Source organism: Equus caballus, chromosome 20, assembly GCF_041296265.1.
Source record: "Equus caballus isolate H_3958 breed thoroughbred chromosome 20, TB-T2T, whole genome shotgun sequence".
In the NCBI taxonomy this organism is placed as follows: domain Eukaryota; kingdom Metazoa; phylum Chordata; class Mammalia; order Perissodactyla; family Equidae; genus Equus; species Equus caballus.
This window is the reverse complement of record NC_091703.1, coordinates 33,337,220-33,409,308: the sequence shown is the minus strand read 5'-3', so window position 1 is coordinate 33,409,308 and position 72,089 is coordinate 33,337,220. Positions and strand designations below refer to the sequence as shown.

At 40.9% G+C, this 72,089-nt stretch overlaps 1 protein-coding gene across 1 annotated transcript; it reads left to right on the top strand.

Moving 5' to 3' along the window:
* The first annotated feature begins 26,362 nt into the window (after nt 1–26,362).
* On the top strand, nt 26,363–38,422 carry LOC100050706 (saoe class I histocompatibility antigen, A alpha chain). The gene is made up of 8 exons (XM_005603711.3): nt 26,363–26,864; nt 27,179–27,448; nt 34,841–35,116; nt 35,690–35,965; nt 36,090–36,209; nt 36,640–36,672; nt 36,806–36,853; nt 37,018–38,422. Exons 1-8 carry the CDS (start codon nt 26,792–26,794, stop codon nt 37,020–37,022), a joined length of 1,101 nt encoding a protein of 366 aa, XP_005603768.2. The 5' UTR covers nt 26,363–26,791; the 3' UTR covers nt 37,023–38,422.
* The last annotated feature ends 33,667 nt before the right edge of the window (nt 38,423–72,089 follow it).

Genomic DNA, 72,089 nt, shown 5'->3' with positions numbered 1-72,089 from the left:
CCTAGAAGAAAATACAGGCAGTCTGCTCTTTGACATCGGTCTTAAGGGTATCTTTTCAAATACCATGTCTACTCAGTCAAGAGAAACAAAAGAAAAAAATAAACAAATGGGACTCCATCAGACTAAAAATCTTCTGTAGATCAAAAGAAACCATCAACAAAGTGAAAAGATAACACACCAACTGGGAGAAAATATTTTCAAATCGCATATCCAATAAGGGGTTAATTTCCAAAATATATAAAGGACTCATACAACTCAACAACAAAAAAATGAACAACTCAAACAAAAAATGGGCAGTGGATATGAACAGACATTTTTTCCAAAGAAGATATGCAGGTGGCCAACAGACACATGAAAAGATGTCCAACATCACTAATTATTAAGGAAATGCAAATCAAAACTACCATGATATACCACCTCACACCCATCAGAATAGCTATAATTAACTAGATAAGAATAACAAATGTTGCAGATTTGGAGAAAAGAGAAGTCTCATACATTGCTCGTGGGAATGTAAACTGAAGTAGCCACATGGAAAGCAGTATGGAGATATATCAAAAACTTAAAAATAGAACTACCATATGATCCAGGTTTTCCACAGCTGAGTATTTATCCAAACAACATGAAATCAATAGTTCAAAAAGAGATATACACCCCTATGTTCATCGCAGCATTATTCACAATAGCCAAGACTGGGAAGCATCCCAAGGGTCTATCAACAGATGAATGATAAAGAAGATGTGAGATATATATATACACATATACACAATGGAATACTACTCACCATAAAAAGGACAACATCATGCTATTTGTGACAACGTAGATGGACCTTGAGAGTATTATGCTAAGCAAATAAGTCAGACAGAGAAAGATAAATACCATATGATTTCACTCGTATGTGGAAGATAAACACATAGATAAGGAGAACAGATTAGTGGTTAGCAGAAAGGAAGGGAGTGGGGGGAATACGAAAGGGATAAAGGCGACCATATGTATGATGATGATTAAAAACTAGACTATTAGTGGTGAACATGATGCAGTCTATACAGAAACTGATATATAATAACGGACATCTTAACTTTACACAATGTTATAAGCCACTATTACCTCAATAATAAATTGGTTTTAGAGGTAGTAAAATGTATACAGATTGAGAAGAAAAAATAAAGCTGTCTTTGTTGGCAGACGACATGGTTGTCTATGTAGAAAATCCAAAGAACCAACAAAAAACCTCATGGAATTAACAACTAATAGTCAATTACAGCAGATTGCAGGATACAACTTTAATATAAAAGTCAACATCTTTTCTATATGCCAGCAAGAAACAAGTGGAAGTTGAAATTTAAAATACATCCTATTTACATTAGCACCAAAAAAGTGAAATACTGAGATATAAATCTAAGAAAATATGTACAATATCTATATGAGGAAAACTACAAAACTCTGATGAACAGAACCAAAGAACTAAATAAATGAAGATCTATTCCATGTTCAAGGATAGGAAGACTCAGTATTTTTAAGATGTCAGTTCTTCCCAACTTGATCTATAGATTCAATGCAATCCCAATCAAAATGCAAGCAAGTTATGGTATGGATATAAATAAGCTGATTATAAAATTTATATGGAGAGGCCAAAGAATCATAATAATGAGAAAATATTGAAGGAGAAAAACAAGATTGGAGGACTGACACTACCTGACTTCAAGACTTACCAAAAAGTAGTCAAAACAGTGTGGTATGAGTGAAAAAATAGACAAATAGATCAATGGACGAGAATAAAGAGCTCAGAAACAGACCCACATACATATAGCCTACTGATCTTTGACATAGGAGCAAAGGCAATACAATGGAGCAAAAATAGTCTTCAACAAATGGTGCTGGAAGAAAGGGACATCCACCTGCAAAAATGAAAAACAAATATAGATGCAGATCTTACAGCTTCCACAAAAATTAACTCGAAATGGATCATAGGCCTAAATGTTAAACTCAAAACTATAGAACTCTTATAACATAACATAGGAGAAAACCTAGATGACCTTGTGTATGGTGATGACTTGTTAGATACAACACCAAAGGTATGATCTATGAAAGAAATCATTGACAAGCTGGAATTCAATAAAATTTAAAACTTCTGCTCTGCAAAAGACAACATTAAGTGAATGAGAAGACAAGCCACAGAGTAGGAGAAAATATTTTCAAGACACATCTGATAAAGGACTGTTATCCAAAATAAACAAAGAACGCTTAAAACTCAACAGTAAGAGAATAAACAACCTGTTTGAAAAATGGGCCAAATATCTTAACAGACACCTCATCAAAGAAGATATATAGATGGCAAATAGCCACATGAAAAATGCTCCTTATCATGTATTATCAGGGAAACTCAACTTAATGCAGCAAGGAGATGCTACTACACACTTATTAGAATGGCCAAAATCCAGAACACTGACTAGACCAAATGCTAGTGAGGATGTGGAGCAACAGAAACTCGCATTCATTGCTGGTGGGAATGCAAAATGGATTAGCCACCTTGGAAGACAGTTTGGCAGTTTCTTAGAAAACTAAACATACTCTTATCATACAAGCTAGCAATCTCACTCCATGGTATTGAAAACTTATGTCCACACAAAAACCTGCCCATACTTCCCATGGATGTGCTTGGGGATGGGGTTGGAGCTCCAGTGCCCAGCTCTGCAGCCCCGGGGGAGGTTCCGGGTTTCCACAGCCCCCCCCCCCCCCCCCCCCCCCGGCAGGGAAAGCCTCTGCTCGCCATTAGCAGGGAGGCCCCGCCCAGAAACCAGAACAAAGGGAAGCTCCCAGCGAGCAGATTCCCCGACACGCAGCAGCCAGCCAGCTGCTGCTGGGCCCACAGTCTCCGGCCATGCACGGGTTGGTGCAGGGGGCACCTGGACTTCCCGTGGACATGCTTTGGGACTGGGTGGAGCTCCAGCGCCCAGCTCTGTGGTGCAGGGGGAGGCTCCCGGGTCCCGCACCCCCCTGGCAGGGAGGACCTCTGCTCGTCATTGGCAGGGAGGCCCCTTCCAGGATTCGGAAAACCAGGAAGCTCCCTAGAGCAGAATTCCCTGCAAGGCAGCAGCTTACCAGCCACTGCCAGGCCCACGGACTCTGGCCGTGTCCCAGATGAGGCAAGGGGCTCCCAGAGATCCTGTGAGAGTGGTGTACGGCAGAGTGGAGCCCGGGTGAAACAGCTACGTGGCCCAGGGGGGAACTCCAGGTTCCTACAGCAGCCTCAGTGAAAGCCTCTGCACAGCACTAGTGGAGAGGTCCTGACTGGCAATCGCAAGGTGGGAAGGCCCTGGGGCAAAAGTAGCACAGCTAGGTGAGCTAACGACAGACTGCCGAAGATACCCATAGCTCTGCTGGGACCTATAGTGGACAAGTGTGATCTTGTGGGCTCTGTCAGTGACAAAGCTGCGACTATAGGTGATCCTGTTCCCGGCTGCTGGGAAAGCCCATAACACCACTGCAGACCAGAAGGAGGGAGCGCTTCTAAGTGGGCTGCAACAGTAGGCACCAGCAGCCTGAGGCCACCTTGCGATTGCCCCCACAACCAATGAGGGACCCCACATGAGCACTGTGACTACGAGGAGGGGTCCAGGTCCAGTCAGTAACAGCTGACAGGCTTCCTGGTTGGTGCAATCTAAACAGCGCCCCCCCCATACACACCAGTCTTAACAAGTGGAAGCAGCAACTAAACGCTATCTCTATGCAGAGGCACAAATCCACACCATCAAGCAGTATGAAAAATATATTAAACCTCCAGAACACAAGGAAAATGATAAGCACCCAGAAAACAATCCCAAAGACAATGAAATCTGTAACCTAAATGACGATGATTTCAAAACTACCATTATTAAAAAACTCAACGAGTTAAAAGAGAATTCAGATAGACAACTCAATGAGTTCAGGAGCTATGTCACAAAAGAGCTTGACACTATAAAAAAGAACCAGTTAGAAATACTGGAGATGAAGAACACAATGGAGGAGATTAAGAATAATATGGACTCTCTGAACAGTAGGGTCGATAATATGGAGGACAGAATTAGCAATTTGGAGGATAGGAATATAGAAATGCTGCAGATAGAGGCGAGAGAGAACTAAGACTAAAAAGAAATGAAGAAACTCTCTGAGAATTATCCAACTCAATTAGGAGATGCAACATAAGGATTATAGGTATACCAGAGGGAGAAGAGAAGGAGAAGGGGGCAGAAAGCCCGTTCAAAGAAATAATAGCTGAGAACTTTCCAAATCTGGGAAGAGAGATGGAACTTCATGTGACAGAAGCCAATAGATCTCCAAACTTTATTAATACAAGAAGACCAACCCCAAGGCAGATAGTAGTGAAACTAGCAAAAGTCAATGACAAAGAGAAAATACTAAGGGCAGCCAGGCAGAAGAAAATAACTTACAAAGGAAACCCCATAAGGCTATCAGCAGATTTCTCAGGAGATACCTTACAGGCTAGAAGAGATTGCAATGAAATATTCAAAACTCTGAAGGACAAAAACTTGCAGCCAAGAATACTCTACCCAGCGAAAATATCCTTCAAATACAATGGAGAAAGAAAAACTTTCCCAGATAAACAAAAGTTAAGGGAGTTCATCGCCACAAAACCTCCTCTTCAAGAAATGCTCAGGAAGAAACTCAAACCTCATTGAAAAATCAAAAAAAGGAAAGGGGTTACAAAATCCAGAACAAAGGAGATAAGCAGAAGAACAATAACACAAAGTAACAGCTCTCCATCAGAACAAAATGCAAAAGAACTGGAAAACAAGTGATAAAATGGCAACAGCAGGCCCCCACGTTTCAATAATCACTCTAAATGTGAATGGATTGAACTCTCCAATCAAAAGGCACAGAGTGGCAGGATGGAGCAAAGAACAAGATCCAACAATATGCTGCCTCCAGGAAACACACCTCAGCCCCAAAGACAAACACAGACTCAAAGTGAAAGGATGGAAGACAATACTCCAAGCTAATAATGAACAAGAGAAAGCAGGTGTTGCCATACTTATATCAGACAAAGTAGACTTCAAAGCAAAACAGATAAAGAAAGACAAAGAGGGGCAGTATGTAATGATAAAAGGGACGCTCCACCAAGATGACATAACACTGATAAATATATACACACCTAACACAGGAGCACCAAAATTCGTAAAGAAACTATTAACAAAACTAAAAGGAGACATCAACAGCAATACAATAATAGTAGGGGACCTCAACACCCCATTAACGCCAATGGACAGATCATCCAGACAGAAAATCAACAAGGAAATTATAGAATTAAATGAAAAACTACATCAGATGGACCTAACAGATATATATACAACACTCCATCCAAAAACAGCAGGTTACAGATTCTTTTCAAGAGCGCATGGAACATTGTCAAGGATAGACCATATCTTGGGAAACAAAGCAAGCATCAATAAGTTCAAGAGGGTTGAAATAATATCAAGCATCTTTTCTGATCATAATGCTATGAAACTAGAAATCAACTACAAGAATAAAGCTGGAAAAGGGCCAAAAATGTGGAGACTAAACAAAATGCTGCTGAACAAACAATGGATTATTGGAGAAATTAAAGAAGAAATCAAATATTATCTGGAGACAAATGAAAATGAAAACACATCATACCAAATTATTTAGGACACAGCAAAGGCAGTCCTAAGAGGGAAATTCATTGCAACACAGGTTCATCACAATAAGCAAGAAAAATCTTACATAAACAACCTCAAATGACACCTAACGGAATTAGAAAAAGAAGAACAAACAAAGCCCAATATCAGTAGAAGGAGGGAAATTAATAAAAAATAGAGCAGAAATAAATGATACTGAAACAAAAAAGACAGTAGAAAGGATCAATGAAACAAAGAGTTGGTTCTTTGAAAAAATTAACAAAATCGACAAACCCTTAGCCAGACTCACTAAAAAAAAAAAGAGAGAAGTTTCAAATAAATAAAATTAGAAACGAGAGAGGATAAATCACAACAGATACCGAAGAAATACAAAGGATCATAAGAGAATACTATGAAAAACTATATGCCAACAAATTGAACAACCTAGAAGAAATGGATAAATTCCTAGACTCATACAACCTCCCCAAACTGAATCAGGAAGAAATAGAGAATCTGAATAGAGCAATCACAAGTAAAGAAATAGAAACAGTAATCAAAAACGTCCCCAAAAATAAGAGTCCAGGACCAGACGGCTTCTCTGGAGAATTCTACCAAACATTCAAAGAAGATTTGATACCTATACTTGTCAAACTATTCCAGAAAATTGAGGAAGATGGAGCACTCCTTAACACATTCTATGAAACTATGTTCATCAGTGATATTGGCCTGTAGTTTTCCTTCTTTGTGTCGTCCTTGTCTGGTTTTGGGAACAGGGTGATGTTGGCTTCATAGAATGTGTTAGGGAGTGCTCCATCTTCCTCAATTTTCTGGAATAGTTTGAGAAGTGTAGGTATCAAATCTTCTTTGAATGTTTGGTAGAATTCTCCAGAGAAGTCATCTGGTCCTGGTCTTTTATCTTTGCGGAGGTTTTTGATTACTGTTTCAATTTCTTTATGTGTGATTGGTCTATTCAGCTTCTCTATTTCTTCCTGCTTCATTTTTGGGAGGTTGTAAGAGTCTAAGAATTTATCCATTTCTTCTAGATTGTCCAATTTGTTGGCATATAGTTTTTCATAGTATTCTCTTATGATCCTTTGTACTTCTGCGGTATCCGTTGTGATTTCTACTCTCTCATTTCTAATTGTATTTATTTGAGTCTTCTCTCTTTTTTTCTTAGTGAGTCTGGCTAAGGGTTTGTCAATTTTGTTTATTTTTTCAAAAAACAAATTCTTTGTTTCATTGATCATTTCAACTGTCTTTTTTGTTTCAGTATCATTTATTTCTGCTCTAATTTTTATTATTTCCCTCCTTCTACTGACTTTGGGCTTTGTTTGTTCTTTTTCTAATTCTGTTAGGTGTCATTTGAGATTGCTTATCTGAGATTTTTCTTGTTTATTGAGATGAGCCTGTATTGCAATGAATTTACCGCTTAGGACCGCTTTTGCTGCATCCTAAATGAGTTGGTATGGCGTGTTTTCATTTTCATTTGTCTCCATATAATATTTGATTTCTTCTTTAATTTCTTCAATAATCCATTGTTTGTTCAGCAGTATGTTGTTTAGTCTCCTCATTTTTGGCCCTTTCCCAGCTTTATTCTTGTAGTTGATTTCTAGTTTCATAGCATTATAATTGGAAAAAATGCTTGATATTATTTCAACCCTCTTGAATTTGTTGAGGCTTGCTTTGTTTCCCAAGATATGGTCTATCCTTGAGAATGTTCCATGCACAGTTGAGAAGAATGTGTAACTGCCAGGGTCCAGCCCCAGCCACATCCAGGTCTCCTGAGGGATGGACAGCATCAGTGAAGGAGGAGGCAGTGAGACAAGGAGTTTGGTGTCCAAGTCTAACTTTATTTTGTGTATGTATGATTTATATATGACTCAGGATATGCAAGGATGATTTCATGAAACAGTCCAAGTACGTATTTTTGGCTCACATAAGTGGGTTTTTGCAAGGTAGACAATAGTCCTAAGAGCAATTGTATCTGGATTGTGTGTAGGCCTGGGAGAGTCAAGCTTCTGCAATCCTTTATTTTGAGGAGGCCACCCCCAGCAACCTCCTGACTTAACGGACCGTGGCAACCACCGTCCTCCTAGAGAGATCTGTGGGGGCCACAGATTTCTTTGTTCCCTCTCCACTCCCACTGCCTCACCCGACCAAAGGACAGGTCAGAGCGTTGTTTCCCTAGAAGATGTTTTTCCCCAGAACTTTCCCTAGAATATTGCATTGTATCATTCTCATTGCCAGGGCCGGGCTGACTTCCCCTGAAATAACCCCAGGTGCAGAACAGAGTGAGCAGAAGCAGGAAAGTCAAAAGTACCAGGGAGGCTTGTTGCAGGGGCAGCCTGGTAGATTCCCTTGAGGGTCACCGTGCATCCCCTCATCTCTCTCCCGGACCATGTCACAAGGCAGAAGCTTCACTTGTAGGCTGACGGCTCCCGGCATCTCTCCCTTTTTTATTTTTTAGAGAGGCAAGTTGTGCTTCAGCAGAGCCCTTTTCAATGGCTCGCTGTAGCAGTCTGATGATGAAGGTTATATTATAAATTTGAGATTCTCTCTTAGGAATGGGCGCCACTTGCCGGAGTCCCGCTCCAACTGAGTCCAGATTCCTAATATTAAAGCAGTGATAAACCGGTGGGAGTGCTATAAGAGATCAGTAGCCTGTTTTAAAATAAGCAATCCAACATCATCATACCAAGGTTCAGATAAATGAATGGGTAGCATAAGGTAGGGGGGTTGTTGTAATATGATTACAGCTTGTATCTCTATATCAGGGCTCAAACAATTAGTTAAACTACAATCTGGACAGGAGATATCATAATGAGAATTATTAAAAGAGATAGACATAGCAAAACTGTGTACAGGAGAGGCCAAGAAAATATAAGGGGCTGGGGCACAGGCCTTAACCTTATATAACTGTGATCCTGTTGGTCGAATAATACAACATTCTGTAAAGCGGCTATGGCCTGCAACAAGTGTGGTTGAATTTTGCCAGAGTCAGTAGAAAGAATAGGAGGGCAGAGGCGAGTGCGGACGGGGAGCCAAACGTTTAAAAGGTTTCTTGTGGAGTGAAAGTCGTCTCATCTGGGCTACCAGGGGAGATTCATCATCCATCTTGACTCGGAAGCTGGGGCTCATCCACGTTGGTGGAGGTGGGGGCAGAGGCTGCTTGCAGTACATGCTGAATCAGACGATCAGGAATCCACCAAGGAGATGAAGCATCCTGTGGAAATATGCAAGCATATCCTCAACCGCTAGTTAAGAGAATATCAGGACTTTTCCACTGTCCTGTAAGCAAGTCCTTCCATTTGACCTGTGGTAAAATTTTTGTTTATTATCATTCCAATGTCTCATCATAGGTGACTCACCATGAAAGTCTAAATTGAGAAAATTTATCACAAACAGAGCATGACTTAGTAAATGATGGGGAGAGCTATATTTGAGTTCTCCTCCTTGTAATTTTTCCAATTGTTGTTTTGGGGGGCTCAGATAGGGAGGAAAAGACAAATGTTTCAATTTTGTTTATAAATTGCTGTAAGTCATAGTTCTTTAAGAGAATAGAGAAAAATATTTCTTGAATCTGAGAAAACAAAGCAAAACATCAAAAAAATCAACAATATTTCAAATAAAAGTCACAAAAATTATAATCATCTTCAGTTCATTCAGTCCTGTATAATCAGTTCTTGATCTTAATATTCCACTAGCAGTTTTATGAGGTCATCAGTTTCTCCATTAGATTTCTGTAATTTCTTACCCAGTTCAGTTCTATGATCTGAAAGTTTATCAGAAAACTGTAATCCAGAGTAAGTGTCAGAGTCTTTTCCATGAATGTCTCTGAAGATGAGACATATTTGCAAAAGCAAAAGTAGAGTAAAACAATAACTGACTGTAAATAACAAAAGACTTAAAAAGGACAATTGACAGAGAAACTTGGTTATTTCTGCAATATACAACACCTTAAACTAATAATTAGAATTATGGCTGATAGCCAGGATAGATCAGAATTTAGGAATGTATATAATTTTTAAAACACTTATATTGGTAACATATACCCACATAATACCAACTAAGAAAGATTATCATCACTGTATCTGACAATGCTTCCCATGTAACTTAATAGACCAAATAAGCCTAATTAGTTTAGAATTTTCCACCTCATAGGAAGAGAGACTAAATTTCTCTGTGAAGTCCCAGGGGCCCTCTGAAAATCCCCAGAGAACTCCTCCTCCTTCATCCAGGTCAAAAGAAAGCCTTTATTCAGGATTTGAATATTTTTGAGGGGGAAGCTTGTCAAAAATATCAAAAGGTTTTAAAACACTTGTTCAAACAACGCTCACTGTGAAATAATGCTCAGGTATCCATTCAAACATCTATTGACAATAGAAACAGTCAAAAAAGTCTTAAGAGTGACCTCAGTCATTATTTTAGCAAAACAGATTTGTCTTTTAGGTAGAGTTAAAGCAGGCCAAAAGTTCAAAAAAGAATATCCTTTAAGAGAAAACCAAATTTTCAAAACTCAAGATTGTTACCAAAAAGAATTTCGAAGCTGTTTTTTTTTTCAAGTATACAGACCATAAACCAGTTATTGTACCCACTTTTATCTATTTAAATTATTTGTTTCCAACAATAATGATGTTTAGATTACCCACAAAAACTTTGAAACATTAGACAAACAGCTATCATTTAAAGTTATTATGCTGATAAATTTCTAACAGACAACATGAACTTATTTGACTAGTAAACCCAGGCTGCATATTTGCATATGCAGTGCTAACTCTGGAGGACATATCCAAACATTTTAATCAAACCAACAAATTTAAACTTTCATTAACCAAAGATTAATCCATATCATCTTAAAAGACACTGGGTTAATTTCTATTGCATTTAGAATTTATGTAAGCGCTCACTTTAAGCCAATTAAACAGAGCTCTTAGTTTTGGCCATATTCCCGGGGGTAAAAATATCACACACATATAGACACACAGACACAGAGCCTTCACACATATTGTTTTAAAAATCACTGCCATCAATCAGGTAACGAGTCAATTGCCGAGAGAGCACCCACTTGGTTGCTGGGGTGATCAGGCCCAGAAACCAGAGGGGGGGCTCCCAGAGGTGGAGCCTTTGATATTTTAAAGATTTCTTTGTTTCTCAATTGCAAAGCTCAAAAGGAGCCAAAAATGGTCAGTGTAACTTTAAGAGAGAGGAAAGAAAAGGGTCCATTAGCTTGAAAATCTCCTGAACCTAAGGAAGCGTCCTACTTGTTCAGCCTGTGGGGTTCCTATACCAAGGGGTGATGGGGACGTCCCCCTGCATTGCATCTCTTGTATACCTTCCCTATTATGCCTGGCAGTCATAAGTGCCTGGTGAATGGTCCCCAGGATAAAAGGATAGAGAAAAACAGTGAGGTACTTTCCACCAGTCTGGGGGCCATTCTACCCAATTGCAGCCTGGAGCCATTCTCCCAAGAAGGGGTTCCCATACTCAACCAAAGGTTAGAGTTTGGTACTTTCCTTGAACTGGAGTCCAGATTGGGACTTTCCCACAGTTCAGAGCGTGGTCAGGTGCCATGCGAGGGATTCCAATCCAGCCTTAGGAAAAGAAACCTTCCACGGGAGTCTTGGAGATTGGTGACCGTCCTAATGACTTAAGTGGTTGACCCATGCCCATGTAAAATTTGTCTATTAGAGATAGAGTCAGGAAGGAATGGATTAATTCATTTTCCATCACCCTCAGGCTTAAGGTACTGATTCTCTTCAGGCTGAATGCCACAATTTGCCCCATAGAGTAGCCATGGGCAGCAAACATGGATTCATACAGCTGTCCGAGAAGGTTCCCGATGGAGCAGTGAATTTAGATCCATCCTCAAAAAAGAGAAAGTCACAAGGAAAAAATAGGGCACTTACCAGAACATGAGCTCACAAGCCGATGAAGCAAGTTCCCTATACGGGCCACCAGAAATGATGCGGGGTCAGTGAGCCGAGGAGTCAAAAGAAAGATTTCTTGGGCTCTCAAGATTTGGATGCAGTGCTCTTTTATTTAGAGAATAGCATGGAATAGCATGGGGACAGGACCCATGGGCAGTCAGAGCTGCTGCGTGGTGACAGGACCCAGGGCCAGGACTTAACAGGTCTTGCTCTTATAATGTTGCACAAGGAAGTATTCCCAGTTAGACATTTTAAAACATACTTAGGCAAAGTTGATATAACCTCTTTATAAAGAAAATCAGCTTCTAAGTTGTGTTCCCACTATCATCCAGGTTTCCAAATTAACAGTTTCCTCTTCGGGGAACCAGGGACATTGTTCTTGTACAAAATGTAGGAATTTATATATCTGTCCCAAAGAGGCTTTTATGTCTTATTTGCAAGCATACATGTTATTATTTATATACAGAGCCTTCTTTCTTTAGACTCAGTATGGCCCAAAACTTCTCAAAAGTTCTTAATATTTCTTACTCTTCCTAACCTTATTTCACTCTCCCTTTCTGGAGAGGGGCTAAAACTTCTCAAAGTTCTTAACACCTACTACCCTTCTGTCCTTTCCTCACTCTCCCTTTCCAGAGAGGGGCTAAAGGGGGCTATTCTTTCCAGCCCTGGGTAGGATCCTATCCATCCCAAGAAGAGGTGGGAACTTACCCTTCAGGTCCCTGTTAGGGTGCCACTTTCCGGGGTCCAGCCCCAGCCAGATCCAGGTCTCCTGAGGGATGGATGGCATCAGCGAAGGAAGAGGCAGTAAGACAAGGAGTGTGGTGTCCAAGTCTAACTTTATTTTGTGTATGTATGATTTATATATGGCTCAGGATATGCAAGGATGATTTCATGAAACAGTCCCAGTACATATTTTTGGCTCATGTAAGCAGGTTTTTGCAAGGTAGACAATAGTCCTAAGAGCAATTGTATCTGGATTGTGTGTAGGCCTGGGAGAGTCAAGCTTCTGCAATCCTTTACTTTGAGGAGGCCACCCCAGCAGCCTCCTGACTTAATGGACCATGGCAACCACCATCCTCCTAGAGAGATCTGTGGGGGCCACAGATTTCTTTGTTCCCTCTCCACTCCCACTGCCTCACCCGACCAAAGGACAGGTCAGAATGTTCTTTCCCTAAAAGATGTTTTTCCCCAGAACTTTCCCTAGAATATTGCATTGTATCATTCTCATTGCCAGGGCTGGGCTGACTTCCCCTGAAATAACCCCAGGTGCAGAACAGAGTGAGCAGAAGCAGGAAAGTCAAAAGTACCAGGGAGACTTGTTGCAGGAGCAGCCTGGTAGATTCCCTTGAGGGTCACTATGCATCCCCTCATCTCTCTCCTGGACCGTGTCACAAGGCAGAGGCTTCATTTGTAGGCTGACGGCTCCTGGCATGTAGCCTGCTGTTTTTGGATGGAGTGTTCTATATATATCTATTAATTCCATCTGGTCTAATTTTTCATTTAATTCTATAATTTCCTTGTTGACTTTCTGTCTGGATGATCTATCCATTGGTGTTAATGGGGTGTTGAGGTCCCCTACTATTATCGTATTGTTGTTGATGTCTCCTTTTAGTTTTGTTAATAGTTGCTTTACATATTTTGGTGCTCCTGTGTTGGGTGCATATATATTTATAAGTGTTATGTCATCTTGGTGGAGTGTTCTTTTATCATCATGCCCCTCTTTGTCTTTCTTTATCTGTTTTGCTTTGAAGTCTACTTTGTCTGATATAAGTATAGTGACACCTGCTTTATTATGTTCATTATTAGCTTGGAGTATCGTCTTCCATCCCTTCACTCTGAGTCTGTGTTTGTCTTTGGGGCTGAGATGTGTTTCCTGGAGGCAGCATATTGTTGGGTCTTGTTCTTTAATCCATCCTGCCACTCTGTGTCTTTTGATTGAAGAGTTCAATCCATTTACATTTAGCATGATTATTAAAATGTGGGGGCCTAACGCTGCCATTTTATCACTTGTTTTCCAGTTCTCTTGCATTTCCTTTGTTTCTCGTCCCATGATTTTTGGACTACTAATTCAGGTAGGTAGATTTCTATATTGGCTTTCTTCTTATTTGTAGTCTGTGTCTTTATTCTTGTTACTTGTTTAGTGGTTACCATGTGGTTTGTATAAAACATCTGATAGATGAGATAGTCCATTTTCTGATAGCCTCTTATTTCCTTAGATTAAGCCATTCCATCCCCTTCCTCTTCCCCTTCTAGGTTATTATTGTCAGATTTTTTTTTTCTTCCTTCTTATGTTTGAGTTTGCGGTTAAAATGGTAAGATTACATTCATTCTTGGTGTTTCCCTTCCTTTTATCTTTAATGTTATACTTAACTTTTGCTAACCTGTTCTGATGGAGAGCTGCAACTTTCTGATTTTGTCTTTCTACTTATCTCCTTTGCTCTGGGTTTTGTAACCCCTGTCCTTTTTTTGATTTTTCAGGTATGAGGGTCTTCCTGAGCATTTCTTGTAGGGGAGGTCTTGTGGCAATGAACTCCCTTAACTTTTGTTTATCTGGGAAAGTTTTTATTTCTCCATCATATTTGAAGGATATTTTTGCTGGATAGGGTATTCTTGGCTGCAAGTTTTTGTCCTTCAGAGTTTTGAATATATCATTCTACTATTTTCTAGCCTGTAAGGTTTCTGCTGACAGCCTTATGGGGGCTCCTTTGTGTGTTATTTTCTTCTGCCTTGCTGCCCTTAGTATTTTCTCTTTGTCATTGACTTTTGCAAGCTTCACTGCTATGTGCCTTGGGGTTGGCCTTTTTACATTGACAAAGTTTGGAGATCTATTAGCTTCTGTAACATGGAGTTCCATCTCTCTCCCCAGGTTTGGAAAATTCTCAGCCATTATTTCTTTGAACAGGCTTTCTGCCCCCTTCTCCTTCTCTTCTCCCTCTGGGATACCTATAATCCTTATGCTGCATTTCCTATTGAGTCAGATATTTCTCAGAGAGTTTTTTCATTTCTTTTTAGTCTTAGTTCTCTCCCCTCCTTTATCTGCAGCATTTCTATATTCCTATCCTCCAAATTGTTAATTCTGTCCTCTATATTATCGACCCTACTGTTCAGAGAGTCCATATTATTCTTAATCTCCTCCATTGTGTTCTTCATCTCCAATATTTCTGATTGGTTCTTCTTTATAGTATCTAGCTCTTTTGTGACATAGCTCCTGACTCATTGAGTTGTCTATCTGTATTCTCTTTTAACTCATTGAGTTTTTTAATGATGGCTATTTTGAATTCATCATCATTTAGGTTATAGATTTCAGTGTCTTTGGGATTGTTTTCTGGGTACTTGTCATTTTCCTTCTGTTCTGGAGATTTAATATATTTTTTCATACTGCTTTATGGCATGGATTTGTGCTTCTGCATAGAGATAGAGTTTAGTTACTGCTTCTACTTGCTTCTACTGGAGTGGGGGGGGGGGGGCAGCTGTTTAATCTGCACTGACCAGGATCTCTGTCAGCTGTTCCTGACCGGACCTGGGCCCCTCCTCATGGTCATAGTGGTCCTGTGGGGTCTCTTGCCAGCTGTGGGGACAATTGCAAAGGGGCCTCAGGTTGCTGGTGCCTACTGTCACAGACCACCTAGACACGCTCCCTCCTTAGGGTCTGCAGCAGTGTTATGGGCTTTCACAGTGGCCGGGGCAAGGTTCACCTAGATTCACAGCTCTGTCACCATCAGGGCCCACAAGATCTCACTTGTCCACTATGGGCCACAGCAGAGCTATGGGTATCTACTGCAGTCTGTGGTTAGCTCACCCAGCTGTGCTACTTCTGCCTCAGGGCCTTCCAGCCTTGTGATTGCCAGGCAGGGCCTCTCCACTAACGCTGCACAAAGGCTTTCACTGTGGCTGCTGTGGGACTGTGGATTTTCCCCCTGGCCCACAGAAAAGGCTTGCTGGGACTCCAACCTGCCACTTCCCACTCACATAGACTCACTTGGTCTTCCTTGCCCCCTCTGGGCCACAGCAGGAGACCATGAGTCAGAGGCAGCTGGCGGGTTGCTGCACTGCCCAGTATCCTCCTGCCCCAGGGCATCCCAGCATTCTGAATGCTGGGCGGGGTCTCTCTGCTAATGCCGAGTAGAGGCTTTCCCTGCAGCTGCTGTGGGACCATGGATTTTCCCACTTGGCTTAGGGGCAATCATGGGAGGCTTAGGTAGGGCTGTCGTCACCTGTTTCCACTGTCGCTCCGCCGATGCAAGCACATGCCTGCCCTTGGTGCATGGCGATGCTATGAGCATGTCCACTGGAAGAAAGTCGCTTGCAGGTACCAGGCTGTCTGGGGGTTGGAGAGTTTTCACCAATCTCCACCTCCTCCCAGGGGGAAGTCTGTCCACCTTCCAATGTACAGCAGCACAGGTCTCTCAGGCATCCTGAGATGCTTTGTGGATATCCTTCATTGACTGATGAATGTCCAATGAGTTGTAGTTTGAAGGGAGAGAGACAAAGAAAACTGCTCACTCCACCATGTTGCTGACGTCACCCCTTCAACCTGGATTTTAAAAGGCTAAACAGGCCCTCAGCCTGACCTGCGATCTGAACACCCCCTTCTGTGCAGAGCCCTCTCCAAGGGCTGGGAGCAGAAGGAGAACCTGGGGAGGTCCTGACTGAGGAGGAGAAAGGGGAACGGGGTCTTCTGTCCTTAGCCCTGTGGCCACACAGGGGCGCTGCCACTCTGTGCTCTTGGATTCAGACGAGCAGCTCTAGGAAGAGGAGGTCTGTGGGCTTCTGGGGCAAAGGTGTCTGATCTGGGTGTTGGACATCTACGTGAGGATGAAGATTCCTTCTGAGCAGTCCTGGACTCCACAGGGGCCAGACTTTCTTTCCTTGTCTTGAAACATGAGCTCAATAGTGGAGCAACAAAATCTGTCTCTGGAACTCTTGCTAATATGGTCCACATGGAATCCAAACAGAAGGAAGCCATCCAATGCCTAAGTTCACTCCGTATTGGGCATAATTGACTTCATGGAGTTGCCAAAAAAGTAGCTCTGGCATTTACAGAATGTTCAGTGACTTTAGCAAATTCCAGAAGAATTATGTACAATTTTATTTCTTATGTCTCTAGCTGTGTTTTTGAAAGTCCAGAGAAATCAATGAAAAGAGACCAAAAGTCTCTGCTGGAAGTTCTCAAATCCTTTTTCACACCAGTAACCTTGACATAGACAGCCAAGACTGAAGGACACACAGAAGGATCTGGAGAAAGAGCCCTCTGTTTGAATCAGCAAGGGCACAATTAGTGTGGGCATTTTCCTGCTCTCTGTCTACTTTGAGCAGGTTCACTCTGAAGGTGAAGCACAGCCCTGGTCTCCCCGAGAGGCCTCAGTCCCTCACATCTTCTCAGTGCCCCACATCAGAAGCATCTGTTTTACTTATGCTAGTTTTCACAGATTTCTTTCTTTTTTCTGTGGTGTGACCAAAAACACAATACACAGGCAAGATCCTATAAAAGAAGGTAAAAGGTTTTTACTCACTCCAGTTACTTATGAATGAGGAAGGATGATTATTAGGGTCAGTGGCAGATATGAACAGAGAAAGAGACAGACAAAGGTCAGGGAGACAGACATAGACAGAGGTAGAAAGGCACTCACACAGCATGTGAATATACCCACCCATCCATTCCTTCATCCACCCATCCATCTAACCACTCACCTACTGACCTTTGCAAAGTAAACACATCAAAAATTTTAAATTTATGTCCTGACAGAAGTCACAGGATTTTCCTTGTTGGCTCACACCTGCACTCATTGATCTGTCCAGTTGATACATTTGCTGAAATCTATCCACATTCTGCCATGGGTGCTGAGCATTGGATCATGAACAGGAACAAACACCTGTGATCCACACACACCAGGCCCAGTCCTCTGCTTTGTTATGAGATGCCCTTGTCTCCCAGAAGCTCTTCTTTTTGGTCCTTGGGAAAAGTCCCTGGCTCACCTCCCTATTGACACATGGGAGACTCAGTCATCCTGGAATGATCACTATCTTTGAATCAAGCATGGATGTTTCAGTATTTACCCTGTGTCAACCACTTGCTAAATGTCCTTTCAATGATTTTCTCATTTAGGATTTGTTAAAAAAGGATTTGGTTGGGGACCGCCTGGTGGTGTAGTGGTTGAGTTCGTGTGCTCCACTTCGGCAGTCTGTGGTTCACAGGATCGGATCCTGGGCACGAACCTTGCACCACTCATCAAGACACACTACAGCAGCATCCCACATAAAATAGAGGAAGACTGGCACAGTTGATAGCTCAGTGACAATCTTCCTCAAGCAAAAAGCACGATTCACAGCAGATGTTAGGTCAGGGCCAATCTTCCTCACAAAAAAAGGCTGTGGTTACACCCCCAAGAATGTTGTTAATGAGAACCCTAAAAACAAGGACACCTCAGGAAAAACGCCCTCTCTGATTTCTCCCAGAATACCTCATTTCATCTTCTCATCTGTGTTCACTTGGTTGCAAGGTGGCTTCCCTTTCCCCTGACTTTATTGCAAGAAGTATAAACACTTGCTCAGTAAATAAGTTCTTTGGAAAATTCAGACTCTCAAACACTTGCCCCAGGAATCACACACATTAGAAAGACATAGGTCTGTACTTCCTCAATCCCTGAGATGTTGTATTTTGATTTCTGTGTGTCCACTGAAAGCAAAATTTGACTTTTTAATCCCATTCGGTTTCCGGAAATGAGCTGGATTTTCAGTGTATTTCCCTCTAGAAAGTAAATTGCAGAGGAAATTTGTCCAAATCCACTGACAGCACCAAATTCTGGCGAGAGTGTGGAGCAACAGGAATCTTCACTCAGCGCTGATGGGAATGCAAAATGGTACACCACTTTGAAAGACAGTTTGGTGGTTGGTTTCTGACAAAAGTGAATATACTCCTACCATATGATCCAAAAATTGTGCTCCTTGGTATTTAGCCAAAAGAGTTGAAACTTATGTCCACACAAAAACCTACATGCTGATGTTTATAGTAGCTATATTCATAATTGCCCAAACTTGGAATCAACCAGGATGTCCTTCAGTAGGTGAATGGATAAATAACCTGTGATACATCCAGACAATGGAATATTATTTAATGCTAAAAAGAAGTGAGCCATCAAGGCTTGAAAAGACATGGAGGAACCTTAAATGCTTATTACTAAGTGAAAGAAGACAGTCTGAAAAGGCTACGTACTGTATGATTCCAACCAAATGACATTATGGAAAAGGGAAAACTATGGAGACAAGAAAAGATCAGTGAGTGCCAGGAGTCAGGGGAAGGAGAGATGAATGGGTGGAGCACAGAAGATTGTTAGGACAATGAAAACATTCTATGTGATGCTATAATGATGGATATATGTCATTATACTTTTGTCCAAACCCATAGAATGCACAACACCAAGAGCGAACCCTAAGATAAACTGTGGACTTTGGGTGAATACAATGTGTCAATCTAGGTTCATCCTTGATAAAAAAAAAAAAATAGATCATTCTGGTGAATAATATTGACAATAGGGGAGGCTATACATGTGTGGGGCCAGAGGGAATATGGGAAATCTTTGTACCTTCCTCCAAGTTTCATTCGAAATCTAAAACTGCTCTGAAAGAACAAAGTCTTTAAAAAGTTAAAATGAGAAGAAAAACTAAAACAAAACAAAAAAGATGGAACCAGAATTGTGACAGTGTGATCAGGACTTTGGAGACCTACACAGCACTTGGCCTTGATATCCTGGGATGCCAGACTTAAAGAGGGCTCATCTTCTGGGTAAAACAAAACTCTGGCTCTCCATTTTTGGTTTTTATCTCAAAATCAAAATTTCAAAATACCAAGAGACAGAATTCAGCCAAAGGAACTCACTCTCTTTTATTCCTTAGAAAATGCACTGCCAGGGAAAATCCCTTTTTTTGTGGGCTAAAGTGTGTCCCTCCAAATTCATATGTTGAAATCCTAAGCCCATGTCTCAGAATGTGACTGCATTTGGAGACAGGGTCTTTAAAGAGGTAATTAAAGTTAAACGAGGCGATTAAAGAGGGCCATAATTCAATTTGACAAATGTCCTCATATAAAGGAGGTTAAGGCACAGAAACACACAGAGGAAACACCATGCAGAGTTAGGATGAGATGACAGCCATCTACAAGCCAAGGAGAGAGGCCTCAGAAGAAACCAAGGACAAGGCCCAGCTGGTACATTGATCTGAGATTTCTAGCTTCAGAACTAGGAGAAAATAAATTGCTGCTGTTTAAACCACCCAGTCTGTGGCACTTTGTTATGGTAGCCCTAGCAAACTAAGACAGAAATATTAGCCTTTTTGCCCTGTATCTGAATGTGAGGCTCTTCAAGAGTCTGAATTGTCTGGAACTCCAAAGCATAGAGTGGAACAACTGACAGTTGACAAAGGTAGAAGGTGAAGGGCTGTTTGCAAGACACCGTGGGTCACATTAGGTGACACACTAAAATGGACACGTTCCCATTACTTTTCAGTTCCACTCAGAACAAAAATTGTGGCCCTAATCTGATATCTAATCACAAGCTATGTTTAACTTATTTGAGATATTGAGAGAACAAGACCCACAGAATTGCAGTTGCTCTTAGCATAGTATCCAACCAGGGAACACACTTCACTGTGAAGGAGGTATAGGATAGACCAGGACCATGCGATCCACTGGTCATATCACAATCTGCACCATCCAGGGGCTGCCAGCCACACAGACTTGGGACAGACCTTCTGAAGGCACAACTGAAGAACCAGCTTTGAGCAAATGTCCTGAAGGATGGGGTTACATCTTACAGGACACAGTGTATTTATTGATTCAGAGACTTCTGTGTGGTGTGTGTTCTCAATAGGAAGACAATGTGGATCCAGCACCAAGAAGTGGAACAGGTAGGGCCCCACTTACCATCACTTCTAATCATTCACTGGGGCATTTTTTACTTCCTGTCTCCACAACTCTGGGCTGTACAGGATAGGAGGTCCTGGTTCCCAAACCAAAAGGGAGGCGCTCTTATAAGGGGACATGACAAGGGTCCCATTGAAATACATATTACGGTTGCCACCAAGGAAATTTGGACTCCATGTGCCTGGAGACTAGGAGGTAAGGAAATGAGTCTCCTTTTCTTGAAGCAGAGGCAATCGGCCCTGATCTGCAGGAGGGGATGGGACTGTGTCACACAATAGGGGCAAGAGGAATGCATGTGGAACCTGAGTGATAGACTTCGGGTCCTCCTGGTTCCCTCTTGCCCTATTGTAACTGTGACTGGACACATGCAGAAACCCACCCTGAGAAGGGTTAGAGTTCCGAGGGCCTAGACCCCTAAGGTACAAAGTTTTATGTCACATGCCCCAGGTAAGCCACAAGGGTCCCCACTCCTGGGCTCTGAAATCCATGACAGCATTTGTGCAGAGACCCTGCTTCCCATGGACTGTTCCCAGACAATGACTAGACTAGTCACAGCAGGGACACTAGCGGGCTTATTTCTGGGAGACATGGGGCTCCTCTGATGGCCAACGGTGGCTTGAGGACTCCCTGGGTCCTTACTCAACTTCACTTAGATTGCCTGGTGTCTACAATAGTCCTACATACCTTCTCTCCTGACCAACACTTGCGATCGGACTTGCATCTCCCTCTGCTGGCTCTCCTAGCATTTTCCGACTCCCTCTCCATATTCTCTGACTGGTTTTTCCCCTAATAGAATATTGCTGCATTTAATCCCATTTGGCATCTGCTTCTTGGAGGACTTGGACTAATAGAATCATTTTCATCTGTATAGTAATGACCTATTGCTTATTTCATCTTGTAAAATCCTCTCTTTATCCAACTTCTCCCACAAGCGTCTGTTCCATTTTGCTTGTCTTTTTAGTATCTCCTTGAGGTAATAGATGTTTATTGTTTCAAGCCACTAAGGTTTAGGGTAATTTATTATACAACAAAGCAAACTAATAACTCTCTCTTAAGTTTTTATCAGTCTACCCCACCCATATTTCCTTGTACTTGAAAATGTTCTCTCTCCTCTTTTTCCAATTCCTCTCCTATTTTCTCTTTTATTTTCTTTCATCTTTTCTCCTTCCCTCTCTCCCTACCTCCAACCTCCCTTTTTCCTTTTCATTACGCAAGAACCCAAACATACGAAATGACACTATGTGGTTATGCTGAAAGGAAGCATTATCGGGCCGTATATGCTAAAAGTACAATGCCAACATACATGGAATAAAAGTAAATAAAGTTATTAATAGAATCTAAAAAGAAAATGCCTGGGTGATTCTGCAGCCAAGGCAGTGGCTTTCAATTCATTCCTCCCCTTCAGCTGAGCTTTTTATTACAGAACAATCACATCAGCAACATGAACTCTTACACATTCTTGGTAGAAGTTTAAATCGGTACAAGCGCTTTGAAAACCAAATCAGCAAGATCTAGAATGGTTAAAGTACACTCCCCATACAATCCATACAATCTAGCGATCCTCCGTCTGATCACACACTCTGAGGAATTTCTTGCCTATTTGCCACAAAAGACATGCACACTAGTGTTTACAGCAAAAACTGGAATAACTACATATGTAGCAAAAGGAAAATAGAAAAACTGTGGTATAATCATAAAATGTAAAACTTAAGCAGCAAAAGTGGATGAACGACAGCCTCACCCATGAGGGATAACTGTCCTATGTAAAGCTGAGTCACAGAGGAATCCATGCAGTACTAGTTCACTGTACAGGAAGTTCAAAAACAGGCAAAACTAAATAATATTTGATTTGGGGATATAAACATTTACTGTAAAATCTTTAGAGAAACTCAAGGGAATAGTAAACACAAGATCAGGACAGAGGTTATATCTGGGGGATGGGATTGGGGAGACACCCATGGTGGCTTCATAGCTTCTGTTTCTTACACCACTGGTGGGTGCCTGAGTATTTACTTGATAAGCTGACATTTTTCGAATTGCAGCTTATGAACCACTTCTGATCAATTTTTTAAAAATGAAAGAGGAAAGAAAATACCAAAGTTCATTGCAAGGATCCTTAGCAAGAACTGCCCACCTTGGAACAAAGCCACAGCCAATGTTATGAACCATGTGAGAGAGAGGGCCAGGATGCCATAAAACATAGCATTGGCTAGAAATAGCTCATGTGATATTTTACTCACTGGCACTCTAGGATTTTCTGGTATACCGTGTTCAATCTGATGAGCAAGGCAATTCTATATTGTGAAGGATCTGATGTGTTAGTTGCATTTGATCTCATATGGAACTGAATTAAATACTTCCATAAAAATGGAAAAGCACATTGTTGATCAATGTAAACTAAACTGGAAAACCTTAGAAAGGGATAACCAGTGACAGAATAGAAAGTGTGAATGGAAAACACAATACAGCTGCTTTATAAAAAAACTTTAGTGGCACATAGTAACAGTGCTTTTTAGAATCACGTTGGTGTCCAAATCACTTCCATCAAATCTCATTCCAAAACAAAAGGAAAGATGTTAAATTCATTATTGGATGCCAACTGAATAGCTAGTTTTTTAGAAAACTTTGTTCCTAGATTGGAGTTAACCAATTCTGCCTACTGCATCCCACTAAAATTGTTATCATGATGCTAAGCTAGGTGTACAGACTGAGGTATGAGATTCATATTATTCTAACTGCAAAGCAATTTCATCAGGCAACTATTTTTGAAGATGATTTTCAGTAAGAAAATTGGTATATTAGCCAATATTTTTGACATTCTTAACAACCCAAATGTGAAACTTCTAAGGAAAAACAAAGACAGTTATTATTTATTTTAAAGGCATTATTGTTATGGCACCCACTTCTTGGAACTATTGGATTCACTTACTACGTGTTCTCAAGTTTGTTGCAACTTACTGAAGGGAACACTATTATTAAAGGTAATTGCAAAAAAACCTTACAAATATTGTTGTATCTCCTTTTCTGTCTCAAACTTTTAATCATTACTTTACAAAAGAGAAATGAAAAGCACTAAAGAAAATTAATTAGATAAAAGAAGCATTGATTTACAAAATCCTGCAACAATATCTAATTTAAATTTTGGTTTTAACATGTACATAAATTCTTTGATACTCTTCCCTTCCAGAGGTGGAGCTTAATTCTCTCCTCTTGAGTGTGAGCTGCACTTAATGACTCACTGCTAACTGACAGAGTAAGGCTGATGGAATGGTGTGAGACTCTGGGTCCAGGACATAAAACACACTGCAGCTTCCATCTTGATTGCTCTCTCTCTCTTTCAGATCACTGGCTTTGGGAGAAGCCAGCTGCTGTCATTGGCTGCCTTATGGAAAAGCCCACGTCTAGGAACTGAGGCCTCCTAGTACCATCCAGGAAGGAACTGAGACCTCTTCCAACAGCCATATAAGTGAGCCATGCTTCCTCCAAATCCAACACCAGTCAAACCATCAGATAATGCAGCCCTGGCAGACACTTGACTGCAACCTGGAGAGAGGCCCTGAGCCAGGAGCACTCAGGTAAACCTCTCCTGGATTGCTGACCCTGGGAAACTGCAGGAGATAATACCGATTTGCTGTTTTGAGCTTCTAGGTGTTGGGTAATTTGTTATGCTGCAGTACGTAACTAATACAGCGTCCAAAAGAGAGTGAATTATTGCACTTTAATCTTTATTTCCTCTAAATTGATTATGCAATATTAAACATGTCATTTGGTTTTAAGATATAAGAAGCATTTCCATGGCCAATAGACAGGATGCGTTTTATTACCATTCACAATGATCTATTTACTAGAACTTCAATTTCCAACTGTGACCCAACTAAACATGAAAGGAAGAACTAGGCCGTGCTAGGCTGATTCTATCATGGTCCACAATGACTAGCCCCTACTTACTCACCTTCTCCCCAGTTATTCAAACATTAATGTAGCTGCTGCTATGAAGGGATTTGGCAGATGTAACTAAGGTCTCAAATCAGTTGACCTTAAGACAGAAGGATTCTCCTGGGTGGGACTGTCCTAAACAGGTGAGCCCTTAAAAGGACTGGGTTCTGGGGCTGGCCCCATGGCTGAGTGGTTAAGTTCGCGTGCTCCGCTGCAGGCAGCCCAGTGTTTCGTTGGTTCGGATCCTGGGCGCGGACATGGCACTGCTCATCAAGCCATGCTGGGGCAGCGTCCCACATGCCACAATTGAAGGGACCCACAGCGGAGAGTATACAACTATGTGCCAGAGGGCTTTGGGGAGAAAAAGGAAAAAAATAAAATCTTAAAAAAATAAATAAATAAATAAATAAAAATTTTTTTAAAAAAGGACTGGGTTCTTCCTGAGCAAAGAGATTCAAAGCATGAGAGGGGCTCAACGTGAGGGAATTTCTCCATTATGGGCTTTGAAAATGGAGGCCACATGGCAAAGAATGCTGGTGACAACTAGGTGTTGGGAGCAGCCCTGCTCTGGCTCCTTGCTGACAGTTGTCAAGGAAAGAAGGCCCTCAGTTCTACAACACGAAAAAAGCGAATTCTGCTGACAACCTCTGTGTAAGCTTAGAGGAAGATCCTGAGCTCAGGAAGAGAACCAAGCTTTGTGAGACCCTGAACAGAGAACCCATCTACACCACGCCTGGATTTCTGACTAAGGAACTATAAGTAAATAAATGGGTGTTTTTTGAGCCACTAAGTCCTGGTAATTTGTTACGCAGTAACAGAAACTAATACACAGGGCTCATTGTGCAGCAGATAAGCACATAGCATTTTTTTCCACTAGAATGAATTTATGAACTTATATGCACACTAGTTGCATGAAATACAATGTTTTCTTTTTTGCGTTTTTCATGTTATGATTTTTATGTAGCGCAATTACATTTTAATACAATCATATTTCATTCATTCATTCAACAACAACTAATTTAGTGCTTAGTATGTACCAGGAATGGCTTTATGTGCTGGAGATACAACTTTGACCCAAATGGCCCAAAGTCCTAAGCCAAAACTGTGCTCATGTGCATTGCATTCTAGAGGCTTCCCAAAAATGAGATGGAGACACTAGAGCATTCTAGTAAAGAAATGACACATCGTAACTCACATTAGCTGGATTGCTGTCCTCTGTGGGGAGAACAGTGCACAGGTGGCAGGTGAGGAGGTGGCGCTGGTGCCACAATTCAGGAGTGACAGGGTGTTGCAGACTAAGGGGAGAAGAGGGCATGAGGGGTGAGAGGACAGAGAGAAGGGCTGGAGGAGCAGGGGTGGGGAAAAGAAACAGGTAAAGAATTCTAAAGCAGTGGAATTCTCAGATCTAAACATACATACTGTTTTATTGATCTTTAATAAATATATCTACAGACCTAGTAGAGTATTCTTGGTATTTAATACATTCTTTGGAGCTGCCTAAAAACTAATTGCCTCCTTTTGTTAATCAGCTTAAGAAATAATAAATGTCCTAATAAAATATGCACACTGCTTAACGTGAATAACTCATAAAAATAGGCAATTCAGGGGGCACTGGTGAAGCGCATTTCGACTGCCTCGAACACCTTCAACACTGAGTTGATTCAAGTTTGTACCGTGCTCCTGGTTGAAATATACAGAAACACATTGTGCCTTCAGGCGCTTCTTTGTCCTGAGGATCTGTGGGGACTCACACAGACAAACTCAGGGCTATAGAATGAACAGAATTTTAAAACACAACTGGAGTCACAGATGTACTGTCTGGAAAAGTAAAGTTTAGGAGCTTTGCGAGTCTGAGTGCAGTGCTGTGTAGACACGTTTCTGTAGGGAGGGGCTAAAATCACTTCTTTTACATATTAGATTCCTGCTCTTCAGAGGCAGGGAGGCCATTTCAGGGAGAGGGATTCCAGTAAGAGGAGGAAAAGGGGCTGAGCCCAGCCTGGGGGTCTCTCCCTGGTTTCCTCAGACAGCCCCTGGGCCAGGACTCAGGGAGACGGTGTGACAAAGAGCTCTCGGGGCAGGAGGAGAGGGGTCAGGGCAAAGTCCCAGGTCCCCGGACGTGGCTCTCAGGGTCTCAGGTCCGAGGGCAGCGTCTGGGGCAGGAAAGCTCAGTGTTGGGGAGTCCCCGTCTCCCTGAGCTTCACTTCCCCCTCTCACAACCTGTGTCAGCCCCTCCTGCCTGAAGACTCATGACGCGGCCTCAGTTCCCACTCCTATTGCGTGTGCGGTTTCTAGAGAAGCCAATCAGAGTCTCCACTGCTCCCAGTTGCAAAGTCTCCACCACCGTCCAGAACTCAGATTCTCTGTAGACCCTGAGAATGAGAGTCACGGCGCCTGGAACCTTCCTCCTGCTGCTCTCGGGGGCCCTGACCCTGACCGAGACCTGGGCTGGTGAGCGCTGGGTCGGGAGGAGGCGGCGTCTGCGGGGGGCGGAGCGAGGGGACCGCGCGGGGGGACGCAGGACACTCGGGGAAGGCGCGTCTTCGCTGACACTAGCCCAGAGCCTCCCATCTCGGTCCTGCCCCGTCCTGACCTCTCCCTTTACCCACCCCTTCCTCTTCCCGCCTGTAAGTCCCCGCCCGTCTCCGCTTTTCCCTCTCCCGAGCCCCTACCCCCCGCCCCCCTCCCAGCCACATCATCCTCGAACCCGAGGACCCTCGTCAGGAAGGAGGGTCGGCCGGGTCTCAGCCCCTCCCCTCCCCCAGGCTCCCACTCCCTGAGGTATTTCAAAACCGCCGTGTCCCGGCCCGGCCGCGGGGAGCCCCGCTTCATCGCCGTCGGCTACGTGGACGACACGCAGTTCGTGCGGTTCGACAGCGACGCCGCGAGTCCGAGGATGGAGCCGCGGGCGCCGTGGATGGAGCAGGAGGGGCCGCAGTATTGGGAAGAAGAGACGCGGAACTACAAGGACATTGCACAGAATTTCCGAGTGGAACTTAACGTTTTGCTTGATTACTACAACCTTAGCAAAGCCGGTTAGTGACTGAGCCAAATCCAGGTCACGATTCCCCACCCCCACGGAAAGGCCGGTTCCATGTGAGTTTTTGGTCTCGTCCGAGATTCACCCTATCCACCGATTATGAGGTAGATTCTGATAGACTTAAAAAGACGTTTATTTGAGGTTTGTTAGAACTGCAGCACGGGGAAAACACAAATTCAAGTAGCCCTTGAACTGTGCTTTGCACCATTGAAAGGGAGAAGATAAGGCTTTATAGTCGTGGCTAATAAGGGCAAAGAAGAGAAAAGGGAAGGAATGTCCTTTAACAAGTTGCAGGCACTAGATAATCATGAGGGTGCAGGTCCCTTTAAACAAGCCATTAAACTTAGGAATATGGGAGATGACTCTGATAGGAATGAGATCTCTGTCCTGATATTCTTATCGTCCTTGAGAATGAGGTCTCCATCGAGATCATCTTAGTGTCCTTGAGAAGACTTGCAGACACGTTTCAGGTACTTAATGAGTTCAAGAGCTCTCCTGAAGGAGGAATTTGTTCTACTCCTTTCTGTGCCTGCCCCACTCCATGTTAGTGCCTTAACATGAGAGACTCCAACTTTTTTCCATTCCATGGCTCCCTCTTTTGATCAGAATCAACTAGAATAGTAACATTGATAATCAATCTTTATTAGTCCTTTGTGACCAGGGTGGATGGCACCTAACCTGGATCCCTTTAGTCCCTCAGTGAGGGGAAATAGGAATGAGGTTATAAAGCTATTCTCTTATTTATTGTTAAGCAGAGCCACATTTGAGCAACAAGGCAGACAAGATGACGGAAGGCCAAATTCATGAGGATGTGTAAATACTTGGGAAATCAAGTGCACATATTGGCTCTGGTCTTCATCAGACCATCACGTTGGCCTGAATGCTAGTTTTACAACAGTGAGTAAAGAAAACAGTGGTTAGTTTACATATCATGATCAACAGAAAGATTTCAAGTAGTAATAGAATTAGGAGTTGTAATCTGGACCACAGAAATGTGTTGATGCCTGTAGGAAGCCAACTAACTAAAAACTGTACAAGTCCATCTGGTTTTGAGGAAAAGGGAGATTAGTGACATTTGCTAATTTAGGGCAAATCCTTTCTTGCATCCAAGGGAAAACCTAGAGTGCAACGACCTAACCACCCAGGTGGAAGCCAGGGCCAAAGGTTTGTCCCATACGTCCAGCAGTTAGGCTGATTTTTGTATATAGTGAAGGAATGAGCCCACTGTAAAAAGATATTGCTATCTGACGGCCATTCAGACATGGTTTTGGAAAAACAAACACAGAATCAGAAAAATCTTAAATGACATTTGAACAGTATGACAATGGTAATATTAAAATAGTTGTAGAAGTACATATACAGGCCTGACCCTGGGTCTTGGGACAGCTGTCTGCCTCAGATGTCAGCAGCTTCTCTTCCTAGACAGTTTCATTTGGAGGTCTCCAGGGTTTGTACAGGACCAGATGTCAGGTGGAGATTTTTTTAGCTGTGAGATGTATCTCCAAGCTTAAACGCCTTCCAGATCTGCAGCAGTGTAAATGGTTAGGAGCACTTGGTAAGGTCCTTTCCAATGAGGCTCAAGAGTTGTCTTCTTCTGATGTTGCTTCCAGAACACCCAGTTACCAGGCTCTAGACTGTGACCAACAGGATCCTTTAAATTAAAATCCAGGAAAGCTTCTTAATCCTGTTGATGATAGCCTTGAATATAAAACATTAGAGACTTACAGTAGGTGGTCATACTACCGTAAGACAACAAGGGATCAGCAGAAGGTTGTGGACCAATAGACACTGATCTGCTGGTGACCATCCCATGTGGGATTAGTTCACGTTTTCCAGAGAGAACACTGCAAGCAGTGAGCGAGACCAAAAGGCAATACCTTAGAGAGGAGTCCACTCTGTAGGTGTATAACAAAACCTCAAAGACAATTAACAGGACTAGAATCCAGCATCTACAAAGGTGCAACATGACTTTTCCATCCACAGTTACACTCAATTTTTACCAAAGATACTCACAGTAAAACTGATTTGTTTAGATTAAAAACTTGGCCTGATTATTTATGTAAGTGAAAATAAGAATACTAACTGAGAGATTCTGAATTCTAGAGGGATCAGGAAGGGAAAAAAGTAAATGTTTCATCTTTGTTTACAAAGGTATAGCTTACCAATTGTTGATTGCTGAAGACAAAAGATTTCTTTAAATCCAGTTCAGTTTTATGATCCAAAAGTTCATCAGAAACCTATATTCTGGAGTTAAGTATCAGAGTCCTTTCCATGAAGCTCTCTGAAGATGAAACATATTTACAAAAGCATCAGAGTATAGGGCCGGCCCCATGGCTAAGTGGTTAAGTTCACGTGCTCCACTTCGGCAGCCCAGAGTTTCACCGGTTCGGATCCTGGGCGCGGACATGGCACCGCTCATTAGGCCATACTGAGGTGGCATCCCACATGCCATAACTAGAAGGACCCACAACTAAAATATACAACTATATCTGGGGGGATTTGGGGAGAAAAAGCAGGAAAGAAAGCATCAGAGTAAAACAATTAACTGTCTGTAAATGGCAAAAGACATGGTTAAAGATATGATTATAATGCAATTGACAAGGAAATCTATAACACACATTTTAAGATAATGACTAGAATTATACCAGGACATATCAGATTTTTCAGAATTTTATATAATTTTTAAAACACTTAGATTAATAGCGTTCACCCACACAATATAACCTAAAAGGTTTATCATCGTTTATTTGAAAATGCTTCCCATGCAATTTAATGTACCAAATAAACCTAATTAGCTTAGTATCTCCCTCTTTATAGGAAGAGAGAACAAATTCTTGGAGAAGTCCCAGTGACCTGCTGGAAATTCTCAGTTTCTTTCAGATCAGAAGAAAGACTTTATTTAGGATTTTAATTTTGGGGAAGTTTGTCAATAATATCAAAAGGTTTTAAAACACTTGGTCAAATAGGATCATGGGTCACTGTGCAACAATGCTTAGTTATCCATTTAACCCAAGTGACAACAGAAGATGTTAAAGGCACTCCTAGAGAGTTAAACAGTTAAAAACAACAACAACAAAACCTTAGCTGTCTTAATAGAGACCTCAGCTTTTTGAACATAGGAAATTATTTTGACAAACCATAGAATCCTTGCCTTTTAGGTAGACTTACTCAGAGGTGAAGAAAAACCTTTCAGAATCTATCGAGAGCAAACAAAGTCTAAGGAAACTATGCTTTTAAGAGAGAGAGAGAACACAATTCTAATTTTGCACCAGCTTAGTTTTGATATTAAAATTCATTTACTTAATTAAATTCATTTCAATCTTAGCCACCTTGACCATGCACAGAACTCTTTTCTCAGGGTTCTTCTTTCACAAATCTGCTATAACTTTCTCTTTTACATTCAGAATTTGTCCCATGCCTTCCCTCCTTCCTAGTACTTTAGGACAATTTACTTTCTTAACAAAACAAACAAAAATATCTCTATTCCTTATACCTTCTTTACTGAAAACATATATCTTACTTTCCTTGTATACAGAGGTATTTCCCTTATTAATTTTAGTGACTGTAATCAAACATATTAATTAGAAATTTAACACTTAAAAAACTTAATTTTTAGTGCAAACTAAGAAGTAAGCAATTATGAACTGTCTTTTACATTGGCATTCCATGGCTTGGCAAATTTATAAATACTTTTCATAATTTCTACGAACATACTGCTTCATAAAGCAAAAACTTTTAATAAAGCACAAGACATGTTTACTAATAGAGCCAAACATCTTTTAGTTTCTCTGTAATAAGAAGACAAAAGTAGGTAAACACAGACTTGTTTAGCAAGCAATGTTTCAGTATTTTATCCTATTTGAAAATAATCTAGTCAATGAGTTTTCTGTCATTTAATTTAACCAGCACAACTTCAAAATTTCATGTTACCAAAGAGATTTTGGAAGCTATTTTAGATACATATGCCATAAAATGTAATTATTTCTAAAAGTTTTATCTATAAACTCCTATCTCATTTATATCTATTTAGTTTACTTTTTTCAATAATTATGTTTAGTTGCCTACAAAACTTCACGAGACATTAGACAAAATCATCTATCAGTCTAAGTTATTTTTGCTGGCACATTTTGTAACAGAGATAACATGAGCTTATTTGACTATTAACCGAGATAGAATGAAGGCTGAATGTCTGCATCATATCCAGTGCTGATAACTCTGAAAACATGCTATTTCAATCAAACTAACAAACTTAAATAAGCTTTCAGTTATCAAAGATTATTTTATATCACGTTAACTTGAACAACATTTGGGTTAGTTCCTATTACGTTTAGAAATAATTCATAGAAACACTTACTTTAAGCCAATTAAATAGAGCTCTTTTAGAAGTTATGCTATTACAAGGTAGAAAAATCTCACCTATATATAATGCATCTATATAGAAATACATAGATATATAGATAGATGCAAGTAGAGACTTTAAATAATTTTCATTAAATTTTTGCAATGAATAGGATACAGTGTAAAACTCAGTGATTTGTGAAGCTGTGTTTGTGGCAGATAAAATAAACTAAGGTTATCTGCTAAGGAATTGGTGGTGATCTAGATGACAGTTCCTGGAAAAGTTACAGGCTTTTTGAGTTAAATAGGGGAGGTTTTTGGGATTGGCAAAAGGGAATGGGTGGAATGTGGACTGCCTCCAGAGCTGAATTTCCGCTTTTGCAAAGGTTTGTAAGGTAAGTGTGCAGGAGCTCTCAAATCCTCAGAAATTGAGTTGTAACTTAAACATCATAGGTTATCTACCTCTCCAACTACGTCATCCTAATTTGCTTCTTTCCCTCTTATTTTAACTTAGAGAAGAAGGCTTATGTTAAAAAATGTTTGTCAGGTTCTGAATATCACCTCCTAATTTGGCCAAATTTTTGATCATAAATTACTAAATCTTTTCAAATATTTTGTCAAGTTTCAGCCAAGGCAAACAGTAAATATTTCTGGCAGCATTAAATAACTCCATTTATTTTTAATTTTGTCTCCCCTTGACTGTTTAATGGAATAACATAGCAGTTTCCCCGAAAATCTGTCAATCTCATTAACTCTGGGAGAGGCTCATACTGGGCCCTGTCTTGAAGGTAGATTATGGGGGCATTTGTAAAGCCATAACTTAATAGACTTTTATATAGTCTTTTCTTTTAGGGACCTCTTATAATTTAATTTTTCATTAGCTTTTTGTAACACAACTTTCAATAAGGCTATTTTGGAATTTTGAAGCCTTTGCTTTTAAGTATACTTCTTAAATGATCTTATGTAATTGGAACATTCCTTCTAATAGCCAATGTAATTACCCTGAGGCTGGTGGCAGTTGGTAGGACCCTAGCTGCAAATGGAGTTCAACCCACATTTCGTGTCTGACCACAAATAGGATACAACCTGCATTTCTTTCCAGCCATATTTTGGGGACCCCAGTCTGATGCTTACCATGCCAGCTCTCAGAACACAAAGGAAGCTTAGTAAGATTTTGCTGTTCTTTGTAAATATTTACAGCTTTCAAGACCATGGCTTTTAAGCAGGTATGCCAGAAGGTGGCACACTTGATTCTTTATAGACTAAAGATTGCATTTAATCTGTCTGTTCTACAGTTCTCAAATCTAGTGCACAAAAAGACAAGTTTTGGAAGCTCAAAGGTGCCCCAAAGTGGCTACGTAATTTTAAATCATCTTTAGAATTATCAGTCCACTGGGACAAAAATTTACAAGAGGACAGACCATAGTTCTTAAAAATAAAACCAGCTGGAGTTCCCAAGAGAGGGTGATTATTGATGGTTTTTCTGGAACAGTTGCTCCCTATAATTTAGAGAGAGTTGTTCTTGGTTGATCAAGGCAGGAAGGTATATGTTTTCGGTTGGGTATGGGCTGCTTGCAAGGACCGCTTCCCAAAATGTCCCCATGGGCCATTGGTCTCTCTCTTACATCTCAGAATATCCTGGACACCAGGCAGTGTCAGGTTGCTCAAGGTACTAGGACGACCAGTCCCTTATTTGTAGCTCCCAGATGAGCTTATGAAGTTTCTTGTGACCCAGGAACAGGTAAATTCTTAGATTGGGAGGCCCTGTGAAACCACTGCATGTCACAGACAGAGTTCTCACACTTCTGCTAGGTTTCTAGTCGCCTAGAAACACCCCAGAAGGGGTCATAAGGAGCAATGTCTCTTATCTTCAGACTCAAAGGACCCTCATTTGGGTGACAGGAGAAGTTAAGGGGTCTGCACTGATGATCAAGAACGGCCAAACTTTGAATTGTAAGAGGATGTGGCCACTTTAATAAGACAAAAAACTACTAAAGCTACAGTAACATTCACCAAGAAAAGTCCTTAAACACGAATCCTCTGCCTAGTTAAGATGAGGACAGAATCCTCTCCAAAGGCATGAGGACAAAAAAGAAATCCTTGAATCTGAACCTCCTGCCTTAAGCAGATACAGAATCTTCCTTCGGAAATGGAAGAGTTGACTATAACCAGAAATACCCAAGTAAAGATCAGTTTGACCTAAATATCAACCTTAAAAATTGGGAAATTCAGATCCAGGACTCACCACTAGATTTCCAGCCTTGCTGGTGGGGACATCTAAATTGGTGGTCTCTTTGGAGGTATCTTCCACACATCCTTGGCTGCACTGGGGATTCAGAATGGTCGCTCTGGATCCTACTATCTACACCAAGAAATGTCAACCAATTATAAGGTAAACAAAAAGATGTTTATTCAGGGTCTGTTAGGACTGTAGCCTGGGGAAAACATAAATTCAAGTAGCCTTTGAATTGTGTTTTCCGCCTCTGAAAGGGCGAAGGAAGGCCTTGTAGTCGGAGCTAACAAAGGCAAAGAAAAAAAAGGGAAGGAATATCCTTTAACAAATTCCAGGCACAAGGTAATCATGGAAGTGAAGGTCCACTGAAACAGGGCATTAAATTTAGGAATGTGGATGATGACTCTGATAAGAAGGAGGTCTCTGTCCTGATAACCTTATCATCCTTGGGAATGAGGTCTCCATCTCCAAGATCTTACTGTCCTTGAGAAGACTTGCAGAAGCATTTCAGTTATCTAATGAGTTCAAGAGTTCATCCTGAAGGAGGAATTTCTTCCTCTCTTCATATCTGCCTCGCTCCATTTTAGTGCCCTAACATCACAGACTCCATCTTTTTTCAATTCCATAACCCCAACACTGCGGGACCCACTGGCCTCTCCACCAGGGAAGAGCCTGCAGGGACTTTCACTAGGTTTCTTTTTCAGTTTAGGTTTAATTGGGGTGGGGGTGGGGCTGCCAGCACAACAGGGCTACGTGGGAAAGGCTGGCCACTGGGGTGGGGCTAAATGGGTGGGACTGACCATGGGAATGTGGTAGGGTCTCACACCTTCCAGTGGATGCATGGTTGCTACGTGGACTCAGACGGGCGCCTCCTCCGTGGATACAGTCAGTTCGCCTATGACGGTGATGACTACCTCACCCTGAACGAGGACCTGCACTCCTGGACCGTGGCAGACATGGCAGCTCAGATCACCCTGCACAAGTGGGAGGCAAGCGGTGTTGTGGAGCGCCACAAGGCCTACGTGAAAGACAAGTGTGTGAAGTGGCTCCTCAGACACCTGGAGAACGGGAAGGAGATGCTGCAGCGCATAGGTACGAGGGGCCGCGGGGCCTCCTTAATCTCCCCTTGCACTGAGGGCCTTTTACAAGGAGTGGAAGAAAATAGCATGACACCAGAACACCCCTGTCCTGTGGGTCAGGAGACTAAGTCCAACTGGATTTTCAGTTCCAGTACCAGAGGGTGACTCCTCCATAGGGCCCGCCTTCCTCTCAAGGACACTAAGGGATCCAGTCTCCAGAGATGGACTGGGAAACCCTCCCTGACATAACCGACAAGTGCTTCCCTTTGACTCTGGCAGCAGCTCTGGGAATCTTTCAGGCCTTGTTCTCGGCCCCACACCCAGTGTGTTTGAGGTCTGACTCCAACTTTACTGAGTCACTCAGCCTCTATCAAAGACCTGCCTCCTACACTGGGCCATCTCACTCTGATTCTAGAACTTTCCAAACAATAAGAGATTATCCCAGAAGCCTGTGTCCAGACTGGTGTCTGGGTTTTGTGCTCCCTTCCCTAATTGTCCTGTCCATTTTCAAGATGGTCACATAAGCCCTACTTCAGTGGACTAAGACAGATGCAAACTTCCTGAATTTTATGACCCTTCTCCTCAGACCCCCCAAAAACACAGGTGACCCACCACCCCATCTCTGACCATGAGGTCACCCTGAGGTGCTGGGCCCTGGGCTTCTACCCTGCGGAGATCACCCTGACCTGGCAGCGTGATGGGGAGGACCTGACCCAGGACATGGAACTTGTGGAGACCAGGCCTGCAGGGGACAGGACCTTCCAGAAGTGGGCTGCTGTGGTGGTGCCTTCTGGAGAGGAGCAGAGATACACGTGCCGTGTGCAGCATGAGGGGCTGCCCGAGCCCGTCATCCTGAGATGGGGTAAGGAGGGAGCCGTGGGCTCAGAGCCTCTTCTCAGGGAAATCAGGAGCCCTTCTGGAGACCTTCAGCAGGGTCAGGGCTGAGGCCTTGGGGTCAGGGCCCTCACCTTCCCTTCCCTCCCCAGAGCCGCCACTTCAGTCCACCATCACCATTGTGGGCATCATTGTTGGCCTGGTTCTCCTTGGAGCTGTGGTCACTGGAGCTGTGGTGGCTGGAGCTGTGATGTGGAGGAAGAAGCGCTCAGGTAGGGAAGGGGTGGGATCTGAGTTTTCTTGTCATACTTGGGGTTTCAAGCCCAGGTAGAAGTTTGTCCTGCATCATTAATGGGAAGTCCCATCCATAGCCACATGTGCTTTCCTAGTCTGGGGCTGACACTGTTTAGTAAAGCACATGTGGAAATGAAGGACAGATTTATCATCTTGATGAGTCTGGTGATGGGGACCTGACTCCCAGCAGTCACAGGTCAAAGGGGAAGGTTGTTGATGAGGACAGACCTCCAGGAGGGCAGTTGGTCCTGTGCCCACACATGTACCATTGCTAGGTTTCCTGATCCTCCCTTAGGTCTGTTATCACAGTCCTGGAAACTTCTCTGGTGTCCAGGACTAGGTGGTTCCTTTAGGACCTCATGGCCCTGCGTGCTTACTAGCTTCTCACAGGATGTTTTCTTCCCACAGGTGGAAAAAGAGGGAGCTACCCTCAGTCTACAAGTAAGTATGGACAGGGGGTGATCCCTGAGATAGTGTAGACAGGAGCCCATGAGGGAGCTCACCCACCCCAGAATTCCTCCCTTAGTCTCATCTCCTGTGGGCTCTGACCGAGTTCTGTTTTGTTCTTCTCCAGGTGCTGACAGTGCCCAGGACTCTGATGTGTCTCTCATTCCTCCTAAAGGTGAGACCCTGGAGGGCCTAAAATGGGAGGGGTTGGGGCAGAGGGAACAGACTGAGTTATGGGGATTCTTTGGTTGGGACATTTTGAGCATGTGGTGGGCCATTTAGAATGTCACCAATTACAGAAACTGGCTTAAATTTGTTCAAAATTATTTTCTTCTGTAGTGTGAGACAGCTGCTTTGTGGGAGACTGAGTGATGCAAGATTTGTTCCTGCCCCACCCCACACTGTGACTTCAGGAATCTCTGTATAGGGCATCTGAATGTGTCTGCATTCCTAATAGCATAATGTGAGGAGGTAGGGAGACTGGTCTCTCCCACAATCCCCTCCCCTCACTGACCTCTGTTCTCTTTCCTGATTGACTTTCCTGTTCCGCAGAGGCGGGGCTGGTTCCATCCCTGTCATACCTTCCTGTTGCCCTGAGCTGCAACTTCTTACTTCCTTATTGAAAATAAGAATCTAGATACCAATTTGTTTTTTCAAATTCTTGCCATGAGGGATCAATGGGTTAGTTAAAGGAGAAGATTCCAAAAATTTGAGAGAGGAAAGGAATGAAGCACTGAGAACCTTCCAGAATCCATGTTTGCTGTGCTGAGTCTGTTGCAGGTGGGGACAGGAGAAGGCTGTGAGGAGCCAAGCATGGATGGGACCTGTGTCCACTCAGTGCTCAGTGCATCGTGGGGTGGGATGTAGTCACTCCTCAGCTGGGTCATCTCTCTGCTCCTTTGTCTTTGTCCCTTAAGTAGAACTTTGTCCCACCAGCACCTGTGATCTCAGGGACTCAGAAATCACCTGGTCTTTGTCATGTCTCCAGGACCCTGGACAGTGAGGGCTTCCTGGGGCCGGGTCAGCCTAGGCTCAGGCTTGGGTTGGACCTTCAGCCCCACTTTTGGGTGTTTATTTGTTGTTTCTTTGTTTTTGTTCTTGTTCTTGTTCTTGTGTACAAGTTGTGGTCTCATTCTCCTCTGGGTGTCCCCTGTCTCTGACAGCAGCTAGAGTTGTTTGGCCTGTCATTGTCCTCACAAGGCCAGTGGCCCCTGCAAAGAGGCGTCTCTGGTGTCCAGAGATGAATTTTCAGGCTCGTCCATCTCTGCCTCCTTCTAGGCCTTGATTGTCATTTCCACCTTGTCCCAACCTCTCAAAGGAACCAGATTCTGGAATTAGCAGAGAGGAAGGGATCCCATCATTTCTCATCCTAGATAAGATCCTGTTGGGATGTTCCTGCTCTGCAGCCTGCCCTCTCTCCTGGCCCTGAGCTCCAGTCATCCTAGTGCTGGCTCCAGTCCAAGCTCATGATGTATAAAACAGAGTCTAATTTAGATTTATATTTGGTTGGGAAATAGGACGCATAAGTCAAAGATCATTTATTGTTTTCTGAAGAGACAAATGTGTGCTGTGGTGTGCAGGAGGGTTGGTGTGGGAGGGAGGGATGGAAGAAGAGGGAGGGGAGAGCAACACTTGTGAGAAAAGTACAAGTGGCATTGATGTCAATGTGAGTGCACATTGTCCTGTTGCTGCCACGAAACAGCATGTGCCTGAGGTTATGTTAATAAAGATACTGTCTCTAGAATATGGAGGTGCTCTACACTGATCATTCATTCAACTGATATTGGTTATGTGCCGGATGTATCACATACTATCTTTGCATCTGTGAAACAGATAAAAAGTAGAAGTAAAAACAGAAGTTGCTGGCCTTGTGGAGCATATGTTGTAGTGGGAAGAGACAGACTTTGTGCTATAAGCATAGTGAATAAGGAGAGTGTTTATGTTAGAAGGTGGTAAGTACCATGGAAAAAATGCAGTGGGGCAGGTGATCCAGAGGGTGGGGGTAGAAACAAGGAAGATGGCTTTTTTAACTGGGGTGGTCAGTATGGGCCTCACTGGGAAGGTGACTTTGAGGAAAGATGTGAAGGACATGAGGAATTATCCACAAAGATGTTTGGGGGAAGTTCTTTCCAGGCAGGGGCTTCCAGTGCAAATGTGCCAGGGCAGCAGTGTGTCTATGTGTCCTGGGAAGAGTGAGGAGGTCAGTATGGCTGCAGGAGAGCAATACCGCCAGACCATGTAGGCCTGGAGGATGTTAGAAGGGTTTTGCCCTTGCTCTGAGTGAGATGGGGAGTTGCAAGACAGCTTAGAGCAGGAGAGGGACATGGTATGACTTCTCCTTTACAAGGATCACTGTGGCTACTGTGCTGAGAGCAGAACTGGGAGGCAAAAGGCGAGGGAGGCCCTGGGGAAGCAGCAGGAACCAGGGCAGGGTTCCAGGCTAGAAGAGCCCATGGCTTCCACTGCTGTGTGCAGTGGAAAGAGTGGGAAGTGACTGGATCTGGATCTGGATACATTCTGAACATGGACTTTGCCACATTTCCTAATGGATTAATCTGGGAATGAGAAAGAGGAGTCAAGGAGGACACCCAAGATTTTGGAGTGTGCAAGTAGAAAGATGGAGTTACTGTCAGCAGAGATGGGGAAGACTCTGGAAGTAACATATTTACAGGAACTTGGTTTAAGGGAAGTTGAATATGACATGTCTATTAGAAATGCAAGTGAGGTTGCAGACTGGCAGTTGGACAGGTGGGTCTGGAGTTTAGGAAAACTCTCTGGGCTGGAGAAGTAAATTTGGAAGGTGATACCATAAAAATGATATTTAAAGCCTGAGAACTAATGAAGTTACCAAGAGTGTGATGACTAGAGAAGATACAGGAACAAGAACTGAATCCTGGCCCCCATAGTGCTAAGGGATCTGATCAGACCACACACCCAGAACAGAACACACAGTTCTGATACCGCGTCTAGAAGGCACAGAGATCAGGGAGTCCCAAACTTCCCTGTACCCAGGAATCCCCTGGACATGTGGTTAAGATTCAGAAAGTCTGGAGTAGAGCATGAGATTCTGGGTTTATAACAAGATGCTGATGCTCCTGGTCTTCAGATCACACATTCAGTAGCAAGAACATAGACCAGGATTCCCACATGCCTGTGCATCAGGCTCACCTGTAGGGCTTGTGAAATAAGTGATTCCTTGGTCTTGTGTCTAATGTGCTGAGATCTGGGGTCTGGGGAGAGGCCTGAATATTTTGTAAGAAGCGCCACAAGCAATACTCAGTCAGATTGGGAACTACTGAGGTCAGTGACAGAGAGTGCACAGGGTAGGGAGGAGGTCTTAAATCCACATTAATTTTTTTTTCCCTAAAAAAGAAAAGGGAGGACCTATATTGTCAACTATGAGATGTGATGTCAGGAAATACATGTTGTTTCCTCTCCCTTGGGCTATAGTCGAAGATTTAGGAAGTGGTTCATAGTTCACCAAAATGAAAAACTCTGAATCCTTGCTCTCTGAAATTATCCCCCAGATAGATTTTTCACTCACTTCTTGGAGCAAACAGTGGAATCCAAAATTTGTCTAATTTAGACATAAAGTTATATGTATATATACACGTATATATGTGTGTATATATATATATATATATACATATGTATATACACACACACACACATACGTGTATATATATATATATATATATATGATACTGGGGACTAATATTATTTTAGGGAAGACCACAGAACCGGCTTGAGTCTACACAGGAAGAAAATTCACAATCCAGTCTAGGTCGGGTCCCACATAGGAACCACTAGCTTGCTGCTTGGCATTGCTCACACCACTGACACCTGTCATGATGGACACTGGATCCTGGGGCGGAACTGTTGTCACTACTGCTCCTGGCAACTGGATGTTTTAACTGCCACTCATGCCATTCTTGCCAAATGCAATCTGCACAATTCCAGCCTCTCCATGTCACCACCTCCTGAGTCACAGTCTGACATGTGGTCACCTGACTGGAGGAGCCTAAGCTGTGGCCAACTGCGTGAATGTTTGGGAAAGTGGATTTTCCTCTCTTGTGAAAAGAGATGGCTCTTCCTCCTACCAAGACTCTTTAAGTGTTCAATTCTTCTAATGTAGGTGCTGGGGGGGCAAAGGATGGAAAAAGAATGACAGATTTCAGCAATGATCTGAGGTTGGAACTCCATCTGGTACTTTGTAGGCACTCAGGTTTGGGTGGAAGAACAGGTGACTAATAAATGACATCCAAGGTAGAGGTTTACTTGCTTACTCTTACTCTGAATTTCTTTGTGGGATGGTGAGGAATTGTTTTCCTCCATCCAACCAATTCTCTGATTCTCAGACACCATGTGGATGTCCTACAATTCAACTCAATTCTGGCCCTAACCACCTGGAGTTAGCATCAGACCCCACAGGTTAAGGGCTCAGTCCCAGAAGACTGCCCTCACTTCAGACACAAGTCTCAAGTATCAGCTCCCCATGTTGCCTGCACATCTGTCTGACTTAGCTACAAAGTTGAGTTCCACTCAAGTTTGATAATTTGCTAGACACTCATAGAACTCAGGAAAATGCTATGCTTACTATTACAGTTTACTATCAAGGATACAAGTGAGCAGCTAGATGAAGAGATACATAGGGCAAAGTCTGGAAGAGTCCCGAGTACAGGACCCTCTGTCACTGTGGAGTTGGAGTGAGCTACCCTCCCAGCATGTGGATGTGTTCACCAATTCATAAGCTTTCTGAATTCTGTCATTTTTTATAGAATTTTCATTATGTCGGCATGATTGATTAAATCATTGGCCATTGGTGATTGAACTCAACCTCCAGCCCCTCTCCCTAGGGTCTGAGGAGTAAGGCTGAAAGTTCCAACCCTCTAATCATGCCTTGGTCTTTCAGAATCCAGCCCCCACCCTGAAGCTATCTAGGATCCCTCAGCCAAGAGTCATCTCATTAGCATCCCTAAGATACTCATCACTCAGCAGATTCCAAGCGTTTGGGAAGCCCTGAACCAGGAACCAAGGACAAAAACCAAATATTTTTTTATTATACCACGGGCCACCCTCTGGTCTTTGACCACAGATCCCTTATAGTAAAAGGATCATAACAGTTAAAAGATGCTGGCATACAACCAGAGCCTCATTCAGTCACTAACAATTAGACCAGTTCCTCATCCTATTGAGGATATTTACATGGCTAATAAATTTATGAAAAATTGCTCAACAGTTTTATTCAGAGGGGAAATTCAAGTTAAACCATAATGTGATATCACTCCACACCTTCCTGAATGGCTAAAATGAAAAATCAGACAAAATCAATTGTTGGCAAGAATTTGGATTAATTGTATGTCTCATATATTGCTAGTGGGAGAGTAAACTGATTAAAATATTTAGAAAAATAGTTTGGTGGTACCTACTAAAGCCAAACATTCTGTCACCATATGACCTAGCATTTCTACTCCTAGTTATGTACCCAATAGGCATGATCCACATGTGTGCCAAATACATGAAAAAGTTATTTACAGCAGTGCTATTTGTAAAATCCAGACGTAACACAAATGCCTGTGAACAGTGGAGGACAAGAAAAGTGATCTATTCATATAACCATGAGAGTGAATAAACTACAGCCACACAGCAACAGGGGTAAGAACCTGTGACATAATGTTGGGTGAGAGAATGAGATAGAGGGATATCCACTATATAATTCTATTCTATCAAAACCTGACAGAACTCATCTATGGTGTTAAAGATCAAGATAATGATTATTTTCGGGAGGGGAGTTGGTTTATGACTGAATAGGATTCAAGAGTGTTTCCCACTTGCTGGAAATGTTTTTCCTTGATGTGAGTGTTGCTTATCCCAATGACTATTTTGTGAAAATCCAGTACACTTATGACGTGTGCACCTCTCTCTATGGGTGTTGTCCTTCATGAAAGTATACTTTTCTGGATTTTTGAAACAATTCTCTCTAAGCTAACATAGAATTCTTCGCACTGAAAGCCTTTAGAAATGCTGAATTGAAAAATTACTGCAATTTTTTAAAATCCAAGGAAATACATGTCTGTGATCCAGATACAAAAAGGAGAATCAAAAGCAAGAGCAGTCTGGTGATGTCAGCAACATGGCGGCATGAGCTCACCTGGGACTCTCTCCCCTCCAAATTACAACCAAAAAGAGCAACTGCTTTCCAACCAAAAAAAAAAAAGAATCCTAATAACAGAAATCGTCAGAGACCCACAGCAGCCAAATGACGGAGGGCGGAGAGGCTGGAGCCGCCCTCGGAGGAGCTGGAACAGGGTAAGAGAGATCTTTGCTCCCTCCCCTAGAGACTGGCATCACTGCCGCAGGTGAGGGAAGGAGCAGGGGAGGGGCCTCGCATCCATGGGATTGTCCAGGACTCCCACCGCCCATGCAGTGGAAACCCTCTAATGGGGGAAGCTTTCATTTGGGGGGACCCCATCAAGCCAGGGCCCCGGGAGACCAGAAAGCGAGAGCTGATCCGAATCCAGGTTGGCTTGCAAGAGAAAGTGCCCCTCCTCCCCCATCTGGCCCTGCACACCACCATCACCCCTGAAGGTGGAGGGCTCAGAACACAGGGCTATCAACCCCCATCTAGTGGCGACAGACTGTAATTGCAACTGAATAATAGCATCATGTGCAAAAACCGCTCCTCTACCATCCACCAATTTATAAAAGCTCCAGACCAAAAGGAAAACAATAAAAATACAGAAGTATGTCCTGAGGACTTGGAAATAGGTAAACTAAGTGAAGATGAGTTCAAAATAGCTATCATCAAAATACTCAATGAGGTAAAGGGAAATATGGAGAAACAGCTCAACGAGTTCTGGAGTTACTTCACAAAAGAGATTGAAACTATAAATAAGAATCAATGAGAAACACTAGAGATGAAAAATAAAATGGATCAGATAAAACAGAATACGGATTCCTGAATGCCCGTGTAGACACCATAGAGGAGCAAATTAGCATAATTGAAGATAGGCTGAATGGCTCCAGACAGAGGAAGAAAGAGAACCAAGAATTTTTAAAAACTGAAGAAAATCTCCGAGAAATAACTGACTCAAGGAGAAAATGCAAGTTAAGAGTAATCAGAATTCCTGAGGGCATGTAAAAGGAAAATGGAGCAGAAAGTGTGCTCAACGAAATATTAGAAAACAACTTCCCAAATCTACGGATTGAGAGAGAAATGTGTGTGGAGGAACCTTTCAGATCTCCTAGATTTCTCAATGTAAAAAGACCTACTGCAAGGCATATAGCAGTAAAAATGGCAAAAATGAATGACAAAGAAAGAATACTCAGGGCAGCAAGGCAGAAGAAAATAACCTACAAAGGAACCTCTATCAGACTTTCAGCAGATTTCTCTACAGAAACCTTACAAGCTAGGAGAGATTGGAGTGACATATTCAAAACCTTAAAGGATAAAAATCTTCAGCCAAGAATACTCTGTTCAGCAAAAATATCCTTCAGCTATGAGGGAGAAATTAAATCTTTTCCAGACAAACAAAAGCTAAGGGACTTCGTAGTCACAAGACCTCCACTACAAGACATCCTCAAGAAGGCTGTCATACCTGAAAAAAGGAAAAAAAGGAGAAAGGGGTCACAAAACACAGAGTAAGGAGACAAATAGAATCAGAATAGGATAGCAAATATTCAACTATAGCATTAGGATAAAGGGAAGTAAATCACCAAAGCAAAGACAATCTTATGACTCTAACTACAAACTCACAACACAAGTTGGAATAAGAGATGAAAATAATAATTTAGGAGGGGAGGAGGAAAGGGACTGAAACAGTCTAGGCTAAGTAAGTAAGAGGCCACCAGAAAATGGACTGTGTTATGCACGAGATTCTGAATACAAACTTCAGGGTAGCCACTAAACTAAAAAACAGAACAAAGACACAACATAAATAAGGAAAAATCTAAGAAACTCAGCATAAGAAATTGCAGAAGTCAGTGGGTAGGCTAAAACATACAGGACAAGAAAAAAAGGAAACACAGGAAAACCGGAAAACAAGCAACAGAATGACAGCATTAAGCCCTCAAGCATCAATACTCACCCTCAAGGTAAACGGATTGAACTGTCCAATGAAAAGACACAGAGTGGCAAAATGGATTAAAGAACAAGACCCAACAATTTGTTGCCTCCAGGAAACATACCTCAGCTCCAAGGACAAACACAGGCTCAGAGTGAAGGGGTGGAATACAATACTCCAAGCTAATAGCAAACACAAGAAAGCAGGTGTCACAATATTTGTATCAGACAAAACAGACTTCAAGATAAGGCAGGTAAGAGAGACATAGAGGCCCAATATATAATGACCAAAGGGACGCTTCATCAAGAAGAAATAACACTTATAAATATCTATGCACCCAACACAGGAGCACCAAAGTTCATAAAGCAACTATTAACAAACCTAAAAGAATATATCAAAAATAACACAATAATAGTAGGGGACCTCAACACCCCACTCACATCAATGGACAGATCATCCAGACAGAAAATCAACAAAGAAACAGTGTAGCTAAACAAAAAGCTAAAACAGTTGGACTTAATAGACATATATAGAACATGCCATCCGAAAACAGCAGAATACACGTTCTTCTCAAGTGCACATGGAACATTCTCAAGGATAGACCATATGTTGGGAAACAAGGCAAACCTCTACAAATTTTAAAAAATTGAAATAACAAGCATCTTCTCCAATCGTAATGCTATAACGCTAGAAATTAATTACAAGAAAAAAGCTGAGAAAGGCACAAGGATGTGGAGACTAAACAATATGCTATTGAACAAGCAATGGATCATTGAAGAAATTAAAGAAGAAAACAAAAAATACCTGGAGACAAGTGAAAATGATAACATTCCATACCAACTCACATGGGATACAGCAGAAGCTGTATTAAGAGGAAAATTCATCACAATACAGGCACATCTTAACAAACAAGAAAAATCCCAAATAAGCAATCTTAAACTACACCTAACTGAATTAGAGAAAGAAGAACAAACAAAGCCCAAAGTCAGCAGAAGGAGAGAAATAATAAAAATCAGAGCAGAAATAAATGCTATTGAAACAAAAAAGGCAGTAGAAAGGATCAATGAAACAAAGAGCTGGTTCTTTGAGAAGATAAATAAAATTGACAAACCCCTAGCCAGACTTACAAAGAAAAAAAGAGAGAAAGCTCAAATAAACAAAATCAGAAATGAAAGAGGAGAAATAACAACAGACTCTGCGGAAATACAACAGATTATAAGAGAATAGTACGAAAAACTATATGCCGGTAAAATGGATAACCTAGAGGAAATGGATAAATTCTTGTACTCCTACAATCTCCCAAAGCTTAGTCAAGAAGAAGCAGACAATTTGAACAGACCAATCACAAGGAAAGAGATTGAAGACCAATCAAAAGCATCCCAAAGAATAAAACCCCAGGACCAGATGACTTTCCTGGGGAATTCTACCAAACTTTCAGAGAGGACTTAATACCTATCCTTTTCAAGCTATTCCAAAAAACTAGGGAGGATGGAACACTTCCTAACACATTCTACGAGGCCAAAATCACTCTGATACCAAAGCCTGACAAGGACAGCATGAAAAAGGACAACTACAGGCCAATATCGCTGATGAACATAGATGCAAAAATTCTCAACAAAATTTTGGCAACCAGAATTCAACAATTCATCAAAAGGATCATACATGATGATCAAGTGGGATTCATATCAGGGAGACAGGGATGGTTCAGCATCCGCAAATCAATCAATGTGATACAGCACATCAACAAACTGAGGAATAAAAACCACATGATCATCTCAATAGATGCAAAGAAAGCATTTGACGAGATCTAACAGCCATTTATGATAAAAAAAAAAAAAACTCTGAACAAAATGGGGATAGAAGGGAACTACCTCAACATAATAAAAGCCGTATATGACAAACCCACAGCCAACATCATACTCAATGGGCAAAAACCGCCATCCCCCTGAAAACAGGAATGAGGCAAGGATGCCCTCTATGACCACTCTTATTTAACATAGTACTGGAGGTTTTGGCCAGAGCAATTAGGCAAGAAAAAGGAATAAAAGGAATCCAAATAGGGAGGGAAGAAGTGAAACTCTCACTGTTTGCAGATGACATGATCTTATATATAGAAAACTCCAAAGAATCCATTGGAAAACTTTTAGAAGTAATCAACAACTACAGCAATTTTTCAGGGTATAAAATCAATTTACATAAATCAGTAGCATTTCTATACTCTAATAATGAACTAACAGAAAAAGATCTCAAGAACACAATACCATTCACAATCGCAACAAAAAGAATAAAATACCTCAGGGTGACTTTAACTAAGGAAATGAAAGACTTATACAATGAAAATTACAAGGCTTTTCTGATAGAAATGGATGACGATATAAAGACGTGGAAAGGTATTCCATGTACATGGATTGGAAGAATAAACATAGTTAAAATGTCCATTCTACCTAAAGCAATCTACAGATTCAATGCCATCCCAATCAGAATCCCAATGACATTCTTTACAGAAATAGAGTAAAGAATCCTAAAATTCATATGGGGCAACAAAAGACCCTGGATTGCTAAAGCAATCCTGAGAAAAAAGAACAGAGCTGGAGGCATCCCAATCCCTGACTTTAAAACATACTACAAAGCTACAGTAATCAAAACAGCATGGTTCTGGTACAAAAACAGGTGCACAGATCAGTGGAATAGAACTGAAAGCCCAGAAATAAAACCACACATCTATGGACAGCTAATCTTCGACAAAGGAGCTGAGTGCATACAATGAAGAAAAGAAAGTCTTTTCAACAAATGGTGCTGGGAAAACTGGAAAGCCACATGTAAAAGAATGAAAATTGACCATTCTTTCTCACCATTCACCAAAATAAACTCAAAATGGATCAAAGACCTAAAGCTGAGACCTGAAACCATAAGGCTTCTAGAAGAAAATGTAGGCAGTACACTCTTTGACCTCAGTATTAAAAGGATCTTTTCGGACACCAAGTCTTCTCAGAGAAGGGAAACAATAGAAAGAATAAACAAATGGGACTTCATCAGACTAAAGAGCTTCTTCAAGGCAAAGGAAAACAGGATTGAAACAAAAAAACAACCCACTAACTGGGAAAAAATATTTGCAAGTAATACATCTGGCAAAGGCTTAATATCCATAATATATAAAGAACTCACACAACTCAACAGCAAAAAATCAAACAACCCGATCAAAAAATGGGCAGGAGACGTGAGCAGACATTTCTCCAAAGAAGATATACAGATGGCCAATAGGCACATGAAAAGATGGTCATCATCACTGTGCATCAGGGAAATGCAAATCAAAACTATGCTAAGATATCACCTTCCACCCATTAGAATGGCAAAAATAACTAAAACAAATAGTAACAAATGTTGGAGAGGTTGTGGAGAAAAAGGAACCCTCATACACTGTTGGTGGGAATGCAAACTGGTGCAGCCACTATGGAAAACAGTATGGAGATTTCTCAAAAAGTTAACAATAGAAATACCTTATGACCCAGCCATCCCACTACTGAGTATCTATCCTAAGAACCTGAAATCATCAATTCCAAAAGTCCCATGCACCCCCATGTTCATTGCAGCATTATTTACTATAGCCAAGACGTGGAACCAACCTAAGTGCCCAGCAGCTGATGAGTGGATAAAGAAGATATGGTATATATATACAATGAAATACTACTCAGCCATAAAAAAGGACAAAATTGTCCCATTCACAACAACGTGGACGGACCTTGAGGGTATTATGTTAAGTGAAATAAGCCAGACAGAGAAAGACAAACTCTGTATGACTCCACTCATAGGTGGAAGGTAACATATAGACAAAGAGAACTGATCGGTGGTTACCAGGGGGAAGGGGGGTGGGGGGAGGGCACAAAGGGTGAAGGGGTGTACCTACAACATGACTAACAATAATGTACAACTGAAATTTCACAAGGTTGTAAACTATCATAATCTTAATTAAAAAATGGACAGAGGATATGAACAGACATTTTTCCAAAGAAGATATACAGATGACCAACAGACACATGAAAAGATGTTCAACATCACTAAGCATTAGGGAAATGCAAAGCAAAACTAAAATGAGATACCACCTTACACCTGTCAGAATGGCTATAATCACCAAGACAAAAATTAACAAATTTTAGAGAGGATGTGGAGAAAAGGGAACCCTCATACATTGCTGGTGGGAATGCAAACTGATGCAGCTACTATGGAAAGCAGTCCGGAAATTTCTCAAAACATTAAAAATAGAAATACCATATGATCCAGCTATCCCACCATGGGGTATTTAGCCAAAGAACTTGAAATCAGCAATCCAAAGAGATTTATCCCTATGTTTACTGCAGGATTATTCATAATAGCTAAGACATGGAAGCAACCCAAGTGCCCTTCTACGGATGAATGGATAAAGATGATGCAGTATGCATATACAATGGAATACTACTCAGCCATAAAAAAAAAAATTGTCCCACTTTCACCAACATGGATGGACCTTGAGGGTATGATGTTAAGCAAAATAAGCCAGACAAAGACAAATACTGCATGATTTCACTTATATGTGGAAGATAAACAAATACATGGGCAAAGAGAACAGATTAGTGGTTACCAGAGGGGAAGGGGGCTGGCTGGTGGGCAAAAAGGGTAAAGGGATACATATATATGATGACTGATAAAACTTAGTCTACTCATGGTGGGCACAATGCAGTCTATACAGACAGTGAAAAATAATAACGTACACCCAAAATTACACAATGTTATAAACCATTATGATCTCAATAAAATAATTGAAAAAAATCATGTTTTATTGGTTGCAGAATTGCGTTGTGGCTGAATCGTCAATCATAACATTTCTTGCCTTGGTAGCCGAGCTGGTAATGGAACATGAGCTTAGATAGATGACTCAGGTTGGAATCTCTCAGGAGCGCAGGATTTATATCAACTATGCATACTGGGGAAGTGTCCTACATTTAGAGAAATGTACAGAGGATGACAAGTCAAAATGGGATCTCACAATGCATAGTGCATTAATATCTCCCTGGGCATTTGGTTGGATGTGGCTGGGTCCTTCAATAAGGGCAGGATTTGGAAAGAGGAGTTTGGCCAAGCCACTTTGTAAACTGACAGGGAACGCATTCACACAAAACTTTACAGCACCACTCACTTGCTTGGGAGGAGTGAGAATGGATATGGCTCTCATACCACACAGCGGTGGGGTCTAATAGACGCCATGAGGGGGATACCATGCATCTAATTAACTTTCCTACAATTATCCCATCTCCCAAGGTTAATGGGCAATGACTCCCTTGAATCAACGTCCTATAGATGTACCATTGTGGTAGACGGCAAGAAGCTCTGCCACTATTTGGAGAGGTTTTAGTGGGCATGACTCCCACACTTACTTGTCATTTGCTGTTGACCACCACACTCTCTGTTGATGCCTACCTACCAGCTGATCCAGCCTAGCCGAAGCTGTTGTCGAATCCATAAGACATTAGTAAGGTTTCCTCTACCAGTAAACCAGCGATCATTAGATGACTACAAAAGAAAAAATAAATCAATAACCCTTCTTCTGTTGCTTGGCAATATGACATCTTTATTTGAAAATTCTCAGAGGAATATGACAGAAGTAGCATAATCACAAAAGGAAAAGCCAATGCTGCCTTATAATAGTTTTTATTACCATTTCCATCCCTTTAACAGACAAAGGAGTAAAAGTACTGGTGCTGTGAAGAGAGGAGAATCTGCATTGCCCGATGTACAACTAGTCAGGATTTGAATAACATTACAATCATTCAAGATAGGACAGGGAAACATCAGCACAACATTGGTGTTGAAGGGGAAGTAAGGAAAACCGTGAATAGGTTAAAACAACACACAGGAAAAGAACCAAATGCAACCCCATTGCCAGTACTTCGAAGAACTCTATAATATTCATGATGAAGAGGTCCTGTTAATACTACCAAAGGGAAACTTATTAAAGAGGCAAGTAAATAGAATTCAAAATAGACGTCAACCTCCAAACCCAACTTTCTTGCATGGAGTTAAAATTCCAGGAGTATAAATTGATCAGATGCCGGGAGCCGTGGCAATGCTGTATGATCGGCTGCTTGACGGGGTCCAGCCGATTAAAAAGCCGGGGGGTGCAGGGCTGCCCCTCGGTGAAGAATGGCCGGCCGACACCCCTGATATTTTCTGAAATGTATGCATGCTTTCTATCAAGGTTATGACTATACTTGTTTCTGCTTTATATAGTTTAACTTAGCTTTTCAGCCTGATGCCTTACTAGTAAAATAATATTTTCTCCGGGCAGTGTGCTCAAGGGACAAATAGTCCTACCCCCAGAAAGACAAAGGAATGCTTTCATCCCCTAAGGGGCACGGGAATGTAAAGATTTTTAACTGCCCGCTGAGAACACACGAAGCATATGGCCTTGCTGGTCGGAGCTTTCCCACCAGCCTGTCTTTGGCCTTGAGACACTTGCAGAGAGGAGGAAGCCTATGACCTTGCTGGTCAGCAGCTTTCCCACCAGCCCATATCTCTTTGCGGGAGGAGATGGTCCAGGTGCTTGTCCTTGACGGTGTCTGTTTCCATGGAGGATGGTGGATTCTGGAGCCAGGAGGCCGGAGAGTGGGCAGGGAGTGAGTGTTTTGGTTTTGTGTAGAGATAATAAATAGTAGTTAATTGCAGAAAAGATGATCATTAACCTTATACTCTATAGAATGGAATGCTAATAAAAATTCTTGTGCTCTCTTTGTACTTCCTTATCTCTCTGAGAATATTTGTAGAGCAATTTCTGTACTAATCCTGAAAAATATAAAAACAACACATGTGTACAGTAAAGAGAGACTTGATTGCACCGACTCAAGTCTCACGTCTCTTCCTTTCACTTCACTGACTCTGTCTCTCCCTCAGGAACCTGGACTCTGCTGGAGCTGGACTCCGGCAATCAGACATGGACAACCATTTCCTATGCATGTTTCTGGTGCTCAAGATGATGAAAGAAATCTTATTTACACAACTTATGACAATATTTAATATTTAAGTGCCAGTGCCACATTATTTAATGATGGCATCTTCAAGACAACATCAATACAGTTCACTCAGTTATTTACTGTGCACGATGTATTATTGGGTTACACTATGCCATCGATTTATGCACTAACAATGAAAAAGCAAGAAGACATATATATATATGAAAGTACTTACATTTGCATGGGGAAGAAATCTCAACACTAACCCTTCATTAAGTGTGATGCATTTTGAGATTGGAAACATGAATGCAATTTGACTACTCCAACCAAATGCACAAGTAAAAGGATGCTTCTTTCACTTTTCACAATCAATGTGGTGAAAAATATCTTCTTTGGGTCTAATACATGAGTATATGACAATGGAAAATAAACCTGTAAGTATGCATCCATGTTTTTTGGACTTCCATTTGTGCCTTTGGAAGATGGAAATGAAACTTTTGAATACATTCTGGAGAATGCAGAAGAAAATTTAGATGACCCAGTTGATTCTGTTGAGAGAGTAAATGACCACAGAAGGTGTGGCAGAGGCAGAACACCACCAGAAGCTCCAAGATCTCCACCAGAAACTTTGAATTTTTACACATAGTACTGAATGTCAATCACAGGATGAACAATGCAGGGGAAGGCTGGCACAGGAAATTTCAAAAGCTGATAATAGTGCATCATTCCTCAATTTGAATATTTATTGAAGCATTAAACAATAAACAGCAAAGCAATGAACAAGCTATCACCTAGGTTCTTGGTGATCACACTCTAATATGGGCACCAACTTCGTGACAATACCAACAAAATCAAATTCATATAACTGAAATTGTTAACAGATATAATGACTATAAAGCCAATAATCAGGTCGAATTATTGAGAGGAATTGCTCATTGACTTGAGTAATCCTGATGAACTTCATGATAAGGAAGAACAGGAATAAATGTGAAGTCCAAAGTTCACCATTAATTACAGTAAAAATAACAAATAAAATTTTGACAAAGTTAAATTTTGTATTATTTACCAAATCATGGAACCAAATGTCTCAATGGATGTTTGCCAAATATCAAGCATCTAGGATCTTTTGGCATGGACCAAATGTCTCTATGGATGTTTTGGACAGTACCAAATATCAAGGACCTTTGGCATGCACCAGATATCTCTGTGGAAGTTTTATCCAGGACCAAAAGTCCTTCAGGGGCTGCCAGAAGCCATTCTAAGGTTTGGCGAAGTCTCTTAGTGCAGGGATTTGAATGCACTTTTCATGCCAAGACTTTTTACAGTTCTCAGTGTGTGTGTGTATGTGTGTGTGTGTGATAAAGACAAGTGAAAAAGAGAGAGAGTATATCAAACTCTCTTTGTGGCTGGCTTGTTTTAATCTATATATGATATTAGCAATTTGATATTAGCAAACAACGGAAGGCAAAGTTTGAACAATTAGCATTTTCTAGAAAATTGTCACACATCAGAGAAACGTTCAGGAGATACTGGGGACATGTTTCACAGAAAGCATGCCCACTATTAAGACTATTCTTCCTCTTTTGGCAAGTACAAGAAAATTTCAGTATATTAAGTTTTATGGAAGTCTTTATATATTTACTTTCAAATTTCTAGTTATTACTTACATAAACTTGTTTTCATTACTCTATCTTTCTATCTGTAAAAGTTGTCTGTGAGTCTTGCATTGGTATAAAATGTATCATAACTTTTACCATTAGGAAAATTTTATTTTATTTACATGTTTCGCTTAAGGGCAGGATGTCCAAAAATGAATTAAAGTCATTAAATGAGGAACAGGTTTCTATGCACTTGGATGTTTCTCTTGTGAATGTCAGTATTCAATCATATCATCTATAAATCAAGATACTATTAGCCCTTTCTTTCCTATTCTTTTGTCATTCATTGCTTGTCACTTTCTGATGGCGTTGGCTAATGTCTGCCAAATAATGGAAAATGATAGTGGAAGTAATGGGCTTCCTTGTCTTCGTCCTAACTTAGCACATATGCATTCATCATTTCTCTAATAAAGTCAAATGTCAACTAGTCTGATCATCAATTACAACATGTGTGGTCCTCACACCACCAAGCAGTTCAATTCTGACACTAGCCACCCAGAGATAGCATCAGATTCCACAGGTGAAAGGCTCAGTCCCATAAGACTGCTCTCCACTTCAGATGCCAATTGCAAGCCCAGCTTGTTTCCTGTGATTCTGACTCACTGGCTACAGATGGGAGGGTCCCAGGACCCTCTCCTTGGGTTTGATTAATTTGCTAGAGAAGCTCAGAGAACTCAGGAAACCTGTTTACTCACTAGATTACTAGTTTATTACAAAGGATATTAAAGGATTCAAATCTGTTCACTATTTGTTGAAATTTGTTTACAACAAAAAATGACTGAAAAAGATAAAATATGTCAGCAATTAAACATCAAGAAATGTAAAGCCATTCACATTTTCCACTTAAACTTATTTTTAACAAAAATGACTGAAAAAAAGATAAATTATTTAAAGGATAAGAATCAACAGCCAAATGAAGAGATATATAGGGAGAGGTCTTGAACAAAGGAGCTTCTGTCTTCATGGTGTTTGGGACCCTGTATGGTGACACATGGGAGAGTTCTGGTACCCCAATCTGGAAGGTCTCCATGTGAACCCCCTTCTTTTACGTTGTTATGGAGGCTTCATTACATAGGCACAATTGATAAATCACTGACCATTAGTGATTAGTTCCACCTCCAGCCCTTCTTCCCACTCCTCTACCCATGGTTGGTTCCCCTGGCAACCAGTTCCCATCCTTAGGTACTTTCCCAAAGTCACTCGCTAACATAAACTCAGTTGTGAGAAGGGGCTTGTTATGAATAACAAGACATTCATTTCACGTTTATGGTTCTGAAGCTATTTCAAGAACCGAGGACAAGAGAACAAATATTATAACAAAAGATGATCCCATTATTCTTATCCCTGAGGAAATCACAAGGGTTTTGGGGGATGTGAGCCCACAACCACGAAAGAAGACCAAATATATTGAGAAATATATTTTGCTCATCTGAATGATCAAATAAATAGATTTCTTATAAATCACAATATTGCACTGACTTTTTGATTGAATATGTGTGTGTTGTGTTTGTGTGTGTATATTAAAAATAATATTTTTAACTCAGGAGGAATTGTTTAAATTCTCAAATAGTACTTCAGCACCTACAGAGAATATAATTTTTCTTTGAATTTACTACTATTAACTTACATTAATGAACTTATCTAATAGTGTACTATACTTGCCTTCCTCAAATAAACTCCACCAGTTCAAAAGGACCTATTTTTTTTTAATTGTGCAGCTTGTTTTACTTTGCTTATTTTTAAGATGTTTGCACTCACATTCACACATTCTGTAGTTATCACTGTTCAATCTTTCGTAGATTTTGCCATTGAGATTATTCTCCTTGAGTAAAATGAATTTGAAAGTTTCTTATTTTTCTATGCTTCGGAATAATTTTGTAGCGTTGCAATTGTCTTATCCTTAATGATTTGGAAGAATACCATGTGAATCTTCCTGAGGAATGGTGCTTTGTGGTAGGGAAGCTCTTTATCAACATTCTCTGTTTCTTTAAGGAAATTGATAACTAAACTTTCTATCTCTACCAGGTTGGGTTTTAGTATGCTATACTTTTGAGAAACCCATCTATTTCTTTTATGTTGTCAAATTTATTTGTATAGGTTTGTACAAATTTGTGTCATGATTGTTGAAACATTTTCCATTTTGATTGCTATCTCCACCAACAACTCAGGTTGGGCTCTGAGCACTGGGAAATGCCTTCTGCTGGTTTTCTCTGAGACCTGAAGCTGGGGGCTCCTCCACTTCCTCTAGGATCCCTCTTTGATCGTCACTGCTTTTGACAGCCTTTGAGCCTATTTCATAGTTGGGGTTTCAGGTGTTTAACATTCCCATAAACTTAAAAAATAAACTTTAAAGAGAACAGCAAAACGTACATACAAAATTGCTCGAATCATCATTGTACAGATCTAGGTCTTACCACAAATTCTCCATACAATTATAAACAATAGCCACATCAAGGAAGAAAAGGTTATCAGCATCTTTATCAAGCTTATTCCAGTCAATAACTCACTCCTCTACTAAAGTAACCACTCTCCTGGATTATAATACCATTGTCAACAAATAAGAGGCATCAACTGCCAGGGAATCGGAAAATGTGTATTTGGGGTCTTAGGAATTGCAATTTGAGAGACACAGATTCAATTAGAAACCCAAATGTGCTCCAAAGAGTACAAATGAAGCAGGGGTTTACAAAGGCAAAAAACACAAACTTCCATAGATTGTTTGAAACAATTAATGATTGGTTCTAATGAGGAGAAGGCTTACTTGCCAGTATGTGATGGGTTCGTGGACTGCACCTGACTGTCTGTTGTCCAAAGAGGAAATGCTCCAGGATGTGGTTTCTGTGGGTCAAAAGTTCAGTTGGCATTCAGTTGTGAATGTGGATAAGCCCCACTGTTTTGATGGCCTTCCAGCTCTATTTTAGAAGCACTGACATGTGTTACTCCATTTTGTAATCATTCTCCACACCATAAATTAGTTCGGTCTGTTTTTGAATCCATATACATGAAATCATAAGTCTCTACTCTTTTGAGTCTGGCTTGTTTTGCTCAACTTCTTTGTTGGTGAGATTCATCCATGTTTATGTGCATAGCAATAGTTCATTCATTTTCATTTCTGTATAATATTCTATTCTCCAATTTTGATTTCTCTGCCAGTAGAGTCTGCCTAAAGCCCGACTCAGCTTCTTGGAATCTCAGCCACCACTCCCAACTTGACAAGCACTTTGAAGCATGGGATTATTCAATATTGGGCTCACATACCTGAGATTTCCCTCTTTCTAAATTCTGGTCCCATCAAGTCCTCTCTGCCTTGATAGCTCTCCATGGCCTTCAAGTGGATATTCTTACCTACTGACCAACTTTGGTAGTTGTTCTTGGTGGAGTGTTGGTCTGAAACAGGCTAGTCTGCAATCAATGGAGCTGGAATACTGTCCAGTTTTGTTTAATACAGATTTGGAGTTTCTGAGTCTTTATGCCCTAGTGCCTTGACTGCGTTCTGAGAGGAGGGGAGGAAATACGCATAATTTAATCAATATGTTCAATCCAGTAGGAAACAAACTATCTAATGGATCTTAACTGACCAAAAATACAGCCCTTCCTGCTCATAGATGAACAGGGCCAAGGTCCATAGAATTTTATTTTAACTCATGGCTTAGACAAGCCATAGTTATTGAAGATTACTCTGACTAGGTGTCTGTAAGCTAAAGAAAAATGTAGATGGTAGGAGTTTCTACAGTTTTCTGGAAGGATGCTATATTTTACTGTGGAAGTCATCATTTGTAATTGTTGCTAATCTGACTTTTTATTGACAAATTAGTTAGTTTAGCCTTAATGTTACATTGGAAGATGGTTAACTTAGCCCTGGCATGTAGTTGTGTATATTGGCATTAGCAGTGGTTTGGATTTTCAGTGTTCCCCTAATTAGGCTTTAAGACATGTGTGCATTGCAGTGCAAATCAGAGTGGTGCATGTCCCTGTAAGGGCAACTGAAGACTATAGATACATTGATACATATCTCTGTTTGCCTATGTTAGTTTGCCTACATCTTTGACACGTACAGTTCTAGAGAGTTTGACAACTCTCAGTAGCATATAGGATGGTCCTTCATCTTAAAAACTTCCCTCTGAATCCTCTTTATCACTCCTTTCTCCACTACAAGACACTACTAATCTGTTACATATATATTTATCTTTTCCAGAATGCCGTATGAATGGAGTCATATAACATATAACTTTTTGGGTCTGACTACTTTCACTTAGTAAAATTCATTTAAGATTTATCCAGGAAGACTTTTGACTTCTGCTTCCACATGTAGGGAGCTTGGAAGCTGCCACTCTAGCCTAACAAGTAAAAAGTTGAACTGACTGACTGAAAAATCAATAACTCTTACTGTATCTATAAATGAAAGGAGGACAGAGGGAAAACTACTGCCCCCAAGATTGGAGAGACAAACAGGTGATACAGGGGGTTGTGGCTTCCCAGAGGAGAGGCTCATGAGCAGAAACTGCCACAGGAACCATGCCAGGGTAGAAAAACCTGAAAAGTAATTGACAAATTGCGGGAAGGTCAGCGTGGACAAGTCTTAGGGTTAAAAATGCCATGGGGATCCAGTCCTAGGGGAACCCTACAATACAAAATTTACCCCCAGGAGCTCAATCCAATTCCCACAGGAAACAGAGCAAAATCCCCTCATGCTTCCAGAAAGTGGAGGAGGAAAGGAACCATTTTGAAATATGCCACTGCACTCTCTTCTAAACAAGGCCTTCCCCTCAGAAGAAATTAGTTAATCAGAGCCCAACCTGCTGGGGTATTTTCAGAGCCTAACTGACCCAGGGAAAAGGAAATACCCAGCTCTAGTCAACTCTAGCCTTCCACATGAGAGAAAGGAAATACATAACTCCAATCCACTTTAGCCATAATGTCCCACCTGAGGTGGGAGAAGAAAACTGAGAAACAATTGTAAAGCTTGCAGTCCTGAGGCACAGGCTCACTGGAAGACAGAGAGCTACTAATGGGACTATACAATGCTTCCTCTCTCCCACATACCTTGCCGTTACATTGCCAAAAGCCTATTTACAGCAGTTCCTTTTACTTGCTATATCATGTTTGGCTATAAAGTAAAAATTACAAGCTACACCAAAAGAGAAAAACACAATTTGAAGAGACAGGGAAAGCATCAGAATCAGACATGGCAGAGATATTGGAATTATTACACCAAAAATTTTAAATAATTATGATTAATATGCTAAAGGGTTTAATGGATAAACAGACAGCATGCAAGAACAGATGGGCAATGTAATCACAGAGATGGAAATCCTAAGAAAGAACCAAAACTAAGTGCTAAAGATCAAACACACTGTAACAGAGATGATGGCTTTGTTATTAGACTGGACATGGTTGAGGAAAGAGTCTCTGTACTTGAAGCTATGCCAAGAGAAACTGCAAAGACTCAAAATAACAAAACAGACTATCCAAGAACTGTGGGACTACTAAAAAAGGTATAGCATATGAGTAATTGGAATATCATAAGGATAAAAAAGAGAGAAAAGAACAGAAGAAATATTTGAAACTATTCTGACTGAGAATTTTCCCAAATTACTGCCAAACACCAAACCACAGACCCAGGAAGCTCAGACAACACCATGAGGGATAAATATCACAACAAAATACACCTAGGCATATCATTTTCAAGCTATGGAAAATCAGAGATAAAGAAAAATTCCTGGGGGCCGGCCCAGGGACATAGTGGTTAAGTTTGCACACTCCACTTCAGAGGCCTAGGGTTTGCAGGTTCAGATCCCAGGTGCAGGCCTAGCACTGCTCCTCAAGCCATGCTGTGGCAGCATCCCACATACAAAATAGGGGAAGATTGGCACAGATGTTAGCTCAGCAACAATCTTCCTCAAGCAAAAAGAGGAAGATCGGCAACAGGTGTTAGCTCAGGGCCAATCTTCCTCACACACAAAAAAACACAGATTGTCAATTGTCTAAAGGCAATAATTAAAAAACAAGGCCCAACTATATGTTGTCTACAAGAAACTCACTTTAAATACAAATAAGCATATACATTATAAGTAAATGGATGGAGAAAAATACACCATGCTAACCAAAAGAAAGCGGGAGTAACTATATTAATTTTGAACTGAACAGACTTCAAATAAGAAAAGTTATCAGGGATAAAGAAGGACATTACCTAATGATAAAAAGGTCAATTCTCCAAGAAGACGTGATTCTTTACCAGTGAGCACATAAAAACAGTGTCAGACTACATGAAAAAACTGATAAAACTGCAAGAGGAAATAGATGAGTCCACTGTTATAGTTGGAGACTTCAAAAGCCCTCTCAGGAATGGACAGGCCAGGAGGCAGAAGTCAGTAAGGATGCACTTGAACTCAACCACACCATCAATCAACTGGATGTAACTGAGATCTAGAGACTACTCCATCCAACACTAGCAGAATACACATTCTTCTTATGCTCACATGGAACATTCACCAAGATGGACCAAATTCAAGGCCATAAAACACAGAGTAACAAATTTAAAATTGCAATCATAGAATGTCTGCTCTCAAACAACAATTGAATTAAACTAGAAATCAATAACAGAAAAATAACTGGAAAATCCCAAAATGCAGTGGAGATTAAACACTCTTCCAAATTATATGAGTCAAAAATGAAATCTTAAGAGAAATTTAAAAATATTTTGAAGTAAATGAAAATGAAAACATGACTTATCAACACTTGTGTGATGCAGTGCAAGGAGAGCTTAGAAAGAAATGTGTAGCATTGAATGCATATATTAAAAAAGAAGAAAGACATAAAATATGTAATTTAAATATCCATCTTAGGAAACTAGAAAAAGAACACCAAATCAAATCCAAATTAAGCAGAAGATAAGAAATAATCAGAATTAGAGCATAAATCAATGAAGTTGAAAACAGGAAATCAATAGAGAAAATCAACAAAACCAAAACGTGCTTTTTTGAAAAGATCAATAAAATTGATATGCCTCTATCTAGGCTAACTAGTAAGAAAAGAGAATGGATACAAATTACCAGTGTCAGAAATGAAAGAGGAGATATCACTGAAGATCCTATTGGCATTACAAAGATGACAAAGGAATGCTATGAGCAACTCTATGACCACAGACTTGATAACGTAGATGAGATGGGCCACTTCTGAAACACAATTTGCCAAAATTCACACAGAAGAAATAAATAATCTGAATAGACCTATGTCCATTAAAGAAATGGAATCAATAATTAATACCGTTCCAAAACAGAACACACCAGCCCTAGATAGGTTCACTGGTGAATTCTACCAAACACTTAAGGAAGAAATTATACCAATTTTCTACAATCTCTCTCAAAGGATAGAAGGAGAGGGAATACTTCCTAATTTATTCTCTGAGGCTATCATTATTCTGATACCAAAACCAAAGACACTATGAGAACAGGAAACTGCACAACAGTACCGCTCATGAACATACATGCAAAAGTCCTCAACAAAACATTAGCAAATAAAATCTGTAATGCATAAAAAGAACTATACACCGTGACCAAGTAGGGTTTATCCTAGGTGTGCAAGGCTGGTTCAACATTTGAAAATCAGTTAATGTAATCCATCACATCAACAGGTTAAAAAGGAAAATTCATACGATATATCAATAGATGCAGAAAAGGCATGTGACAAAAACTAACATCCATTCATGATAAAAACTCTAGGTATATTGGGAATAGACAGAAACATCCTCAACTTGAAAGAGATTATCTGCAAAAAATGTACACCTAAAATCATAATTAATGGTGAGAAACTTGAAGCTTTCCTACTAAGATCAAGAACAAGGCAAGGATATACCCTCTCAACACTCCTTTGCAGTGTCATACTGGAAATCCTAGCTAACGCAATAAGACTTGTAAAAAAGGAAATAAAAGGGATACAGATTGAGAAGAAAGAAATAAAGCTTCTATGTTTGGCAGATAACATGGTTTTCTTTGTAGAAAATCCAAAGAATCAACCCAAAACTCCTAGAACTAACAACTAACAAGTGATTATAGCAGATTGCAGGATATAAAGTTAATATTAAAAAGTCACTAACTTTTCCATACACCAGCAAGAAAGAAGTGGAAGTTTAAACTTAAAACGTGATCTCGTTGACATTAGTACCCCCCCAAAATGAAATAGTTAAGTATAAATCTAACAAAATATGTACAAGATCTATATAAGGAAAACTATAAAACTCTGATGAATGAAACCAAACTAATTAAATGAAGAGATACTCTATGTTCGTGGATAGGAAGGTTCAGTATTTTCAAGATGTCAGTTCTTCCCAACTTAATCTACAGATTCAGTGCAATCCCATCAAAATCCAAGCAAGTTACTGCATAGATATCAGTAAGCTGATTATAAAGCTTACATGGAAAGGCCAAAGAACCAGAATAGTGAAGAAAATATTGAAGGAGAAAACCAACATTGGAGGCTGACACTACCTTACTTCAAGACTTAGTAAAAAGTCATTAAAACAGTGTGGTATTGGTGAAAGAATAGACAAATAGATTAATGGAGCAGAAAACAGTGCTCAAAAATAGACCCACATAAATATAGTCTACTAATCTTTGATAAAGGAGCAAAGGCAATACAATGGCGCAAAGATAGTCTTTCAATAAATGATGCTGGAACAACTGGACATCCACATGCAAAAAAAATGAATCTAGACACAGACCTTTTACCTTTCACAAAAATTAACTCAAAGTGGATCATAGCCCTAAATGTAAAACATAAAACTCCTAAAAGATAACATAGGAGAAAACCTAGATGACCTTGGGTACGGTGATGATATGTTAGATACAACATCAAAGGCATGATCTGTGAAAGAAATCATTGATAAACTGGACTTCAATAAAATTTAAAATTTCTGCTCTGTGAAAGACAATGTTAAGAGAATGAGAAGACAAGCCACAGACTGAGAGGAAATGTTTGAAAAAGACCAAATGATAAAGAAGTGTTATCCAAAATATACAAGGAACTCTTAAGAATCTACAGTGAGAGAACAAAGAGCCTGTTTGAAAGATGGGCCAAAGACCTTAACAGACACCTCACCAAATAAGATGTACAGATGGCAAATAGCCATATGAAAAATGCTCTTCATCATGTAGTATCAGGGAAATTCAAATTAAAACAGCAATGAGATACCACAACACACTTATTAGAATGGCCAAAATCTGGAACACTGACAACACCAAATGCTGGTGAGAATATGGAGCAACTGGAACTCTCACTCGCTGCTGGTGGGAATACAAAATCGTGTAGCCACTGTGGAAGACAGTTTGGCTGTTTCATACAAAACCAAACAGACCCTTACCATAGGAGCTGGCAATCACACTCCATAGTATTAGCCAAAGGAGTTGAAAATTTACATCCACACAAAAACATGCAAACAGATGTTTGCAGGAGCTTTATTCATTATTGCCAAAACATGGAAGCAATCAAGATATCTTTCAGTAGGTGAATGGATAAATAAACTGTGGTACATCCAGACAATGGAATATTATTCAGCACTAAAAAGAAATGAGCCATCAAGCCATGAAAAGACATGGAGTAATCTTAAATTCATATTACTAAATGAAAGAAGCCAATCTGAAAAGGCTACATACTATATGATTCCAACTATATGACATCCTGGAAAAGAGAAAACTATGAAAACAGTAAAAAGACTAACGATTGCCAGGGGTGGAGGTAGGGCTTAAGATTGAACAGGTGGAGCATGGAAGATTTTTAGGGCAGTGACAAGACTCTGTATGATATTATAATGATGAATACATGGCATTATACATTTATCCAAACTCATAGAATGTACAACACCAAGAATAAACCCTAATGCAAACTGTGGCCTTTGGATGATTACGATCTGTCAGTGTAAATTCATCAATTGTAACACTTTCACCAGTCTGGTGAGGGATGTTGACAGTGGGAGAAGCTGTACGTGTGTGGGGGCAGAGGGTATATGGGAAATTTCTATTAATTTTGCTGTGAACCTAAAGCTGCTATAAAAAATAAAGTCTTAAAAAGACAAAAACAAAACAAACAAAAAATGTTCAGCCAGTTTGTTACATGAATAGTTCCTTTTTTTATCATTGAATAGTATTACAGTGTATGATGTACTGTGTTTGTTTATCCTTCCACTGTTGAAGGAGATCTGGATTGTTTACCATTTTTAATGATTACAAATCAAGTTGCTATAATCATTCACCTGCAGTTGACCTGTGGAAATAAGTTTTCAATTCATTGGGGTAAATATCTAGTAGTGTGATCGCTGGAGTATATGTTAAGTGTATGTTTAACTTGTAGCAGACTTCCAAACTATCTTCCAAATTGGCTTTACCAGTTCTCATTCTCATCGGAAATGACTGAGAGTTCCTGGTGTTCCATATCCTTGCTAGCTCTTTTTATTGTCATTTAAAAAAATATTTTTAACTATGTTAGTATCTCATTGTGGCTTTAGCTTGTATTTACCTAGTGACAAGTGATGTTAAGCATCTTTCTATGTGTTTATTTGCCATCCGTTATCTTCTTTGGTAATGATCTTTCAGTCAATTATTAAATAGGGATTTTTTATTTTCCAGTTGTTTTTTTAATTTTTTTTAATTTTTTATTTTTTTAATTGCAGTAATATTGGGGTACAACATTATATAGCTTTCGGATGTACGTGGTAATATATTTCAACTTCTGTGCAGATTATATCATGTTCACTACCCAGAAAGTAATTATAGTCCATCCCCTCACATGTGAGCCTAATCACCCCTTTTGCCCTCCACGCCCCTTCCCCTATGGTAATCACCAATCCAATCTCTTTTGCTATGTGTTTCTTTGTCTTTGTTTTTATCTTCTACTTATGAATGAGATCATATGGTATTTGACTTTCTCCCTCTGACTAATTTCACTCAGCATATCATCAAGGACCATTCATGTTGTCACAAATGGCTGAATTTCATCATTTCTTATGACTGAGTAGTATGCCATTGTGTATAAATACCACATCTTCTTTATCGATTTGTCCCTTGGTGGGCACCTAGGTTGCTTCCAAGTCTTGGCTATTGTGTATAATGCTGCAATGGACATAGGGATGCAAGTATCTTTATGCCTTTGCGTTATCAAGTTCTTTGGATAAATACCCAGCAGTGGGATAGCTGGATCATATGGTAGATCTATTCTTAATTTTCTGAGGATACTCCATACTGCATTCCATAGTGGCTGCACCAGTTTGCACTCCCACCAGCAGTGAACAAGGGTTGCCTTCTCTCCACATCCTCTCCAACATTGGTAGTTTCCTGTCTTGTTAATTATAGCCATTCTGACCAGCGTGAGGCGAAACCTCATTGTAGTTTTGACTTGCATTTCCCTGATAGCTAATGATGTTGAGCATCTTTTCATATGCCTCTTGGCCACCCGGATATCTTCTTTGGAGTAATCTCTGTCATATCTTTTGCCCATTTTTTACTTGGGTTGTTGGGGTTTTTGCTGTTGAGCTGTATGAGTTCTTTGTATATTTTGGATATTAACCCCTTACCTGATATATGGTTTGCAAATATCTTCTCCCAATTGTTAGGTTGCCTTTTCGTTTTCTTGATGGTTTCCTTTGCTGTGCAGAAACTTTTTAGTTCAATGTAGTCCCATTTGTTCACTTTTTCTTTTGTTTCCCTTGCCCAGTCAGACATGGGACTTGAAAATATGCTGCTAAGACCCATGTCAAAGAGCATACTGCCTATGTTTTCTTCTAGAAGTTTCATGGTTTCGGGTCTTACATTCAAGCCTTTAATCCATTTTCAGTTGATTTTTGTGCATGGCGTAAGGGAATGGTCTACTTTCACTCTTTTGCATGTGGCTGTCCAGTTTTCCCAACACCATCTATTGAAGAGACTCTCCTTTTTCCATCGTATGCTCTTGGCTCCCTTGTTGAATATTAGCTGTCCATAAATGCATGGGTTTATTTCTTGGCTCTCGATTCTGCTCCATTGATCTGTGTGTCTGTTTTTGTGCCAGTACCATGCTGTTTTGGTTATATGGCTTTGTAGTATATTTTGAAATCAGGGAGTGTGATACCTCCAGCTTTCTTCTTTTTCCTCAGGATTCTCTTGGTTATTCAGGGTCTTTTGTTGTTCCATATAAATTTTAGGATTCTTTGTTCTATTTCTGTGAAAAATGTTGTTGGAACTTTGAAAGAGATTGCCTTGAATCTGTAGATTGTTTTAGGAAGTATGGACATTTTAACGATGTTAATTCTTCCAATCCAAGAGCACGGAATATCTTCCCATTTCTTTGTGTCTTCTTCGATTTCTTTCAACAATGTTTTATAGATTTTGGTGTACAGATCTTTCACCTCTTTGGTTAAGTTTATTCCTCGGTATTTTATTCTTTTTGTTGCAATTGTAAATGAGATTGTATTCTTGATTTCTCTTTCTGTTACTTCATTGTCAGTGTATAGAAAAACAACCGATTTTTGTGTGTTGATTTTGTATCCCGTGACTTGACTGTATTCATTTATTGTTTCTAAAAGTTTTTTAGTGGATTCTTTAGGGTTTTCTATATATAAAATCATGTCTCCTGCAAAGAGTGACAATTTCACTTCTTTTCCAATTTGGATCCCTTTTATTTCTTTTTCTTGCCTGATTTCTCTGGCTAGGACTTCCAATACAGTGTTAAATAAGAGTGGTGACAGTGGGCATCCTTGTCTGGTTCCTGTTCTTAGAGGGATACCTTTCAGTTTTTCTCCATTGAGAATGATATTTGCTGTTCCATGGGCATTTGAAAAGAATGTGTATTCTGTGGTTTTTGGATGGAATGTTCTGTATATATCTACTAAGTCCATCTGGTCTAATGTGTCCTTTAAGGCCAGTGTTTCCTTATTGATCTTCTGTTTGGATGATCTATCCATTGATGTAAGTAGAGTGTTAAAGTCCCCTACTATTACTGTGTTACTATTTCTCCTTTTATGTCTGTTAATAATTGCTTTATATATTTAGGTGCTCCTATGTTGGGTGCATAGATATTTACAAGTGTTATATTTTCTTGTTGGATTGTTCCCTTTATCATTATGTAGTGCCGTTCTTTGTCCTTTGTTACAGTTTTTGTTTTAAAGTCTATTTTGTCTGATATAAGCATTGCTACCCCCACTTTCTTTTCTTTGCCATTTGCATGGAATATGTTTCTCCATCCTTTCACTTTCAGTTTGTGAGTGTCTTTAGGTCTGAAGTGTGTCTCTTGTATGCAGCATATACATGGGTCTTGGATTTTTATCCAATTGGTCACCCTATGTAATTTGATTGGAGCATTTAGTCCATTGACATTTAAAGTAGCTAATGATAAATATGTATTTATTGCCATTTTGTTACTTTTTTCTGGGTGTTTTAGTAGTTTTTCTCTATTCCTTTCTTTTTCTCTTCCTCTCTTCCCTTGTGGTTTGATGGCTATGGTTAGTAATATGTTTGATTTCTTTTGTCTTTCTTTTTTGCTTACTTATTATAGGTTTCTGATTTGTGATTACCATGAGGATCCTATTTAATATTCTATGCATCTAACAGTCTATATTGAGTTGATAGACTCCTTAGCTTGCCCTCTTTCTAAAAGCTCTACTTTTTCACTCCTCTCCTCCCACATTTTATGTTTTTGAAATCATATATAGTCTCTTGTTTAGTGTGTGTCTATCCATTATGCTTTCATCATTGAAATGGGTGATTTTAGTACATTTATCTTTTAACCTTCATATTATCTTCACAGGTAGTTGATCTGCTACCTTTACTATATTGTTTACCTTTACAAGTGATTTTATTGCCTGGGGTTTTTTTGTTTTTCTTGTTTTTTGATAATTTTTTTATCTCTATTTGTGGTCATTGCTTTCCCACTTAAGTAAGTCCCTTCAGCATTTCTTGTAGAACTGGTTTCTTGGTGATAAACTCCTCTAATTTTTGCTTGTCTAGAAAGCACTTTATCTCTCCTTCCATTCTGAATGACACCCTTGATGGATAGAGTATTCTTGGCTGTAGGTTTTTTCCTTTTAGCACTTTAAATATGTCATGCCATTCTCTTCTCACCAGTAGGGTCTCAGCTGAGAAGTCCACTGATAGCCTTATGGGCTTTCCTTTGTATGTCACTTGTGGCCTTTCTCTTGATGCTTCTAGGATTCTTTATCTTTAATTTTTGATATTTTAATTATAATATGTCTTGGTGTGGGCCTCGTTGGGCTTATCTTGTTTGGAGCTCTCCGTGCTTCCTGAACTTGGATGTCCATTTCCTTCCTTAGGTTAGGAAAATTTTCATCTATTATTTCTTCAAATAAATTTTCTGTTCCTTTGTCTCTCTCTTCTCCCTCTAGGACACCCATAATCTGAATGTTAGCACACTTGATATTTTCCCAGAGTTCCCTTAGACTGTTCTCATTCTGCCTAATTCTTTCTTCTTTTTTCTGTTTAGCTTGGGTGATTTCCTCTAGTCTTTTCTCTAGCTTGCTGATCCATTCTTCTGCATCCTCTACCCTGCTATTGAGTCCCTCTAGTGAATTTTTCACTTCCAGTATTGTATTCTTCATTTCTGATTGGTTCTTTTTTATGTCTTGCAGTCCTTTGCTGATGACCTCACCATGTTCATCTAGTCTTCTCCCAATATCTGTGAGCATCCTTATGATATTTTGTTTGAACTCTTTGTCAAGTAGGTCACTTATTTCTGTTTCATTTAGTCCTTTTTCTGGGGCTTTGTCCTGTTCCGTTGCGTGGAAAGTATTCCTTTGTCTCTTCATTGTGCCTCTTTCTCTGTGCTTATTTCTATGTATTAGGTGAGTCAGCTATGTCTCTTGATCTTGGAGAAGTGGCCTTATGTATGAGATGCTTTATGAGGCCCAGCAGTGTGCTTCCCTCTCATCACCAGTCCAAATGATCCAGGAGTGACCCCTTTGTGGGCTACTTGTGTTTTTCTGCTATGACAGGGTTGCTGTTACTGCAGGTACCCAAGGAGTCTAGTCTTTCCTTCTCTGGCAAGCTGTTTGTAAATCCGGTTTGGGAAGCCTCAGCACCATTGGCTACAAAGTCTATCAGCACACTCCCATTGCAGTTTTCCTCTTAATTGGGTTGGTACCCAGAGTAGCTGGTTGCTAGGCTCAGGGGCTTACAGTTGCGATAGGCCTCAGGCCTACAAGGCTGTTGTCAGCTCTCTTAGGAGTGCAGCTGAGTGGGCCTGGCCCTAGGCATGGGAGCACTCAATTGTTTCAGGCTTTGGAAGGTGGGGCTGATCCTTTTTATGGCTATTTGTGAAGCACAGGTCTTCTGCCCCTGATAAGCCTCACCCCCCCACAGGACCACACAAACTTTCAACACAGTCCTGGTCCATGCACACTTCTCAACCCCCTGGAACATACCCCAATGCTACACTGCAGAGGCCCCCACCTCTCCACCAATGGCCCCCACAGTTCAACTGGTCCTAACACAGGCTCTGCCCGACAGAGGTGGACACACTCGCCTGCCTATAGAGGATCAAGGCACCCAGTCAATGCAGGCTGAAAAGTAGCCTGAGGGCTTGCTGTTAGGTGGGGCCAGTCCCTAGGGTGGGCTGCCTGCCCTGGCTGAACTGGATTAAATCTGTACTCTAGTGCACATGGCAGACCCCTTGGCTAACAGGCCAAGTGAAGAACGTCAACCGTGCCCACTGGGCCCTGTGTCAGCACGCCTGCACCAGGTCAGAACAATGGCCACCACCAATGTTTCAGTCTCCGGAGAGATCCCTCCTCTCACCAAGATGCCCCCAGAGCCCACCAGATGAGTCTCATTTCACCAAAGGACTGTCAGCCTTCTCTCTGGTGATTTTAGGTTGCTGCAATGAGTGAGTTTCTGCGTGGGCCCTTTAAGACCAAGGTCTTTTTGGCTTTCAGCTGATAGCTTTTCTGGGGGTATCCTCACTGCAGTTAATAGCCAGCAAAGCCAGGCAGTAAGACCCTCGTCTTGGTTGGGCTGAGTCTGAAGGATGCTTATAGCAGTATCGGCCCCACTCTGGACCTCACTCCTCTAGGAAAGGCTGCGTACCTTAAGGTGGCTCCCGCCTGGCCAGCTGAGAAGCTCCGCTGCTCCCAAAGGTGGCTTTTTTCCTCTCCAGCAGGAATTTCTGCCTCTTCCACCTTGGTCAGGACTGTCCCTTGTTGTGGGGGCTCTTTATATCCAGTTTTCAGCTCTCTATCCAGGATAATTATTCCAAAAATAGTTGTAACCTGGTTGTGTTCATGGGAGGAGAAGAGTTCAGAGTCTGTTTACCCTGCCATCTTGATGAGATATCTGGAATTACCTATTTCTGCCTTCTGCATCTCACCAAACTGTTGTCATGATGCTAAGCTAGGTGCATAGACTAAGGTACGAGATTCACATTTTTCTATCTGAAAAGCAATTGCTCTGGGGAACTATTGTTGAAGATGATGTTAAGTGAGGAAATTGGTATTTTTGCCAGTATTTTTGACATTGTTAAACTACTTTTGAAACTTTTAAAGAAAAACAAAGATAGTTATTATCTTAAAGCCATTATTGTTATGGCACCCACATCTTGGAATTACTTGATCTGCTACTATATGTTCTCAAATTTGTTGCAACTTATTGTGGAGAACATTATTATTAAATGCAGTTGCAAGAAAAATGCACAAATATTGTTGTATCTCCTTTCTCTGTCTCAAACTTTTTAATCATTATTTTCCAAAGAGAAATGAAAACCTTTAAAGAAAAATAATCAGATAATAGAAGCATTGCTTTATAGAATCCCGGAACAATATTTAATTCAAATTTTGGTTTTAACAGGCATGTAAATTATTTGATACTCCTCCCTTCCAGAAGCGGGGCTTAATTCCCTCCTCTTGAGTGTGGGCTGTACTTAAGGACTTACCGCTAACTCGTACAGTAAGGCTGATGAAATGGTGTGTGACTCTGGGTCTAGGACATAAAACACATAGCAGCTTCCATTTTGGTCGCTCTCTCTCTCTCGGATCACTTGCTTTGAGAGAAGTCAGCTACCTAGTCATTAGCCACTTTATGGGAAAGTCCACAAAGCTAAGAACTGGGGCCCGCTGGGACCATCCAAGGAGATGAGGCCTCTTCCAACAGCCATATGAACGACACATGTTTCCTGTAAATCCTTCAACCCCAGTCAAACCATGAGATGATGCAACTTGACTACAACCTTGAAAGAGGCCTTAAGCCTGAAGGAGTCTGGTAAACCTCTCCGAGATTCCTGACCCTGGGAAATTGTGGGAGATAATACACGTCTGTTGTTTTGAGATGCTAAGTTTTGAGTAATTTGTTATGCTGTGGTACAGTAATGTGGTACATAACTGTCGAAAGAGAGAAGGAATGATTGCACTTTGCTTTCTTTAAATTACTTGTAAGATATTAAACATGTCATTTGGTTTTAATATTTAAGAAGAATTTCCATGGTTAAAAGACATGATCAAACATCAATGTAGGTGCTGCTGGGAAGGTATTTTGCAGATGTAACTAAGGACTCAAATCACTTGACCTTAAGACAAGGGAATTCTCCTGAGTTGGACTGTCCTCACCAGGTAAGCACTTGAAATGACTTGGTTACTCCTGAGGAAAGAGACTCAAAGCATCAGAGGGCTTCAACGTGGGAGATTTTCTCAATCATGGGTTTTGAAAGTGGAAGTCACATGGCAAAGAATGCTGGGGACCACAAGATGTTGGAAGCAGCCTTCCTCCAGCTCCTAAAGGAAACAGGGTCTTCAGTCCTACAATTGGAAAAAACTGAATTCTGCTAACAACCTCTCTATAAGCGTAGAGGAGCATCCGGAGCTCAAGATGAGAGCCCAACTTTGTGGAACTCTGAACAGAGAACCCACCCACACCATGCCTGGATTTCTCACTAAGGAACTGTAAGCAAATAAGTGGGTGTTGTTTTGAGCCACTACGTCATGGAAATTTTTATGAAGTAATAAAATCCCAATACACAGGCTCACTGTGTAACAGATAAGCACATCACATTTATTCCACTGGAATGAATTTATGGACTGATATGCACACTAATTACATGTAAGAAAATCTTATCTGACTTTTTCTGTATTTTTTATTTTATGACTTTTATGTAATACAATTAAAATTTAATACAATCATATTTCATTCATTCATTCAACAACAACAAATCCTATTATGTGCCAGGAATGGCTTCATATGATGGGGATACAGCTTTGACTTAAACAGCCCAAAGCCCCTGTGCTCATGTGTGTTACATTCTAGAGGCTTCCCAAGAGTGAGACGGAGCCATTGGGGTGTTTTAGTAAAGAACTGACATTAGGAGGCAGGTGAGCCAGGTGGCGCAGGTGCCACAATTCAGGCCTGAGAAGGTGGTGGAGACTACGGGGAGAACAGGGGCCAAGGGGTGAGAGGGACAGAGAAGACGTGGAGGAGCAGGAGTGAGGAAAAGAAGCAGAGGTAAAGAATTCTAAAGCATGGGGCCGGCCCGGTGGCGCAGTGGTTAAGTTCGCATATTCCACTTCTCAGCAGCCCGGGGTTCACCGGTTTGGATCCCGGGTGCGGACATGGCACCGTTTGGCAAGCCATGCTGTGGTAGGCATCCCACATATAAAGTAGAGGAAGATGGGCATGGATGTTAGCTCAGGGCCAGTCTTCCTCAGCAAAAAGAGGAAGATTGGCAGTAGTTAGCTCAGGGGTGATCTTCCT

Coding starts and splice junctions, on each gene's coding strand:
- LOC100050706 (XM_005603711.3), top strand. CDS start 26,792: ATGAGAGTCACGGCGCCTGGAACCTTCCTCCTGCTGCTCTCGGGGGCC. Junction 26,865..27,178: donor CCTGACCGAGACCTGGGCTG/GTGAGCGCTGGG, acceptor CCCCTCCCCCAG/GCTCCCACTCCCTGAGGTAT. Junction 35,966..36,089: donor GCCCGTCATCCTGAGATGGG/GTAAGGAGGGAG, acceptor TTCCCTCCCCAG/AGCCGCCACTTCAGTCCACC.